At 37.7% G+C, this 70,448-nt stretch overlaps 6 protein-coding genes across 16 annotated transcripts in view; 3 read left to right on the forward strand and 3 right to left on the reverse strand.

Annotated features, from left to right (window-relative positions):
- The first annotated feature begins 15 nt into the window (after positions 1–15).
- LOC131304254 (uncharacterized) lies at positions 16–3,083 on the forward strand. Its single transcript, XM_058331430.1, has 4 exons — positions 16–222; positions 1,075–1,278; positions 1,996–2,163; positions 2,700–3,083. Exons 1-4 carry the CDS (start codon positions 148–150, stop codon positions 2,817–2,819), a joined length of 567 nt encoding a protein of 188 aa, XP_058187413.1. The 5' UTR covers positions 16–147; the 3' UTR covers positions 2,820–3,083.
- Positions 3,084–5,394: 2,311 nt separating this feature from the next.
- On the forward strand, positions 5,395–12,273 carry LOC131304252 (diacylglycerol O-acyltransferase 2D-like). The gene is made up of 9 exons (XM_058331428.1): positions 5,395–5,866; positions 6,788–6,862; positions 6,984–7,069; positions 8,100–8,206; positions 8,300–8,455; positions 9,446–9,532; positions 10,236–10,333; positions 11,364–11,451; positions 11,893–12,273. The coding sequence occupies exons 1-9, from the start codon at positions 5,610–5,612 to the stop codon at positions 11,992–11,994; spliced, it is 1,056 nt and encodes a 351-aa protein (XP_058187411.1). The 5' UTR covers positions 5,395–5,609; the 3' UTR covers positions 11,995–12,273.
- Positions 12,274–27,587: 15,314 nt separating this feature from the next.
- On the forward strand, positions 27,588–32,787 carry LOC131304251 (diacylglycerol O-acyltransferase 2D-like). Its single transcript, XM_058331427.1, has 9 exons — positions 27,588–27,901; positions 28,935–29,009; positions 29,141–29,226; positions 30,175–30,281; positions 30,384–30,539; positions 30,967–31,053; positions 31,408–31,505; positions 31,619–31,706; positions 32,457–32,787. Exons 1-9 carry the CDS (start codon positions 27,630–27,632, stop codon positions 32,556–32,558), a joined length of 1,071 nt encoding a protein of 356 aa, XP_058187410.1. The 5' UTR covers positions 27,588–27,629; the 3' UTR covers positions 32,559–32,787.
- A 2,075-nt stretch (positions 32,788–34,862) lies between these two features.
- LOC131304244 (protein FAR1-RELATED SEQUENCE 5-like) lies at positions 34,863–39,946 on the reverse strand. The gene is made up of 2 exons (XM_058331411.1): positions 37,198–39,946; positions 34,863–35,060 (listed from the first exon to the last, which is right to left on the reverse strand). The coding sequence occupies exons 1-2, from the start codon at positions 39,391–39,393 to the stop codon at positions 34,893–34,895; spliced, it is 2,364 nt and encodes a 787-aa protein (XP_058187394.1). The 5' UTR covers positions 39,394–39,946; the 3' UTR covers positions 34,863–34,892.
- Positions 39,947–41,331: 1,385 nt separating this feature from the next.
- On the reverse strand, positions 41,332–49,971 carry LOC131304249 (protein PIN-LIKES 3-like). 9 transcript variants are annotated; one of them, XM_058331420.1, is made up of 12 exons: positions 49,885–49,971; positions 48,317–48,366; positions 47,904–48,096; positions 47,717–47,796; positions 47,488–47,612; positions 46,633–46,754; positions 45,855–46,061; positions 45,170–45,262; positions 44,260–44,360; positions 43,416–43,468; positions 43,140–43,325; positions 41,332–41,691 (listed from the first exon to the last, which is right to left on the reverse strand). In XM_058331420.1, the coding sequence occupies exons 3-12, from the start codon at positions 48,036–48,038 to the stop codon at positions 41,567–41,569; spliced, it is 1,227 nt and encodes a 408-aa protein (XP_058187403.1). In that variant the 5' UTR covers positions 48,039–48,096; positions 48,317–48,366; positions 49,885–49,971; the 3' UTR covers positions 41,332–41,566. The 9 variants fall into 9 exon arrangements, with proteins under 9 accessions (XP_058187403.1, XP_058187401.1, XP_058187404.1 ...); XM_058331418.1 differs by having other exon boundaries at positions 49,678–49,956; XM_058331421.1 differs by having other exon boundaries at positions 49,868–49,938.
- A 12,613-nt stretch (positions 49,972–62,584) lies between these two features.
- The window catches only part of LOC131304248 (serine/threonine-protein phosphatase 7-like), a 9,020-nt gene continuing 1,156 nt past the window's right edge, over positions 62,585–70,448 (reverse strand). The window contains exons 2-6 of one of the 3 annotated variants that reach the window (XR_009192337.1): positions 68,118–68,612; positions 66,890–67,036; positions 63,440–63,547; positions 62,866–63,092; positions 62,585–62,728 (exon numbers count right to left, since the gene is read on the reverse strand). Coding sequence is in view for 2 of the 3 variants with exons in the window: in XM_058331416.1 (XP_058187399.1) it covers positions 63,018–63,092; positions 63,440–63,547; positions 66,890–67,036; positions 68,118–68,612 (825 nt within the window). In the remaining variant the exon portion in view is untranslated. Of the gene's footprint in view, positions 62,729–62,767; positions 63,339–63,369; positions 63,548–66,889; positions 67,037–68,117; positions 68,613–70,448 lie in introns of those variants that run through there. The other 2 variants (XM_058331416.1, XM_058331417.1) reach the window with 2 other exon arrangements.

Consider the following 70,448-nt stretch of genomic DNA (forward strand, 5'->3'; position numbering starts at 1 on the left):
CTCTCTCTCTCTCTGTGACTGAGGAAAGAAACAGAATGCTGTTACATTAAAATTTCAGTGTCAAAATGATTATATGCATATTGTGCCTCTAGACTGATAAAAGGTTGACAAAACCGAAGAAAACCAGGACTTGATTGGATCAATATCATGGAGATTGAAGAAAAGCAGGAGTTCACTTCAGCTTTGCCAGTTCTTCCTAGATTGGATCGCCTTGATCGTTTGGTAGTGCAATTTTCTCTCTTTCTTTCTCTCTGTACATACAAACATACATTCATAGATGTATATATGTTGATATACGTGTATGAATGTGCACATGTATGTGGATACAAAGCAGTATCACTTCCAGTCACCCTTTTTTGATATCTAAGATGTTCGGGCCAGTTTACGTGCACCTCAACTAATCCCGGGGACCAATCCCACTACCCATGTGCGGGGTCGCTTCAGGCACCCTGCATGGTCATGGTTCTTTGAATCCTTATTCTACTTGCTCAATTTGTAGTCATGGAATCCTACTGCAAGATATATAACATTTAGGGTCCGTTTGTTTGGCGAAACTAATAGGGAAGGCGTATGTGATCTCATAGGATAAGTAGTTTCAGGGGACTAATACTGATGAGCTTAATAATATCACACCTCATTGTTTTAATATCACAAACTTTGTGAGATATATATTCTATGGACAGTTAATTCAGTCCTTAACAAAATTTAAGTAAAACCCGGTAATAGCATAGATCCTAATTGCCATCAACCGGATGCTCATATCCAGTCAAACAAACGATGCTATTAAGGGATACCATCTTGCCAAGATGTTTGTATATCGTGATCTACTTTTTTAGTCACATGACTTGCGTTGCGAAATTCGTGGATTTCAAGCGAAGTTTTAAGTAACGGCTGGCTCTCTGATACCATTACAAGCTGGTATAACCTTGAGAATGAAAATCACGTGTATCATTGAGCTGCTCTACATCTTTGTAGTTTGTACATATTTGATAGAGACTTCATTGCTTCTAAGTTCTAACTCTTCGTACATGGTTGCCAATTCATTTGAATGTGGATTTCCTGATGATGATTCAGCTTCAGCTACTGGAAGAGAAGCATAATAACATTTCAGAAAAACATGTTCCCCAGCCAGTACAAATCGGAGACACGAAAGAAGAAGAAGAAGAAGGAGGAGGAGAAGATAAGAAGTGCAGAACTCTTTCCAATGCGCTTGACGAAGTTCATAACAAAGGCACGCTGATGGAAAGACTTGAAATGCTTGAGAAGCGGGTGTTACAGGTATTTCAACTAGGATCCATTATCCATAGCCGTACGATATGTATAGATCCCACGTGCATCAAACATCTCCGGACACATCTTTGTTTGAATCTATGTCCATAACGCTGCTCTTTCATCAAATGAAAATGGAAAATCTTTGGTTTTCAGTTATCGAGATTATTTTATGTTAGATCTATGCCATACCAATTCTGGTAGTACTCTCATTCAAGTAGGCTTCACTTGTAAGTTTTGATGGAATCTGGTGTATTAGTGATTCTACGGTTTCTACCAATAGATCTATGTTAACAATTCTGGCAATATCCTTTCTTTTTTTTCCATCAGAAACTTTACGCTTCACTCATAAGTTTCTGATGGAACTCAGTGTATTAGTGATTCTGCCGATTAGATCTAGAGGATGATGCTATGGTGTCCCCGGTCATTTTGGGGACACCGTAATTTTTGGCATAACTTTACCATTATGAGCATAACTAAAACTCATTACAAGCATAACAAAACCCAAACAAGACATAACTAAGGAATATCCAAAAAACCAACCAATGCATAACAAACAAGTTATGCCTTGTTATGATTTTGTTATGCTTATAATGGGTTTTGGTTATGCTCGTAATGGTTTTGTTATGCCAAAAGTTACGGTGTTCCCAAAATGACCGGAGACACCGAAGTCATTCCCTTAGATCTATGTTTGTCAACGATTTCACCATCTTTTTTAATGCGCAGTTGAGCCTAGAAATAGATGAACAGAACACTTCAAAGTCAAGTACTTCTTCCACAGCTGCGGTTTCTGAGAAATTTGGCAACAGCTCAGGTTTTTCATCTGTTATGAAGGATGATCAAGATGTAACTAGCAGTACTCTTGAAGGGAGGCCAGACCCTCTCCTAGTTCAAGTAAGTTGATCCTAGTATTGGGTGTGTACATATATTTACCGAAAACACGAGATATCAAAATGACACTAAGGCCAGCGTAACATCAAAGAAACGATGAACACGCCACAGATTACGATGGAAACAGTACGCGAAACCAAGCAATAAAGTAAATCTCTTACAACCAGAGTGGCCAGCCGAAAACCAACCCGCTAGCATGTTAACAAAACCAAGCTAAAATACTTGGAAACGGCAACCAAAAGCCCCCTTTCGCAAATCGCAGTGTACTCTCAATCGCATAAATGAAACTCAAAATTCTTGTATTGAGAATCAAACTATATAAGCATTGTTGTATCCGGGAGATTTACGAAGAACACATTACCATATTCTAACCAATGATGACCGATATCGTCTTAAAGAAAGTGTTTCATCGCACCTCCAAGTTATTATTGTTTTCATGTTTTTGTTTCTGTTTTTTCAAATTGCAGCAAGCTTATTGTCAGTTCTTTGTAGGCCACAATCTGCTCCAGTGAACTTAACATACTATACCCATCTTGCAGGAGGAAAAAGTCTATGCACAAGCCCCTGTAACGGTCCTAGAGAATCGCCACAACAGCAGAAAACAGAAATCAAAACCCAGTAGAGTATGGCGTCGCTGCTTTCGGGTCGTTGAATGTTGAAATGATCAAATACAAGCATCATCCCTAGTTATAATCTCAAGAACTTTCGTTCCATCCACCAGGAACAAATTTAGTTTCAGTCCATTTTCTTGTTATGTTTAATCTTCAGAAACACCGAAACGAATAATCGCTTTCTTTTTGTCTCTACAATATAGCACTATTTTGTTTGGACAAGTAACGCGGCAGAAAATACAGGAAGGCTAGATAGCATTCTAGCCGATGAGATAATTACTCGAGTCCACGACCAGCCCTTGAAATCCACAAGGAAAAGATACAGAAATTCTTGAATTAATGCGGATTGAAAAAATTGATTTGCCCTTACGCTTACTATTCTGTTTATACTAGCTAATGGATAAAAATAGACACAACCTTGACCTTCCCAACATGACTCTTGGACTTCCCCACAAAGACCTTTAAACTCCTAAAACTCAATACGAAGAGCTTAACTAGATGACCCTTTAATACACACTTGACCCTTGAACAAACTTACTTAACACAATCGATGGCTCGGATCTCAGTCCGAGCAATGGACGGTTCAAGTGGTTGGGAATCTAGTGTTAAAATCGCAGTCAAATATTTTTCAAAATTGAATAATGTTTTTCTATTAATTGGTCAAGATCGAGGACACACTACACCTAATTGAAATTTTCTAATTCGATAAAGAAACGAGTAATTAAATAAAGTATACAAAGATTGAGAAACGAAAGGGGTTTTCCCATTCCACCGAGTAGTCTGGGTTTTGGTGTTTTTTTGGGTTTGGTTTTCTCTAAGGTGTTCATGTGTGCTTAAAGCTAATGGTTTGGTCGGGCTACCCATTCATTGGGGTTTTTACCCTATTCAGCTACTAGCACTATCCCATGATTTGTTTCGGATCCGCTTTATAGTATGTGCCAAGGAACTTGGTGTGAAAAGCTTGATGCTCGCATCAAGGTTTAGGTTGTTGTAGTCCTCCCATTCTTATTTACGAATTTCTTGGAAGTGCTGTTTGGCTACTATAGAATAAATTTTCTGAGGATAAAAAAAAATTTGTTGGGCCTGCGATATGAGGTTTCAAATTGTACCTACTATAATCAGGGCTCTTAAAAGTTTGGAGGAGTTAGTTGCCCCCAACTCCCAGGCTTTCACATATGGAATATAGAATGGGTTGACCCAATTCAAGACATATTAACAATGCTACACAGTTAATAAAACTGCTCTCGCAAAATTATGGGTAGCCCGCCTCGGGTCGCGCAAAGATAATCGGACCCCCTCATTTTGTTCAAAATATGTCGTTTAAAGTTTCTGTAAAAAATGAGCTTCGTTCGATATCGTTAGAGGCGTTAACAAAACACCCAAAATCACTTCAGAATTTAGGCTAAACGATATCGAACGAAGCTCATTTTTTACAGAAACCTTAAACGACATATTTTGAACAAAATGAGCGGCTCCGATCATCTTTGCGCAACCCGAGGCGGGAGAAAAAGGCTGCTGTGCACAGCTGCTGTGCACGTAGCACAGCTCATAACAGTTTGCCTAGAAGTTTTCACTACTTTAACATAATTAAAAGACAGACATAAGCGATAAAACTCGAAAAGAGCTATGTGTAAGCTAGACATAGCCTTCCGAGGATTCCTAAACCCTTGAATGAAAAAGCGCACAATCCATGTGTGAATGCAGATCTCCAGCACATCGTGTTCCAAAGCCCATTTCAAAACTTCCAACCCTGTCCTGATCTCCATCATGACAGCTGAAGTTGCGTAGCATATATTCATACCAAAAGTTTCACCTTTACGAAACATATCTACCGATAGAGCTGATTTTTTACATTGTTTCATAAAAAATTATTTTAAAATTGGGTCCCACTAACAGTGCAGTTCGGTGACTGTAGACTTAATGCTGCACAAAAGTCAGCATTCCAGCCAAGTCCACCTCCCCCACCCTTGCCTTTGAAGTACAAAACAAGATTATCATATGAGTGAAGTTCATTAAATTTAAGAATGGACAGAGACTTCTGCCCAATACATTAGTACCAAATTTTAAGGCCGATATGGGTAGGTTTTTGACCAAAAATATTAGAGTAGTTAACTCAATGATAATCCTCACGATTATCTCATATTGTCACATGGGTCGATCTTATTAATTAACAAAGCTTAAAGTGCTTAGTAATTCCACAGTGCACCTACTTTTATACCAAATTCAGTTGTTTATTTCAAGAATATTGAGTCGTTGACCAATAATCTTCTGTCCTCTTTTTATAATTGGCTTTTTAATAGTAGTAAAGTGTAGGCTAATTTCGTAAGGAAAAAAATTTCGCCGGACATTTCCTAAAGATTGAGAATCAGACTAATTAAAGATTAGGAATACTAATTATTAAAAAAGAGAATTAATTTTTTCATTCTCATTTTTTTTGTTAATACCACTCCATTTCTTTTACAAAACAAATCATCTTTTATATAGACACAAAAAGGAGTGACATTAAAAAAAGGAAATGGCAAAATCAATCCCCTTAAAAAAGCATCTTTCGTCCTGCGCTCGTGCTCTCAAATTCTCAATTCTTGCATTTGCGAATTTTAGCAGGTAGGTTTTGATGCGTTTCAAAGACGCTCTCACTCTCTTGTTCGTGTTTGCGCACCCGCTCGCACGCCAACTGGTGGAGGTGGATTCCAAAATCAAACCGTCCAGGGTGTCGCCGTCGGGGATGGTTGTTGTGGGTTGTTGGACTTTTGGAGCGGTTTGGTGGAAGGAATCTCACTGGATTGGAAAGTCAACTCAAGCGTGCTTTCCGATGACACAGCAAAAAAGTTTCTAGTTATGGTTGTACTATATATAGTCGTACTTGTGAATTGTAATCTCAATCGACTGTCCTCGATGGTGACCGGCACCGCAGACGGTAGGCGGCGAACGCAGCCCTCAGTGGCGGCGGAGCCGATATCGGCGGAGTTCAGGGGATCAAAGGGATCAGTAGTTCACGGGGTTCTGGCAATGATTGTTTGGCTTGGTGGTATCCACTTCAACATTGTCGTCGTGGTTGCTTCGTTCCTCTTTCTTTCCCTTCCTCACTTTTTCGCGTAAGCTCAAGTTCTCTCTCTCGCTCTCCCAATCTCGGGGGCGATAAACGAACCGAGCGAATTGAGCTACATAAGCTTTGAAATATGTTCAAATTTTACTTGTTTACGAAATATGTTCAAATTTAGTAACTTGTCTATGAACGAGTCAATCTCAAATCTCAAAAGCGATGTTCTAATTAAGCTGAACACATCCTTAAAGTCTGTTAACAAACGCCCACAAGACTCCTCATAGATGAATCATTTTCTAGAAGAATAAAAAGTCTAATGCCTCTTAGAAGTATTTTGTCCTGTTTGGCGAAACCAAAAGCCTTCGCTCACCCCTCAATACTTATCGCTCTTCCATCACTTTCAATTTCACCGTCCAAAAGTATTTTGGATTTGGACAGTTCGGATTTTAAAATACTCATCCCCATATCTTGTCCTATCTGGCGAAACCAAAAGTCATGCTCACTGCTCAACATTCACCGCTACCTCCATCAATCTCAATTTCACCGTCCAAAACCATCACATCTCGGTCCAGATTTTAAAAGACACTCTTCCAGGGAAACGTTGAAGAGTTTTTTTAAAATCCATACCATTGATTGACGAGACGGACAATGAAATGTTGAGCAGTGGGCGTAACACCGCTGTTGACGAAATGTTTCAAAAGAAGACAAATTGGAACACTCAGACCTTGTTCGTTTTGGATTTTAGATTTTGAGTGGAGAGAGATAGAGAGAGAAATGAGAGTAATGATTGTGATAAAATTTATTGGGGACAGTGCGCTGAGAGAAAGTCCAAAACCCAAGTACCAAACCGAACAAGGTCTGAGTTTTTCCATAGAAAAAGGGGATTAAAATGAGCTTTACTCAAACATATGGCTTCCTAAGTTTCTACCATATGTGTGTTCTGTGAGTTTCATTAAGTTTGTTTATCATTCAGGGTATTGGGGTTGCTTGTGATTTTTACACTGATTCCGATAGACGATAATAGCAATTTGGGCCAGAAATTAGCAAGGTCAGTAATTTTTCTTTTTTGCACTGACTTCCAACAAAAAGTGGTTTTGTTTCTGAGTGATTCAAACATTAGGGTGTTGGTTATATTGAACAAATGACACTGATAACTAGACAACTTTCAGGTATATCTGCAAGCATGCTTGTGGTTATTTTCCGGTGACCTTACACGTGGAGGATATTAAAGCCTTCGATCCAAACAAGGCCTATGGTGAGCTTGTCTTCTTCTTCTTCTTCTTTACTAACTTCATGACTCCAAATTGTAACATAGATTTTGGCTCTAAAACTAATCTATTACTCTGCAAAATAAATCAGTACTCTTCGTATGGCACTATGCCTTGAATTTATCCTGTTATATAGTGTAAAAGGTGCAAGCAGCGACAGTTTAAGAACGATATGGGGCCTTGCCATGACTTGTGGGGCCACTCCATATGGGCTTTGCCCGGTGGGATTGGTTCCAAGGATTGTTCAGGTGCGCGTAAGTTAGTCCGGACACCCTGAGTTATCTAGAAAGTAAACAATACAGGGCCTCTGGTAGAAAGGGGCTCTGACATCGAAGTGTACATTGTCCATTGTCTCTAGTGATTCCCCGTGAGTTCCCATCCCAATGTTCTTCTGGGTAGCTATTTCACGGGATGCATCCCTAATGTGAGCAGGTCATGATTTGACTAAATCGTCGAATTTTGCCTTTTCTTGCTTTCTGAGAGTGATGCTTGGTGGGTGACTAGTTCTTAGGCTATGCTTTAGACCATAGCCGTTGGAAATTTGGAATGGTCTCAACTCTTCTTTGCTTAGGAGTACGTTCAAATTTTCAATCTAGCAATCTAGTTAGATTATATAACGATGAACTTTTACATATTTTCCCTTCCTACTGACAAATGATGTATTCGAGTATGGTTTATCAACGCAGTAGTAATGCACTTTTCATTTGCTACTTTGCCTCACATCTGGATAAAACCATTGTAACTGTTGTACTACAAATGTCTGATTTGGACAACTTAGTTACGACTTACATGAGGTTCCTTTACGTATTCTCTTTGGTTCTCTCGCGAGTCTGTGAGGGGTATCATTTTGGCCAAGTGACTCTTTTTTCTTTACCCCAATGGCCCAATGGCTAACTGACTTGAACTGGTGGGTTTCTGTGATCTCTAAGAAGCCTCAACCTGTTGTATGCACCAATGATTCCAGTTTATTCATTCTTGTTTCGGTCAAAGTAACGAATACATCTGTGGTTCGTGCAGTTTTTGGGTATGAGCCGCATTCAGTTTTGCCCATTGGTTCAATTGCACTCAATGAGCCCACAGGTTTCATGCGTCTTCCAAAAGTTAAGACCCTCGCGAGTAATGCTGTAAGGATACCACCTTAGTGCTTGAACACTTGTAAAGTTTGTGGATGCCTTCATATCTTTTCTGTGTTTATTAACATGATTTCCCAATAATAGGCATTCCACACACCATTCGTTAGGCATATATGGACATGGATGGGACTTGCACCTGCCTCAAGAGAAAATTTCTTGTCTTTCTTGGATGCCGGTTACAGCTGCATCATAGTGCCTGGTGGAGTGCAGGAGATAAACCACATCCAACGAGGTTCCGAGGTTTAACTCCTATTCACCTCTCGTAGTCACCAAGTTTTGGTCTCTATCGTTGTGACATTTTTTGCTTTTGTTTTTTCAATAAATGAGGCATTTTATACCAGCCAAAACCACAATTACAACGGGGAATGAACCCCCAGCAAATCAACAGAGGAGCTACAAACTAAAGGAACAAACCCAAAGCCAACTAGAAATATCGATCAACTCGTAAGCAGTCTATGGGGAAGAATATTCCATTGGCTACACAGCCAATGATTTTCCTGGGAGCTAGGGACCTGTTTTCAATAGCTCACTGTGTATCTCACCTTCTCCTCCACAGCTGCAACAAGACTACTCGAGACTATGATTCAAAGCAGCAGCTAGGAACAACTTGAATAGCACGACTCTGAAAGATATACGCTGCAATGATCAATTCCCCATTTCAACTCCTCATCCCATTGTCCTGCCTTTCTTTGAATCAAAAATTTCCCTAGCACATGATTCTCAATCTGCCTAGAAAAGCTAACAAATACTGCAAGTTTTCATCTTTTCGAGAGCAGAGAACATGCACAGCTTCCGCAGCCATACCCCATCCCCTTAATCTATCTTTTGTCGCCAATTTGCCCCTACAAACAAGCTAGCTAATAAAAGCCCATTTGGGAACACTTTTGGAAAACCAAATTATACCAGCCCATGGATCCTTTCTCTTTATATCTCAGAGCTTCCCATGTTGATGTTGTCGCAAACTGCCCATTGGAAGAAGGAGACCAAATCACTTTTTATCTTCTATGTCTGCTAGGAGTACCAACTTTAATTTGTTGAATAATCTTACACCTTGGCCTTGGCCATTTCTATGTACCATATATAGACTTCGGATTAATCATATAAACTGAAAATATCGCCAGTTACTGTTGGCTTCTTAATCTTCTCTGCATATATGTGAGGTGCATGATTAAGTTTCTTTAATGACAGTACGCTTATTCTTGTGAACCTGAACTCACTCTGTCTCATTAGGTTGCCTTCCTCAAGTCAAGACGAGGATTTGTACGCATAGCCATGGAGAAGGGCAAACCCTTGGTTCCAGTTTTTTGTTTTGGACAGGTACTGATTGTTTTCCCCAGTTTCCCCTTTCTAATTAATTCGGGGCATTATCAAAGCTGATTGGATTCATCACTGTAACTTATGGAGCAAAAGGAAAGACTCTCATTGTAACATGCTTGTCCATATCACATGCATGCCTATGATCTAAGGTTCTAGGGAGCAAAGATACGGACAAGGAACACAGACATGACACGCAACGATCACGTGGACACGTTAGTTCTCCAAAATCTAGAACACAGACTCGTTTGGGACACATCAAAATATACTTGGTATTATAGTTGTATCTTAGGAACTAGTAGAAAAATGGAAACTATTATTTTACCAAATGATGACAAAAAAATTCAAAATACTAGTAACATCATGAACATGCAAATCGACGGTCATTATATAAGTCTTTATGAACTAAACGGACATGAAAATTTTGGCTATGGGCCAGCTTTTAGAAAAACTGTATTTTCACCTCCTAATGTGTTCTCAAAGTGTCCCCGTCCCCAAACGTGTCCTGGATTGTCGACAAAGTGTCCTGTCCTCCTTTGTATCTCCTATCTCATCGATACTATTGAGAGATATCTCTTTTGGTGTGTGCATTGAGAGATATCTCTTTTGGTGAGTGCATTTTTCTTTCTACAGTTTTTTGGGTGGTTGTGCCTTACAGTTAATTGTTGTGGACAATGTTTCTCACTCCATCTCAATTCTACTGCAGTCGCACGTCTATAAGTGGTGGAAGCCCAGTGGGAAACTGTACGGGCAAATTTGTAGAGCTATTAAATTCACCCCAATGATCTTCTGGGGAATCTTTGGGTACGTTTCGACAATTTATTCACTGATGTTTACCAAATGTATTTTCTTCCATGACAAGGTTCTAGAATCTAGACCCCATGCTGATCAATATCTATCTTCATAAATGGTTTGAACGACTGTTGTATGTCAAATAATGCATTCAAAATCTTCAGATAACTACGGATGGCATTATCTTGTAATGATAGCTAAATAATCTATGTCTGAGAACTCCCATTATTGGTTCACAACGCATATGGGGTTATGGCGAGGTTTTGGGGATTGTGATCCAAACATCTATCTAGCTACCAATGTTGATTTAGCTACCAAATGTGCCCCCTATTCTTTCATTGCATTGGGAATTGTCGCAACTCCTACACAATACTAGGCGTGGAGCAAACTATGTTTCCGGTGCTTTTGGCAGCGCCTGCCAACCCACACCAGTGGACATCATTTTCCTCATCCGAACGTGTGTAAGACTTTGTAGCTTGTCCCCAGGAACTATTTGCATGCCCCAACCGGAACAATAGCAAGATGCTTCTAGTTCCGTATGCATTTGAAATGGAAGAATTAGAGCTGAGCTTAATTAATATTGTCACTTAGCAGTTTGTTCTTCCTCCAATAATTGTTTTAGACTTGTATCAGTGCATGCATCGATCCAACCTGCTGATAATGGCGACTAAATCAAGATAACTTGATTGACCCATTTGCGGTAGTAGTACTTTCAGCGATTTCGACATGCTATTGACGCTAAACTCCTAAAGTTCTTGCCACAATATCTGTTCAAATGAACGGAATTGAGAACACTCAGCACCTGGAAGCCTGGCCTCATACATGCTGTTCTAAGATACATTCTCTGCATTTACATTTAAGGAATGATTGAGGCTAAACTCCAAAACTTTGTGCCATTATGTCTGTTCAAACAACTGGAATCGAGAAGACTCGGAACCTGAAATTCTTCGAACATAATTTTTCTGCATCTATATAGAGGAAGAAAACTTGGAGATATATCGTGGAGCTGATCAAATTCCATCACATGATTCTTCTCTTGCAGGTCTCCCGTACCCTATCCCCGTCCAATGCATGTGGTGGTCGGTAGACCTATTGAAGTCGAGAAAAATCCAAATCCCACCAAGGAAGAGGTAATGATGCGCATTAGTCTCTTTAACATTTTCAAAGATAAACGAAATTTTTTTGCCGTTCAAAAAAAAAGTCTCTTTAAATAGATATATTTTGTATTTGTACATTCATTCTGCTCACAATGTACATTAAAACATTTACCATCCGAATTAAACATGCCTTGGATGCATAAAATTCCAGCAAAGGGTCATATAAAACCATGGACGTTGTGGTACTACTTATCCGGTGTGGAATTGGAGATGTGGTGGGCTAATAATACATTCCTTCAGTATTAGTCCCGTCAAACAAACAGGCCCTGTGTGTTAATATCTTGTTCCTAGTCGGTGTCCTGGACGCTTGTTCGTACAAACCTAGGATCTTTCCATGTCCAATACCATGCCTAGGTCATTTCACTTGGACCGTATTAACCATTTCTTCTCCCTTTTCTTCATCTCATTTTGAAGGTCAATGAAGTACAAAGTCAGTTTATTGAAGCGCTTCACGACCTCTTTGAGAGCCATAAAGCGAGGGCTGGCTATCCGGATCTTCAGCTGCGAGTTCTTTGATGATCAGGGTTCTTCAATTGCGAATCGCATACTTGCGAAACTCTTTTTATTCCTCCATACAGTATATAAACTAGATCTTCGTGTTATTCATCATGTTTTCATGCTTCATACGGTTGATTAACTTACCAGACCAAAGGGGCGGATTCATTGAGCGGGGGAAGTAGCATGTGCCACCGCCAAATCCAAAATGGGAAATTTTAGTCGTCGTCGGTCGCATAAGAGAACAAACACGTGTACCTTTTTTTGGGTGTTGAGCGTATTGATGGATGATTAGTCTATAAAAATTTTACTTTTTTGGTATTATGGATGATTAACCTTAGAACACATATAGTATCTTTTTTTGGGTATCAAGTAAATTGATTTTTCTGGGTGCCGCCTCCGAACTTAAATCCTAGTCTTGCCATTGCCAAACTTACTTGATAAATTGGGTGGTGTGTAAGACTGTAGCACTTCAGGTGTACCTGTACTTGAAGAGTTGAACACAGCAAAGTAATGTACTTTTATTAATTTCAAACCCTTTATACAAGAAATTGATTTTCGTGCTCTAGTTTTATACGCAGACTCTCCACTTTGTACATGAAGTTACTAATAACTTCACACTAAAAGTGGAGCGACAACGTACAAAAGTGAAACGCCAAAATCAGCGTCCCTAAACTTGTGTAGAAAAACCACTATAAAGTCAATTCTCCACACTAGAATCTCTTGGACAGTCAAAACTCTCTTACTCTTGAAAGGCAATTCTCCACTCCAAATTTCACTATAAGTTATAACTGTAACGCCCCGATTTTCGGACACGTTAATTAAATCCGTTTTAATGGATTTAATAATTCATAAGATCGATTTAAGAAATGAAATTTTATTAAACAGAGTTTAGCAGCGAAAATCTCAAATACTAAAGTCAAAATTTCTTAATTGTCTTACAACCCCAAAAACAAAACAAAATTTGACTAATCTGATAACATCTTTGGAAATTCAAATAACAATATTTCAAACTAACAGAGCTTCGAAGGGTAAGACATTCAAAACTCGACAAACTCCCCTTCTTCAGCTGGAAGGTCCTCACCCTAGTACTAATCAACTTGTAGAGGATTCTGCTTTTCGGTCTCCTGATATCCTGCACCCTCTGGCAAATTAATCGCCAAAGCAACCGATTTACCAGGATACAAACGTATCCATGAGTGATAATTCACCCAGTAGAATAATTCTAACCCTACCAACCCTTACTCTACAATAGCAGTTCAACAATATAACAATTGATAATATACAGATGGTATAAAATAATAGTACATCGTCTTTTTCTTTACTATCCATTAACTTACATGAAATCTAAGGATTCTCTCCACGAGATCCTTTCTTCCCACATCCACCAACTTTGACCGTCCCATGGAATTACTCTCCCTTTATTTGTCCTGCACCAGGGTTCTAAGCGAATACTGCTAAATTATGTATCCAGTCTGAATTCGCTTACAACCATAATAAAGGAACAGCTCACCATGACAACTCAGCATTAGAGGTCGCACTATCTCATTGTCAAGATCTTTTACCGTCTCCCAACTCTACACACTGGGTACTTTACCATACCCCTAATCCACACAATGGGTACTATACCGTATTCAAGAATCCTTTACCGTCTCCCAAAATACTGTACCCGGAATCCTTTACCGTCCTCCACACATACACTGGGTACTGTACTGTATTTAGGATCCTTTACCGTATCCCAAATACTGTACCCGAAATCCTTTACCGTCATCCACACACTCTGAGTACTTTACCGTATTCGGGGTCCTTTACCGTTCCCTAACTCAACTAAAGGTACTTTACCGTACCAGGGTCCTTTACCGGCACCCAACATCCTCAATTAACTTTACCATTTTCCATTTATTTAACATCGTCTACATAAGTCACTACTCGTAACCACCCAACAAACCTAAGTCTATTCTAGCACGTACATTATGATACAGTCAACAATAGCTCAATTCATCACACAATATGTTTCAATGAGATAACAATATAACAATTGATGTGTGTGAATAATCAAACACGCAAGAAATTTGGAATGGGCCAAAGCCTTTTGGATTATTAAGTTTTGTTGAACAAGTATGTTCATTTATAAATTTTATTAGAGTAACTATTGTAATTGTAAGTATAAGCTACCAACTTTGTATCATTTAATGAAATCCTCGTTTTCTAACTTCAAATATGTAAAAGTGATTTATTTTGCTACTGTAGTTATTCTTATTAAACATTAGGATTATTACTTATAAAGTTTTTCTTTTGTTAATGGAGTATATTACCCGTTATTTTTTTTAACTTCACAAAATTTACTTATAGAAAAGTTTGGTTCATGTATGACTATTTTAACATTAACGAGAAATAGATTAATCATAATCCTAATCATTAATAAATTGGTAAAATGCGTTAAACACATAGTTTAGGATCAAATTGTAGAACAAAGGTAAACACAAGGGGCAAATCGCAATTTCAGAACATCATTTTAACAGGAAATCGTGTATGCTACAGTAACAGGTGGTTTTCCAATTCCAGAAAAAAACAGAGCACTTTTGGATCATGTGATTTTGATGCGTGGGTATATTTTCCTCCATATTATAACTTGTCAAAATCAACATATAGAATCTAAATATACTTAGGAGAAAGTAAGGAAGCGATTATTCTACCTTTAATCTGGACAAAACGATTCGGTGGAATTCGATGGATTTTCATTTGGCGGCGAAAGATCGGTATTCTAGCAGCAACTTAGGGCTGGAATAACTTGACCAAACATCTGCCGTTTTCGATGATTCTTGAGTCTAACGCGAAGATCTTGAAACGCTCTACAACTTTCGTGAAGAAGTCTAAGCCTGAAAACTACTCTAAGTAGGAGCAAAATGAACGTTTAGAAGATTCGCCGAATCTGCCTGGAAAACAGAATCCGAGAATTTTACCAAACTTTGAATAGCGATAACTCTATCAATTTTTGACCGTTTTGGGTGATTCTTGGGTTGAAATCGAAGCTCTCGACGCCCTCTACAACATTTGTGAAGAAACTCAGGCCTAAAAACGACATCAACAAGGAGGAAACAGGCCATGAATAGAAGTACATGATACGGACGAGAATGGAGATTGGGATTAAAGATTTGATGATGTGAGTGCATGGGATGAAGTTGTTTTCCTCTCTTCTCTCTGCCGAATTAAATGGAAAAGAAAATGTGTGGTTTTTGTTGTGGACTTAGAGAAATAAAGGGGGAGTAGTGGAGGAAGGTGGGAGAGTGAGATGATAAGGGTGAAGGTGATGGAATGTGGGAGGGAAGTGAGATAGATAGAATCGGAAGAGATAAAGGGAGAGGGGATAGGAGCATAATCCCATAAATTGTGGGATGGGTATTAGTATCTATATATAGATATATAGACACACAAATATAGTTACAAGCTAATTAATACTGTATGAACTAAACTAATTTTAATCACCAAAAATTAATCTAGGTTCTAGTTTAATCTAATTACACTTTTAAATAATTAATCAATTATTATAGACTATTTGATTAAAAATAATTTCTTAATTCGAAAAAAATAGGGCGAAAATCCGGATCGTTACAATAACCACTTTATTGAATCCTATATTTGGATATTGAGAAAGAGAGATCAGGAAAAGAAGACAATTCATTCCGCTAAGATTCCTTTTTTTAGTAGGAGTATCTATTTTTCATGTTACGAGACAGGTCATTTTCTCACAATACATTACTTTTAATTTAAAAAATAATTACATATTTCACTTAGCGGAACGCGGTCCTAAATGCTATGCACGAGGGACATGCTAAATAACAATGTTAGATTTAATCATTAAAGATGCTTATAGTACATGCAAAAATAGTAAAAAATATCTTGAAATGTTTAATCATCATTCACAACCAATTACGGAATGCCAGGGGCAGAACTAGAAATTTCAGTTGGCGGGGTCAAAATCTTACCTAAAAGTTTATAGTACATATTTTTTCATTGCGGAAGATGGATACAGCTTTCCAAATTCCCCACTATAGGAGTAACCACTTTCTTAAATGCTACTCCCTCCCTCCCAAATTCTTTGTCCGGTCCGCAAAACGGAGTGTTAAAAATAATACAATTTTTTCAAGAAAAGATTCAAATTTTTTTCACAAATTAAAAATACTCAATGTTATCTAGTAAGTTGTTAAAAAACTTTTGATTTTTTCTTGCAAAAATTATATTATTTTTAACACTCCGCTTTGCGGACCGCACAAAGAATTTGGGACGGAGGGAGTACATTTATAATTTGGATGTTTGTTATTCGATGCACATGGGTCCCCATACATTGGCTCCGAAAATAGTTGCGTTTGTTTTTGTGTTTTAAAATTGTGTTCGAAAATTTTTTGTTATGCCTAACGTATTGTTGTTTTACTAGAAGGAAGGCAAAACAATTATGCTTTGAGCAATACTACTAATTAGGCAGATCATGAACTTTAAAATACAACTGCATCTAGAGTTATTCGATGCACATGGGTCCCCATACATTGGCTCCGAAAATAGTTGCATATGTTTTTGTGTTTTAAAGTTGTGCTCGTAGAATTTTTGTTATGCCTAACGTGTTGTTGTTTTTACGTTTACGCGGCCCTTCTTAAACTAGCTATTGATCAAATTTAATTTGTTTTGGAATTCACAAAACGATGAAAACTATATGGTATGGAATTAAACTTTCTCCTTTTATTTACTTCATTTTCTTTTCTCAACTCCTTTGTCGAATAAAAGGCATTTCAATGTGTTCAACCTTAACCTTTCTAATGAGCAAGTAGGATTTCCCCTCAAACTCAACTCCACCTCATGACCTGAGCTGAACAAATACCAGATTCTATCTACCCGTCTGAATCCTAATACAGTAGTAACAGTACATATATAGTGAGGTCACTTTTTTTTTAGACGGGTGTCTAGGTCAGCATGCGTACAACTTAACTAATTACGGAGCCTAGAAGTTAATGACTCAGCAAACCCTTCAATGACCCCAATGTTTAGAATGTTTACTCTCCGTGAAATTTGAACATGCAGCCAAGGACGTAGTGTGAGGTCACTTCCCTAATTAGAAGGACGGAAACGACCTCATCCATGGCCTTGTTGTTAGAATTAGTCAGTCTGGGGGATGGTGTTGTGTACATCCGGTCTTGATAATTCGAACTATTGATTGTCGAGACGGCTGGTCTGGATGTGCACACCGAGCACCATTGCCCATTAAAAATAGGTGCCAAACGCTTTGATTGGAGATCATTGTTTTACGCTTTTAAGTTTCCTCATTCAGCTCCTCAACTACAATATGATTACTACCATTTTCTTTTTTAAATTTTCAATCCCATAATGTCGGTAGAGGAATATGTTTTATATTTACACGTGTAAGTAAGAGTGAAATTAAGAATGTATCGCACATGCGGACCGATTTCCAGTCCAAAAAAAAAATCGAAATCATTCATTTTGTATAAGCCGGAAGAATATCCATGCCGAAAATCAGAATAACTGGATTTTGTTTTGTACATGAACAGATTGTGATTCTACGAGGAAAAAAAAAATACTTGCTTGGAATTTCAAACAATATTTGGCTTCCTAATTTTTCTTGCACAACAACAACTCGATCGTTCATATAGTATAAAAACAGTATAAGATTAGACCGATTTTTGGTTTAGCTATTCTTCTCAACGAGTTATAAAAAAACAAACGATTCCGATCATTCTTTTTATGGATCCATAATGAAACCAAAAAAAAACCCGCAAATCGGAGAGGACCGGAGGTTAAGCACATTGAAAACTCAGTCCTCGTATAAAACTTGAAACTGATATGTTACGTACACGCTAGACTAGGAAGACTTTGGGAACTCACAAGTGCAGAACTATACTCCATGATAATATGATCGTACACCGTCTATTTTATTTAATCGGACTTCTGCTAATGAATAATGGGATTGAGTTCTCGAAAATTAGTCGAAGCACGCATAAATCGACCCGAACAACCAATGTTGTAAAAAAGTGATGTTTTGTGATCGGTGGTAAAAGAAAAAATGATTTTGATCCTTTTGTTAAGTTTAACAAACCTCAGTACCATTTTAATTGAGTTAGCAGAAACTAAGAAACTATTCATTTTCCCACAAGTCTCACTGCGCGGTGGTTTAGGCTTTTCTACCACCACATATGGTTGTAGAGTTTGTACTTTTAGTTTTTAGCTACACAGGAATGTATAATGGTAAAAGACCCGATGCATCTCGTGACGTTTGTTCGAGAAAACCCGAATAATTTCTTGCAATACTAAATAGATGGCGTTTTATAGTATTTGGTTATACAAGCACCGACGCGCACCACGAGGTCTTCCGGATCTACGGGGAAATTTTGTCCTCGAGAGCAGTACTATTATTTTCAAATAAGGACAATATACATAGGTTTTTTTTTTTTGGAGGAAGCTTTGGTACACAGGGTATACCGTATGTCTAAATTATGACAATTTGTGATTTTCATTATGCCGATTTTTGATTTTTGAATGCATATTTATGATTCTAGTTACAACTTGTACATTAAAATTTACCTGTTGAACAGGTCATTAGCAGGTTACCCATAATTAAAAAATATTGTTATTATGTAACCATAATTATTCGTACTGAAATCCATAATATTTATACCCTAACCAAATATATGCGTACAATATCAAAAATTAAATAATGTTACCCACAAATGTTATAACAATACCATAAATTGGCATTATCTGTAACGACCCGGATTTTTGACCCAATTTTTTTTTTCTAAATATAATATTATTAGAATTATTTTTCTTAATGCAATCCTTTTTTTTTTTAAATACAATTATGCATACAATATTTACATGCATTTTTTTTTTTTTAAATTTTCCTACACATACATGCGTACATGCACACTCCTTCTCCTCCCTCACCTCAAACTCTTTCCGTCTCTCCGTCTCCTACTCAGTCTCTACTTCCTCCCTAACCCAAAAACCAAGCCCTATTCGTCCATTCCAAATCCTATGAACCCAACCTCATTAAATTAACTCTAATCATCTTCTACCAAAATTCTCCTATAAATACCCCACCCCCTTGACCCACGAAATTTACACTACAATATTCCCCACGCTCCACCAGTCCAAAAGAGAGAGAAAAACAAGAGAAAACCAAGTTTCAATCCATGGAGTTTTAGAGAGAGAAAGAAAGAGAGAGAAAAGTCGATTTCGTAGCTCCGACCAACCGAGACCCGAATTGATCATTCCAATCACTTTCCTCAACCCCAAGCATCATTCAATTCGAGCCCAAGGTCCCCCGATCGCCAAAACCGAAGTCGTCTTCTCCAAAAATTCAAGATTCATTTTTTTTTTAAATCAATTCGATCCGATTAAAGGTATTATAATCCTATCCAACCTCTTCTCTAAGTATATTAAGTGTTATTAAGTGTTTATATGCTTAACCCTATGTCCCGAACAAAAAAATATATAGTTCAATGAGCGTTTTATGCCGTATTCACCAAATTTATATTATTTTTGAGCCTGACACTTTATTTGTAATTATTTGCGAAGAAGATGACCTTTCTGATATTTAGTTTACGTTCCGTCTGATATTATTATTATGAAAAACTACTGACTTGATATTACTTTCTTACAATATAATATCAGCTTAGTATAAAACGTATTAATTATATCAGTTTAATTTATTTGATAGATTAAGTTGGTTTTAAACGTTTCGAAACAACTTTGCGACCTTCCGAACATCGTTTATGACGCCCGAACTATTTTTTCTAGACTTTTCACAACTCAAGGATCATAACTTGTTAAGATCATTTTTTTTAATTTAATTATCTATTTATTTAATTATTTATTAGTTATCTATCAAAGTTTACAAACGAAAAATCTTTGCGACCTTCTAAACAACGTTTTAACACCCAAACTAATTTTTCCTAGACTCCTTGCATCTCAAAGATAATATCTTGTTAAATTAATTTCTTTTTATTTAATTTACTATTTATTGTTATTTCTATAGCGTTTTCAATCAAAAATTCTTTACGACCTTATAAACCTTATTATAAATGCCCAAATAATTTTATTTAGACTCTCTACCTTCTGAAGATAAAATTTTGTTAACCGCAATATATTTTAAACTGTAAATTATTTATTATCTATTTACTTCACTTTTGGTCACTTTATTTAACGTCTTTATTTAAACAAATCTCGTGACCCTCCGAATCCAACTTTTGACACTCCACTGGTTGCGTAGGATCTTTAGAACTCTTATTTAGGTCATGATAAATACTCCAATATTTTTATCTAATTAATGTATTTTATTGGTTTTTAATTAATCTATTATCTTAGAATTAATTAATAAAAGCCCAGAAAAATTTTCTTTTAATTTATTTTAAAAACTCTTACTTTATTATTGACATTGTGACTATACAAGATTAAGGGCAATGGCCCGTTCATAATAAATTGCGTGATTACATTGTTTATTAATTGTTTTAATTATTATTGATTTGTTGTATATTGCATCGATACTTGATTTGAATGCTAGATTGGACCCTAGAGACATGGGATGGTGTTGCGAAATAGAACTCATCTAGACGATGCTAGATAATGGATAAATTGGAAAGTTTTATTTTTAGATTGCCTGCAGGCGGGATTTTGAGATGTGATGAGTTGGATGTGATGGTTTGAAACTGGCAAAGTAAGCCCAGTGTTGATTGATGAATGATGATTGGCAAAGTAAGCCCAATGATGAATGATGTATTGATACTGGCAAAGTAAGCCCAGTGATGATTGTGAAGTGGTATATAAGATAAGCGAACCCTAGTTATGATTCGGGCATGATAAGCTTTCTTTTGTTGTAATGAGAGGGATACACGCTAGGTACATAACTGAAGTGCAATCCGCGACAACAAAAAAAAGTGAGCTCATGGGACAGGGCATAGCTAGCGGTTGGGGAGGAAAGATCTCGCGGAGAGATCTTAGATTTCACATTAGGTTATGGATAGTAATGAACTGGCTTATGTGGAGAATATTTGTTTGGCTTCTTCGATTCAATATTATCTTGTTACCTGCTAACTGTAAAGTAAGGGGGGTAGTTGGGTTGGATTATTCTACTGGGTGATTTATCACTCACGGATACGTTTGTATCCTGGCAAATCGTTTGCTTCGGCGATCAATTTGCCAGTGGGCGCAGGATTCAATGAAGATGATTCAAAGATGTTGCAGTTCAACACGGAAAGAATATCAGGAACGAAGATCGAGTATGTTTCGGATTTGTATCAAGCCTAGAGTCAGCTCTGAAATTAATGTATTTTGAATCAGTAAATTTATCTTGTGATTGTAATAGCTAAACTTTATTTTGGAAAATTATATTTATTTAGCAAATTTTCTTAAAATTTTACTTTATTTTTGTTCCGAAAAGTCGGGGCGTTACATTATCTTACCACAATGAATCCTACCAAATTTTTTTTGGCTCGTATGATATTCCGTAACAAAATCAAAATATGTCGTACCAGAATCAACAATTATTATACTCAAGCCAAAAATATTTGTAAAATGCCACAAGTTTTATAAAATATCCACAATTATTATGACAACACCTAAAATTTTCATTTTCTTAACACAAGGTGTCGTATCAAAAGAAAATATATTTAAATACCACAAATTATATAACAAATCATAATTATTATGACAATACCATAAATTGACGTTTTCTTACCACAATGTGTCGCACCAAATGAAATTAATTAAAATATTCCGTAATAACACATGTCTAAAATACCACAAATTTAGTAATATAATCAAATTTGTTATGACAACACCATAAATTGACGATTTCATACCCACAACGTGTCGTATAAAAAAATTCAATCAGAATATTCAATTAACGAGTTATAATCAACAAAATATCATACCACAAATTCAGTAATATAACCAAAGTTGTTATGATAACACCATAAATTGGCGTTTTCATACCCACAACGTGTCGTATAAAAAAATTCAATTGAAATGCTCAGTTAACGATAGTTATTATTAACAAAATACCATACCGCAAATTCAATAATATAACCAAATTTGTTATGACAACACCATAAATTGACGTTTTCATACCCACAACGTGTCGTATAAAAAAATTCAATCAGAATGTTCAATTAACGATAGTTATAATCAACAAAATATCATACCACAAATTTAATAATATAACCAAATTTGTTATGACAACACCATAAATTGGCGTTTTCATACCCATAACGTGTCGTATAAAAAAAATTCAATCGGAATGTTCAGTAAACGATAATTATAATTGGCAAAATACAATACCACTAATTATTTTCAATTCCCGCCACATTAGTTTTTAAATTTTTAAAATTTCCACCATATTATCTTAATTTTCGATTCCCTCCATACTATTTTTTCAAATTCTTATTTGTCCCTACACAATACCTCAATAATTTAAACTAAAAATGAAGTTCTTGCACAAAATTTTCATCCAAAAAATTCACCAAAAAGTAAGTACTATACCCAAATTTTTTAATACAACTACAATTTCCTCTCAAAATATTGTCTAAATCAAATTATTTATCCACAAAATTTAATTCAAAAAATCAAAATTCCTTCGTGGAAAAATGAGAGGTCACTAAAAAAATAATTATCCTACTGTCTCAAATGCATACACTTTGGACACTAAAATGGAATACAAAAAAATAAGTGTGAATATCAAAAAATAGATTGTAAAAATTACTCCCCTTTTTGTAATTGGTGAAATTAATTACATTAATACCCAATCTTATTGATATTCAGGTCGATGCACTTAACAATTGGCACTATATATTTGACACATGGATCGGTGTCAAACCTTCACCCTATGCATACCAATCAAAATTTAATGGTGGTCCTTGAAACTAGATCGTGGAAGTAAAATCTAAATAATTTTGTAAGTTTATTGTCCTTGTACTTTCTTTCAAAAAAAATTATTATAGTCGACATATTGATTTACACCATTGACATAAGCTATAATATGATCTACAAGTGTAGGCCCAGCACTAGAACGGAGGCATTTGAGGTCTCTGTCTTCTCAAATTTTTAGTCTGAAAATAAAGCCCATACATACAAGAAAATATTATATAACTAATAGCCTTTAGAATTACAAATTCTAAATTGTGTACCATAGTGATAAAGTGTTGGAGTTTGGACATTTCTCTAAAAGATCTGGGGTTCATGTCTTACACCCTTCGTTCCTTTTTTTTTTTAAAGAATGTTGTTATTTTTTAGGATAAATTACATAGTTAATCCTTAAATTTTCATACTTCAACAAATCTCGTCGTTCAATTTCAATACAACATTAAAATATAATAATACACCATCTGAGCCTCACGTAAGGTAATTTTTTTTTTATTTTATCAAAATCGTCTATCTTTTACATAATATTAATTAGGTCATTCGTACCAAGAATGAAGTTGATGGCTTATAGCTAGACACTTAATTGGATGGAAAATATCATTATATTATTCAATTTGTGTGCCGATGATGGAGCTTTCTAAACCTGATTGAGACAAAAATTTACGTAGGTGACTTAATCAACAAACATAAAAAATTCAACGGATTTGATCGTTATTATTGTGTCACAGTCGTATGGCTACATTATATTCAATTATAATAGAGGACTAGGTTTCATACCAAATACTATAAATTGACTGTACAGTCTAAATGTCGTTAGTGGGTGTATTTTTAAAATGATCAATCAGAACTGTTAGGATGTTAAGTTATACAATATTTAATTTGTGATATTTTAGACATGTATCTTGCTTGGGTATAATAATTATTGATTGTGCTACGATATATTTTGGTCGTGTATCTAGTATTTTTTGATCGATTTCTTTTGGTACGACACATTGTGGTAAGAAAGTGTCAATTTTTTGTGTTGTCATAACAATTGTGGTTATGTTATATAATTTGTAGTATTTTACACATGAGGGAGAGGGAGAGAAAGTCAAGGAGGAGTGAACAACCTGTTACCTGCTGAGCCCTTTTTTTATTTTATAAATTGATTTAATAAATGGGTGGTCCGGATTATTTACTTTGAAATCCAAGAGTTTAAAATCATGATGCGTACGGTACACCCCCTAATAAGGGGTGTGTACCATAGGACTACCCTTTTTTTTTTGATAACGTAATCCCTTGAATGTGAAGGATAGATTTTGAAATTAATTAAGTATCAATTCAAACACTATAACTACGCAATATAAAAATACTATAGGTTGGTGCCATGTGTCGCAGGAATTTTGATATATCCAAACAATTCCTTTGTGTATGAACCACATGGAACACACTAACCATTATTTATCACCAATGAGTTCTTATTAATGAAAAATTAATAATCACAATATCTTACATTTAAACATTTTCCTTTTATGAAGAACATATATATATACACACACACACACACACACACACACACACATACACACACACACAAATTATCAAGTGAGGGATCCCTTACTTTGTTAAAATGCGGGACTTTCATTTCCCGATCAAATTTTGAAACTCCGAACCATTCAATGTGTGCAGAACGTGATTTTAATGGTCCCCGCGAGAAATCAGCGAAAAAAATGACCGGGAAGCCCTTCCCGGTCATTTTTTTTGCTGATTTCTCGCGGGGACCCTTAAAATCACGTTCTGATCACTTTGAGCGGCTCGGATCATCGAAATTCAATCGGGAAGGAGAGTCCCGCATTTTAAAAAAATGCGGGATCCCTCACCGGAACCCGACTGTATATATATATATATATATATATTAAAATCACGTTCTGATCACTTTGAGCGGCTCGGATCATCGAAATTCAATCGGGAATATATATATATATATATATATATATATATATATATACAGTCGGGTTCCGGTGAGGGATCCCGCATTTTTTTAAAATGCGGGACTCTCCTTCCCGATTGAATTTCGATGATCCGAGCCGCTCAAAGTGATCAGAACGTGATTTTAAGGGTCCCCGCGAGAAATCAGCAAAAAAAATGACCGGGAAGGGCTTCATCCGAGCAGTTTTCATTGAACGGTTCAAAAAAAACTGCTCGGATGACGCCCTTCCCGGTCATTTTTTTTCCTGATTTGTCGCGTGGACCCTTAAAATTACGTTCTGCACACATTGAACGGTTCGGATTTTCAAAATTTGATCGGGAAATGAAAGTCCCTCATTTTAATAAAATGAGGGATCCCTCACTTGAAAATTCCTCTATATATATATATATATATATATAGACTACTATATATATAGTAAAAAATTATTGTTTACTTGCTTTTCCTAGGATGCTAGTTGTTCCACTTTTTCAAAAAGATACTTTTTGAAACATAAGGTAAATTTCAAGGTCAAAAATTATATGTTTATGCAAATAATTTTCCTACCAATATGAATATTGTTTGATAACGGTGCAAAAAAAATTGAAAAATTATTTTTCATTTTCGTTATATTTGAGTTTGAAATTACCTTGTTTTTGAAAAAGAAGGTTTTTAGAAAAAGCAGAACGGGGATTGTCTTTTTAAAAGTCAGTGATCGATCGAATATGATGATTCGAAGTTGTTTTTTTACCATTTTTCCTCTTGGTTTTGATGATTAATTGCTTGTACTTTAATTTGTTTTTATTCCCCTTCTACCAGAGAAGTGGAATAAGGTCTCGATATATATCCTATGAAAGTGCACCCTAAAATTTCTATAAAATTACCTAAACCTAAATCCTAAGGCTCTAAGAAAGCTTCTAAACCTAAATTCCAGGGTATCTTAGAACCCTAGGGTACCCTAAGATTTTAGGGTACGCAAGAGTACTAGGTACCCATTAATGGTAAATGTATTTTTATAAAAGTGGACTTAATGATAATTAAGTATTAATTATTCTATCTCTTCTTGATGGGAATTAAGTTTCATTTTTCAGTTCTTAGAGATAAAAATCTAAAAAATTATTGTTTGCTTGCTTTTCGTAGGATGCTATAATTGTCTTTTTAGAAGTCAGTAATCGAATATGATGATTTGGAGTTGATTTTTTACTACCATTTTTCCTGTTGGCTTTGATGATTTGCTTTTATTCCCATTCCACCTGAGAAGTGGAATATTAAGGTCCATATACACATCCTATTCGGGTTTTTTTTTGGCGAAAGTCAACATTGTTAGTTGTAGTTTGTAAACTTCAAACCCTCGTCAAATGCATGTATGAAACATGGCATCTCCCAATTAGCTACCACTCCACACGCTATCTATACCGCATTCATTGTCATCCATACTTACATTGCCAACCTCTTTTTAAGTGAATCTGAATTCATTCGACTTATAAGTACCAAGTGAGATGGCGTGGAGTCTTGTCTTTGCTCCCCAATGAATTGGGCCTTAGAACATGCTACTATAACCAGCTATAGGTAAGGGAATTTAATTCGAGTTCTCTCTGGCTTTCCCACAAGTAGAGAGTGGGATTGGTCACTCGATCAAGATTAATCGAAATGCGCATAAACTAACTCGCATACCTAAGTTATTAAAAATAAATTATCCTACTTATGAAAATATTTTCTGGGTCCCCATCTTTATTCTTGTCTCTTGAATCTCCCATCCAATTTAATGGTAGGACCACAATTCATTAATTATCATCCTCGTGAGTGGTTCGTTGAAGACGACGGTGCATTCGGAGTTTACTCAAATGTCCTTTCCCAAGACACAGTGAGCAGTTGGGAAAATAACACAGAAAGCAGCTGGGAAATCGGTTCCCTACCTTACTTGTTCTCAAGGAGTGCAAACGAATTGAGCTGTTCGCGTAAAATCTTGGTTCGGGTCGACTCGTTTAATAATTGAGTCGAATTTGAGCTCGAGTTTTAGGCTTGTTTACTAAACGAGCAAAACTCGACACTCAAAAGCTCGGTTCGTCTAAAGAGGCTCGCTAAGAAGTAGCTAAGCTCAGCTCGTTTGCACCCCTACTTTTTTTTTCCCAAGGGAGCTCTTTAAAATTTAAATCATTCTTGAAATTATAGTCTTTAAATCATTTTTTAACTACCTAAACTTTGAGCTCAAGTTTTAAGCTCGTTTACTACGAGTCGAGCTCGAACACTACGAACCTCGGCTCGGCTCGTTTGCACTCCTACTTTTTTACCTTCTCGTGAAAATTAAAAAATGATTTAAATACTATAATCACAAGTGAAATTTTGTTTCAGAAAGAGGTATTTTCTGTAGTAATAATAGAAATACAATGAAAAAAATTTAATCTCGAAACATTACACCCATAGTATTACAAAAATTGAACCGATTCCCGTCAGGTGTGATTACGGTTTGAGGGATAGGAAACCATTTGGTTCCGGTTCGATTCCGGTTCCGGTTTTAGATTTCGAGTTTGGTTAGGATTCGACAAAAATTCGAACCGAACCGACCAATTGTCATCCTACAAACCTAGAGAGATCCTAATAAGTTAAAAAAAATCATTTACCAAAAATAAGTTTAAAAAAAAATTAAAAGAGAAAACGACAAAAAAAAAAAAGACGGGAGGAAAAAGGGGTCACAACAGAAAATGCAGTGGATAAGAAAAAGAGCAAAACTCATTTCCATATTTTGCATTAAAATATTTTTTCTATATATATAGATACAGACGCCGGTATGTATAGATTGAATCCACGCTTCATTTTACCACTCGAGGAAAAGTGCCGCGACTTTTCGGCTCCAGATTCCGATTTCCGCATGGCGACCGAGACGGCTGACGGAATCCAGCCACCGCCGCCGCCGTCAGTCGCGCCGACGGAGTTCCGGGGGTCAGAAGGATCGGTAATTCACACGACTCTGGCCATGATCATCTGGCTCGGAGCTATCCACCTCAACGTCGCTATCGTCATTGCTTCCTTCCTCTTCCTTCCTCTTCCCAAGTTCTTCGTGTAACCTCTCTCTCTCTCTCTCTCTCTCTCTCTCTCTCTGGATATGTATACCTATATGCATGTGTGTTTGTTGCTACTTATTAATATGTTTAATCTGCAAGAGCAGGTGTCCAGGCTAGCTTTCGTGACTAATCCCGGACCAATCCCGCCACACACTTGCGGTGTCCCAATTAAAGTCAGTTTTAGCAAAACAATTTATGGACTGGCCCCAAAAGAGTTCGTAGCACCTAAGAGGTTTCGAACTTGAGAAAACTTCTAAGTCACTGGCCTTGACCACTAGGCCAACCCCTCGGGATTGAGCTCCAATCATTTTGCCAAAGTGATATATATGGAATTAAGGAAGGATCTAGGTTTTGAAATCGGAGAAGGTTTTGGGGAAAAGGGTTGAATTGTTGATATGGTCAAGATGGAGTGTTTAGTAGAGTAAGGACTGGAACTTTCATTTTAAGAAAGGGGGTTAAATGAGTTTTTGCTTAAGGTTGAGACTTGAGAGGGTTGAATTTAATGGAGAACAACTGGAGTTGTTGACATTAAATTAGGTTCTTTAATTATCAAGTTCTTAACCAAACTTACACTCAAGATTGAGGAGGGGAAAGAAAGAAGTAAGGGTAGTAAGGGTTGATTTGTTTGTTTAGTTATGCGTTACTGAGAAAGGGCATGTCTAAGTATTCTAAAATAATTTCATCAAATTGGAGTTTGATGGGAAAAATAAAAGGAAAAAGAAGAGATACAATTCTTGCACCAAATTGATATCAAATTAAGACCTGATTGTTTTCACCTGATCAAGGATTAAAAGACTTTTTTGACCAAATTTTGAAGTAGTAGTGTTAGGGATAGATTTGAAGTTTTTCCAATTTTGATACTTGAAAGAAAAATTGATTGGAATGAGTTCGCTGATAGGTTGAGTGTTCATTCAAATATTTGATGAGAACCAACAATATTTTGATAAATGATGAGAACAAAGTGAGAAGGGATTGGAGATTGCCCAAGTATGTTTGTTTTGTGAATTTTGCTACTTTTTTTTGTCATTCAGGGTATTGGGGTTGCTTGTGATTTTTATGGTGATTCCAATGGACGATAAAAGCAAAGGGGGTCGGAAATTAGCAAGGTCAGCGATTTTGACTTATGCAGATTTGTAGAAATAATTGCTTGTTCATGACACAGATTGTATGTGATTTCTCAGTAATTCCAAATGGAGTGTTGGTTACAGAACAATACTGATAACTTGACGAATTTCAGGTATATCTGCAAACATGCTTGTGGCTATTTCCCAGCGACTTTACATGTGGAGGATATCAAAGCCTTCGATCCAAACCAGGCCTATGGCAAGCTTCTGTACCTCCTTTTTTCTTGTTCTTTTCCATTATACTCCTTACTAAATTTGTATGTATCTAAATCATTATGGCTTCTTTTGTTTAACCCGTCAATCATCATTGTTGGACGTCTTGCACAATATAAGACTGGTGATTATCACTTTATGAGGCCAGTTTCAAGATTGCCAGCCCTAAATTCAATGGTTTTTGCCATAAATTGATTGTTGTTATCCAACTACCAAAATACACTATTGGGTTTGGCTCAAAGTTATCCTCATATCTAGCTTAAAAATGTGCAAGCAAGGACAGCTTCCAGAATGATATTGGTCCTTTGCTAGAAAGGGGCTTCTGTCTATGAGTTCACTGTCTCTTCTCCGAAGCAATTCCCTTGAAGTCCTAATGGTTTTTTGGTAGTTCTCTCATGGGTTGATTTTCTATACTTTTGATTGCTTTCTTGTGAGTGATACTGGGTGGTTTACAGGTTCTTACGTTATACATTAGGCCTTTACCCGTTGCATGTTCTCAACTCTCCTTGGCTAATACTTTCAATCTAGCAGCTAGGTATACCATATAACAATGAATTTTGAATGCTTTTGCTTCTGCCAAATGTGGATCGATTATCATGTGGTTAAAATATGCATATAACTGATGGTTGATATAAAGGATGGACTTTCATGAGTTGCTTTTCCCCACATCTTGATAAAAACCATTCTAATTGTTGTATAGTTTGTACTACTAAATACTAATGTGACGTTTGATGGAACTTCTACATTTTATCTTGCACAAGTCCTCTTTATTTTTTCTGCGGTTCATTAATGAAATAAAGAACTAGTCTGGTGAACTGCGTTAATAATATTCCACTCTGATCTGTAAGAAAGTCTAACCTTACTATGTGCTGACAACTCCAGTTTATTTGTTCTTCTTTCGCTCAAATAACGAATAAGCCAATGGTTTGTGCAGTTTTTGGCTTTGAACCGCATTCAGTTTTGCCCATTGGCGTTGTTGCACTTGCCGATCTCACAGGCTTTATGCCTCTTCCAAAAATTAAGGTCCTTGCGAGTACTGCTGTAAGAATACCAATTACAACCCTTCTGCTTGAACACTTGTAAAGTTGATGAAGCCATTCTTAGCTTTCTGTGTGTATTAACTTGTGATTCCCACAAAAACAGGTGTTCTACACACCATTCCTCAGACATATATGGACATGGTTGGGACTTGCACCTGCTTCAAGGAAAAATTTTGTCTCCTTATTGGCAGCTGGTTATAGCTGCATCATAGTGCCGGGTGGAGTGCAGGAGATAATTCACATGGAACACAGCTCTGAGGTTTAACTCACACTCATTGTCGATAAGCTGTATCTATATCTTGATTGAAGGTTAATCATATGCACCAACAATTTCATTTGTAATTGGCTCTTAATCTTCTCTCTGGCTTTCTCCCTCTCTGTGTTGGAATATTGTACACGTTCATATTTTTACAACCTGTGATCAACTACTGTGAAATATTTTATGATGTATGTGCATGAACATTTGGGGCTCCCACTGTGGCTATGGAGATATTCTCCTCATTGTCAAATGACTCCTAGGGTCTTTCTGGTACAGATCATGTCGTAAGTCATCTCAGCCTGATGAGATCAGTCAAAATAGGCAGTCAAGCTATCCAGCTAGACCTTGTTTATTCAAAAGAAAAATGCTCAACTACTAACTTCTCTCTGTACTCACCTCTTCCTCTGCTCTTTCTCTCTCTCTTTAGGTTGCATTTCTAAAATCAAGAAGAGGATTTGTACGCATAGCTATGGAGATGGGCCGGCCCTTGGTTCCAGTTTTTTGTTTTGGTCAGGTACCATTACTTTAATCGTTTCCTCCTTGGTAATTTGGACAGCAGTACATGTAATAGATTCTCATTGTAAGATGCTTGCGCATACCTCAAGCTTGTCTGTTGTGCTAGTCTAGGGATTACTTTATTTGTTTAGGCTACCAATTTTGAATGCATGGGCCTGCAATAAAGAAACTGCCACCCTTCCTAATTTGTATCTTCGTTTCTCATTGGTATTGCTTATTTAGTCGTCTATATCTTTCTGCCATGTACTTCTTTATTTCCATGTAAAATTTGTTGGTTATTATTATTACCACTATTCTTAACTCTGCCTTGAACAAGCGTAACATCTCTCTGTCCCTCTCACTTCTACTGTAGTCATACGTCTATACGTGGTGGAAGCCTAGTGGGAAACTGTACATGCAATTTTCTAGAGCTATTAAATTCACCCCGATTATCTTCTGGGGTATCTTTGGGTACGTTTTCACTCCTAGGGAGCTGTCTATACGTCTATACCTTTTCATTCTTCTTACCTGCTTAACTGCCTCTGGAGCTGATTGAACTCTATCGCATAATGCTTCTCCTGCAGGTCTCCGTTACCTTATCGACATCCAATGCACATTGTGGTTGGTAGACCAATTGAAGTCAAGAAAAATCCAAATCCCACCATGGAAGAGGTATTGTTGCTCATTACCACCTCTTAAGTAGAGTAAATATGTTATGTTTGTCCATTCATGCTGCTCAACTGTGCGGTATGTATTTACGTCCTAGAGCGCTCACTCTTGTTCATTTGCATGTCAATGGCAGTTTAGGGACTGAATACCCCACCTTGACACTTGGGAGTGTTATCTTTATTGGGGTATTATGTTTTCGTTAATTCGACCAGATGCATGTATAAATTACTTGGATGCTGAGAAATCTACACATCCACACTCAACCAGGCTTTTACCTGCACTTATATTCTGACCAATATCTTATATACGGGCGGCATTCCCTTAATGCCTTCTTTCTAATATAATTACTTATCAAAAATAAATAAATTTTGACCAATATCGTTTGCCTTAAGATTAGAGCTTAATTTAAAACCTTTGTCTCCATGAGAACTTGTGAGGCTTTGCAACATTTTAAGGGAGAAGTCAAACCTAAACATTTTTCATTTTTCCTTTTGGTTTTGACTGGTGAACTTCCCCGTATTTACCCAAAGAATCATATATTTTGATGTAATAAATATCCGTCAAGCTACCTACCTAGATCGTTTTACTTCAATTCACTTAAGAATACGCATTTGCTTTTGAAATGAATATATCTTGGTTTGTAAGGGAGGTTATTGTCAATAGGGTTGCAAGCCACACAAGCTTTTGAAGTCCTATTTATCAACTTCGCTGTTTTAACCTTTTCTTGCCCTTTTGCTTCAACTCATTTTGAAGGTCAATGAAGTACACAGCCAATTTGTTGAAGCGCTTCACGACCTCTTCGAGAGGCACAAAACAAGGGCTGGCTATCCGGATCTTCACTTGAGAATTCTTTGATCAGAGATTCCAATTGACAACCCATACCCGCAAAAACTCCCACCGTTACACCATATGTATACTAAATCTGTGGTGTTTGTCATTTCTCTGTACTTCATTCAGTTAATTAACTTAAAAGACCACGTTGATAAATGGATGTAATGGTGTAACAGTTCAGGTTCTGAAGCTTTTTAGGTGCTTTAAGTACCTGAATATAGTTCTTAAAATAGTTGGAAGTTCCTTCTGTAAATTCTGTGTGCGCTCGCGCTCGACTGTGGGTGTGTTGGAGGCTCTGCAGTTTGATCCTCTTAAAACGTAGCATTGCTTTAAAGAAGAAAGGTTCCAGATAAAAGGTTACATTGCTTTAAAGAAGAAAAGTTCCAGATAAAATCTCACTCCAATTATAGTGAAAGACAAGTCTCGAAGTCTGCAGCTGCTTCTGTTGGTTATAGGGGAATTACGGTTCAGTGGCCATTGGAGCAAATAAGTCCCAAGTCATGGACCAGTTTTTATGAAATTGCTCTGGATATGAAATGGAGAAAACTAATTCGTAATACATGAAAAGGGCCACATAAAAGGACTAATATATCCCCTTAATATCATTCTGATTTCCCAGCAAAAAAGCACACCCATGCATACATATAGATACATACATATACGGAGAAGTGGGGGGGGGGGGGGGGGGGGGGGGGGGGGGGGGAGAAAGAGAGAGAGAGAGAGAGAGAGAGAGAGGAGGACGAGGTTGGAGATGGTCTGAACTCTGAAGCTTCTATGCATCTCCATCAGTCTCGTTTCATCCTCGTCATTTCCCCACTTTGCTACAGTGATTCGACAGAGCCAGCGAGTCACTGTAGCACTCGGCTGCTTCTCTCTCTCTCTCTCTGACCTTCAGATCCGGACTCGTCGGCGTTTGGCTTGAGTAAAGGTAAGAAAAGTTGCCAATTTGTGGGTTGTAGTTTTCTAAATAATCTAGGATTGGAGGAATAAAAATTGTGTTTTTTGGGGGTGAATCTAGTGGGTGTTGGTAAATTTTTGGGTGCTAAGGTAGTGTTCATGTGATCTTTACTAATACCTAATGTAGTCTTTTATAATTAATGACTTGCTCTTTTATACTTCAAACAATAATCAATTATTTGAGATAAAATTCTCTCAAAAAATATGGCTTGGTCCATGTTAACAAAAAGATTGGTTTTTATTAATACCTAACGTAGTCCTTTAATGACTTGCTCTTTTATACCTCAAACAACAGTCAATTATTTGGGATAAAGTTCTCTAAAAAAAAAATATGATTTGATCCATGTTAACAGAAAAATTGATCTTTACTATACTCAATGTAGTCCGTTGTAATTAATGACTTGCTCTTTTATACCTCAGATAATAGAGACAGAAGGGAATGAAAGTGAAACGATTTTAGGGGAGGGATATTTTTGTCTTCGAAACCATGTCTTGACAATTAATCTTTTCCTTTCCATAACTTTTTAATTCCAAAAAAGTAGTCCATGAGTTCAAGAATATTTACCGCAATGGCCACTGAAACGATTTTTGTTGAGGAATATTTACCCCAATTAATCTTTTCATTTCCATGACTTTTTAATTCCCAAAAAGTAGTCCATGAGGCAGGACCAACTTTGGGCTCTGCTAGGGCCCTTGGTTTTTCAGCCTATGAGTCGGCCCGGATCCAAGGGTTGGGTGGGCTTCGAAGTGGGCCAACTTTAACCCAATGGACTTGTCTGTGAACGGACGGCCATTTGGTCTGCGACCCCTAGTTGTGAGGACCTTTCATGGGGTCGAAAGGATCTGCTAGGGTTTTTGTTGATTTTACCAACCTATACGTGGGAAAGACATTCCAATTCCCTATTAGATAGTGACATTCTCCAGTCCCAATTTCAATAAATACAACTTCATTTTTTACATTTTCTTTTACTAGCTTGTTTGTCATACAAACAAAAATTCAACCGACTGTTCGACTAGTAACCTTAACCCTTTCTGGAAAGCAGAAATACACTTCCCCTCGAATGCAACTCTGCTTAAGCAAGACAAACACCAGATTCATTGCAAGATGTCACTTACCTAATTAAACAGATGGAAATCCTGGAAATGACCTTCCCCACTAGTTCGAATTAGTCACAGAATCAAAACCCTAATCCAATCAACGAAGTTGGTCGTGTTCACAAGGATCCATTTTCAAGTGGAAAAGTTAGGCATTCTCAAAAACCTGAGAGAGAGAGAGAGAGAGAGAGAGAGAGAGAGAGAGAGAGAGAGAGAACTGCCATTTCTATTCAAAAGTTGCTAGTAGAGAGAGAGAGAGAGAGAGAGAGAGAGAGAGAGAGAACTGCCATTTCTATTCAAAAGTTACTAGTCTTTCATACCTAACTTAATACTTTGAACTTTAACTGTCAGCTGTAGTTTCTGATGCTCAATATCTTTCAAAACTGCAAGTAAGTTGGCCCTATATACTTCGCACTTCCGTTGTGCATGCTCGAGCTGGCGGGTTAGTTTTTGTATCTTCCTCTCCTGCTCGTCCTACGGAAATTGTTCAATAGATTAGGTTAGCCAAAATGGTCAGAGAACCTCCATACAAAACTCCATACTAAGCACCACCATTAAAAGAATCAAATCAGAATAACATCAATTCGCCATTACCATTTCCACAACTACATATCCATAACCATGAAAACCAAATGTCAACATAGGGAGGCGGATTAAAAAATCAACACGTATTGCTAATGTACAGGAACTAAAAAGAAAAAGTTGTTGCCTGCACATAAAAGTTAGAAGTAGAAAAAGGACAAGGTTTAGTTGACGAGTTATACATGGTGTCCCTCTGAGACCAAAGGCTCAGAACATAGCAGAAAGTCAAGTTAGGAACTCAGATTTTGTTAATATTCAATCTCGAGGGCTGCATATGTATAATGGCTGGCAGATGACAAAGCATCGCTACGACAAAGTTTGAGTAGCACTACCTATGACCACAAGTACGTTGCTGAAAATGTAGTAGAGGTATTATGTAGGTATGAGCAAGCTATAGCTCAGGGTTAGTACTCTGGTGAAAATTCAGAAATTTCCCGACATAAATAATTATGGTATTCAGATTTGCACAATAAGAACAAGTTGGATCCGCCTAGTGTTTGCATCACAACTTGACCTGTGCCACTTTTAACAAAGATAGAATCTTCGTTACCCCCATGTAAGAGATGGTACCCATTCGTTATGCACAAGGGATTTCTCTAACATGGATGCAAAATAAATCTTCAGCCATGCATAAGACATTTGGAAGCAGTAGAACCTAAAGCCATTGCTCCACTTTTCCTGTTCACATCAATTATTCTCTCTCTCTCTCATGCTCATATGGTATCATTAAATTTGATTACAAAATCTCTGCATGGTAAACACTGGACATAGATGGGCACAGCAATCGATTAGAGTTTGTCCCATATCGGTTATTTATGACCTATGAATCTAATAAATGGGCGTGGATGACCTCTCCACTCATACCAATTGGTTTTGAGACGGATTCTTCAACAGTAATACAGTAAGATCTGTAGAATCTAAACAAAAGATTTTGCCACAGACGGTACAACGCTGCGCTACCTAATTCAGTAAGTGCCAATACTAACCCAATTAGCCAGGATAAAACTTACAGTGCATTGTATCAAGTTAAAAGGTACACATACAAAAGCAGGACATTTAGATGATAGTTTTCCTTCAAAAGAGTCACCAGACTCACCACAGTCAGGACATTTAGATGATAATTGCTTTGATGTACATTAATTGGAAACATAAATTGACATTCTAACATCCCCCTGAAGCAATGCCACACAAGTAGCCCTTCAGAGTCACTAATGAGTGGTTTCTTAAATTTGAAAGTTCAAATATTCAACATACAATTCCTCTCTATAATAGTGACACTTGTTCAGCCTATATGATAGACTAGCACCAACACTCCAAAAGGGCGCCATGTCCACGTATTGGACACGAGGACACAGCGGGGACACGCCCAAATACGTATTGGACACGCCACATGGCGTGTCCAATAATTTTTATTATTTTTTGATAGGGGACACGCCGGGGACACGGCTGGGGTCAAAATGTAATATATATTTTTAATTTTGAGGGGTTAATATGAAATTATTCAAAAATATTTGGGTTAAACTGTAATTATGCCTTTATTTGGACCATGGTAATCTTATACATTCATCAACATTGAAAGAAAAGAAAAAATATATGTATATATGTATTTATATATTTATTTATTTATACACGTGGCATGTCCCCGCTGTGTCCGTATCCCCATTTTTTTAGAATTGCCGTGTCCCGTGTCCGCGTCCGTATCTGTGTCCGTGTCCGTGTCCGTGTCCGTGTCCGTGTCCGTGTCCATGCTACATAGGATAGACAGGAATACCCCTATATATCAAAGAACTGATAAAATCCAAACCAAAAAATAAAAATTCAATGAGAATGATGGGTGCCACCCCTCCTTACATCAACATGGTGGTTTTCAAATCTTTTATTACTTCAATTCAGTAATAGTAAAGGAAACATAAGAATTGAAAGGCATGTCAGATGTGATTGAGACCAACTAAGGGGAGAAAAATAAAGATCAATCAATTCAGCAAAATAAGGACTAAACTAAAGAAATTAAAAAATAAAAGCAACTCACCTCAGACTGAGATGCCTCTGAACCCCATTGAGGAAGCCCAGTAGTATCATTGGCATGGGTTCTAGGACTGGCATGGCTTTTTCTGCTAGTTTCGTTGACATTAGTCATCCTCCCACCTTTACTTTTCTCAACAGCAACTTTAATTGCAGCTTCCCTTAGAGCCCCCATTGCCACGTCGTAAATTTCAACAGTATTCACACCTTCATCTACAAACTTAAGGGCCTCATGGCGAAGATTATTGTATCTGGCCGTTTGAGATTCTTTAGAACTACTCATCGAATCATTCGGATGTTCCTCCAACATCACACCACTCTTAGCATTTCTCGTCCACCGTTTCAAAATATATCGCGATGGCAGAGTAAGAACGTTTGTCACCCTAAAGACTGACAGTACATGTCTGCATAGAAGTCCAGAGAACTCGAACATCTGACAACTACAAGTTACTTTCATCTGTGAAGAATCTAATTTGACAAAGTAAGCCTTGTGATTCTCCTCAAATTTAGCAACTCGGTAAGTGGTGAGTGCCTCCTCATCCTCAACTTTGGTTGCCAAGAAAGTAAGTGTCTCAACTAACTCCTCCTGAAACTTCATGAACAATTTCCTTGTGTAACCCGTAGCTGCTTGTTTCTCCATTGGAGATGGGGTTTTCAACATTGGTGCACTGTTCAATGTATCATAATCTGCCTTAACTTCTTTCTCATAGCGACTCTCCAAGGCCTTCTCGTATTGCTTAACAAACAGTTGAAGAGTTGTTGACGCATTGACATACCCATCAAAGTACGAATTCATACTGTCACTTCGTTGTGTTATTGACATTTCTGCAAAGAATGTGTCCCTCAAGTACACAGGGACCCATTGTAGGCGATCAGTATAAATAGTTTGAAGCCACTCATGTTCCCGAAGATCGTATCTATCAATAAGGGACAGCCAACAAGATTCAAACTCTTCTGTGGATTCAGACAGGTTCACACATTTATGAAGCTCAGCTTCAAAATTCAAATGTTCAGAAAGCACACGGGACAACTTCTCTTGGCTTTCTTTGAAGATGTGCCATTTGCAAAAACGGTGACGGGTCCCGGGAAAAATCTCTGTAACGGCCAACCGAATCACCCGATCATGATCAGTGGTGATTGAGACCGGAGGCCGGTTGCTCATCGCCTCAAGCCATGTTCTAAATAGCCAGACAAATGATGCCTCAGATTCATTTATCAAAAGGGCACAGCCAAACAATACAGGCTGTCCGTGATGGTTTACTCCAGTGAACGGTGCAAAAGGCAACCGATAGCGATTAGACCTGTAAGTGGTATCAAACGTAACCGTATCGCCAAAATAGGTATAATTAGCCCTTGCTTTAGCATCAGCCCAAAAGATATTACTCATGAACCGTTCCTCGTCTCCCTGCACGGCATAAAAGAATGCAGGATTCTCAGACTGCTTCTGCCTCAAGTAGTCTAACAAGATCTGAGTGTCCCCACCAAGAGTCCTCTGCCTACTACTCTTCATATAATTCCTACAGTCGCGTTCGGTGAACCCAATATTGGTAATTCCCCCGTATTCCTTAATCAGGGCAGACATGATGCCACTAGGGCCAATGCCAGCCCCCTGCAAGGTATCAATCAAGGACTTTGCCGAGCCAGACACATGGCGGTGTGACCGGAGGCAATGAACCTTATCAGGCGGGACTAGCTCATGGTTGTGCTCTTTGACAAATCCGGAGACAACCCACCTACCGGAATCCTGAATCTTAATTACCAATGTGGCCTTACAGCCAACCCTAGTCTCGGCACGGGGGCGTTTAATCCTAGGACCATCATCACGCCCACTTTTCTCCTTCTCGACACGAAACCCCTCTTTGGCACACACAAACGATCGCTGAATAATGGCACCGTCCCGTCTAGACCTACGCGACATGCTGACGCGGGTACCAAAACCAACCCGCCTGGCATACGAGTTGTAGAAGGCCTTGGCAGCCTCCTCTGACTCGAATTCCATACCCTCATAGGGTTCAAGGTTAGTGTCCCCTTCAGGAAGATAAAGCTCTCCAACGGCCCTACCGCCCCCACTGCCATACGAATTTTCAATAAGGAGGCCATCCTCATCGTCAAGTTGGTGGTCAATGTCAACAGTATCATCACCCAGCCCCATCATGTCGAATTCTATAACATCATTCCCCATACCCAACGGTTCAAACTCCATATCCAATCTAATCACTAGCTATACTTTCGCTTTCGGACCCAAACAACTACACCAACAAAAGCCAACAGTGGTGAAAAAGGAAAACTGGGTCTGATGTAGCTAACTGATGTAACGAATCTGATCCAACCAAGCCAAAGGTTGAAACTTTAACAGCAAAAAGACGGGATAAGGACAACCCATTTCTAATCTAATCACTTTCGTTAATTTCAACAAGAAACAACAATAGGGAAAATATTACACTATTTATGCTATATATTCGAGTGAAACTTGGGGGAATGCAATCATGATGTGTGGACTGTTAAATTTCAATCTGCATAAAACCCGTGTCTAAACGTGTAAAGAGGATATAAATACTGACCGTGCATCCAACGAAATAGCCGAGAGAGAGAGAGAGAGAGAGAGAGAGAGAAGGGCTTGGTTGAAAGGTTGGATTTTGGGTTTTGTTGGGAGGATTGAAATTAGGGTTTTTGAGTGTAGGGTTCGGATGTCATGGGAGTTGCAGAAATTGGGAAGAAGATGAAGAAGGCAGGGGGAATGGAATGGGGTTTTAGGGCAATGATAGGGTATTTACGGGAGAGGATGGATTCGTGGTTTATGACCGTTGGATCTATTGATGGGTACTACAGCCAAGGTACAAGATCATCCATGCAAATTTACTATTCAAGAACTCGTCCCACTAATAACTTTTAGGATTTTTTTTCATTTTTGTCCTCGTTCAATTTTTTTTTTCGCGTTTGTTAGTTCGATTTTTTTTTTTCGCGTTTGTTAATTATCTGACAAATTCTTATAGATTATTGATTCGTTGAGAGAAATCAAAAAAAATATTACATTTACCAAAATATTTTAGAAAATAACCAATTTTTGCTAAAATAAAATTATTTCCCAAATTATTTGAATAAAAGTAAAAAAAAATTACTTCTTCGATTTGTCTCATCGAAATGAATCAATAATTTACAAAAGTTTGACGCAAAACTAACAAACGCGATAAAAGATTTGATAAAAACAAAAGTGCTAAAAGAAAAAGTGTAGCGAAACGGAATCTAATTATCTTTTGATGGGTACTATCAAAAATTGACTTGGTATTATTTAAACTTAAATCCATTGTTTTGAAGATGATTGCAAATGTAGCACTCGTAACTACTACTAATTTGTTCTCGATATCCAACGAGGGTTATCTCCATTGCCCAGGGGTGGATGCCTCCACTGGCGACGGGTTTGCTTCCACCTTGGAGTTGTGAGTTTGATTTCTTATAGGTTAGCTGGATAGGAGGTGAAAGTCCATTTGGGTAGTTTCATAGGCCAGTCCACTAGTCCCTCTCTTAGCTACTTTACTTCTCCCTCCTTTTCCGTTCGTGGGTGTTGGTTCCCAATGGCCGGTTTAAGAGGGATTAGTCTGATTCCGTTTGAGTATGAGGATACCTCCTATATTGTAAAAAAAAAAAAAAAACTAGTTCCCGTTCTCGTTACAATCGAGATGAGCCCATGATACATTGGAAATGAGCCCATAACGATCCAAAACTGAATCAAACAGGATAATTGTTGCAGCACTGGTTATGTGTTTCGAGAGAGGTGAGCTCTTCCCGAGCTTGTTGATATTATTGAGTTGTTCCTTAATTGAGGTTACTCAAATTGATCTTTATGATAGGCATCGATAATTACACGATCGAATTACATCTATGTTTTACATTTTGAAGTATTTTGAACATGTTTTACATTTTGAAGTATTTTGAACACGCAAGTATCTTAACACTTGCACGCAAACTCACATAGTTGGACACACAAGACAACAACTCGTGTGCGTGGTGTCACAAGTTTCGTATTTGGAATTCCCTCTTTTTAACTTCTCCACCTCATCCAAACCGAACCATTTACGCCCTTACTCGTACCCATTGGAGGAAAACGGAGCAATCTAACTCCCACCATCTGTAAACAGGCGTATAGAACAAACCAAACCAAAGCCTCTGGTTCTCACATTATCTCAATAGATATACTTCAATCCATGTGAATAATGTATCCTCAATACAATCTTGAATGCTCATCTGCCACACTTGCCAAAAAAATAAGAACAAAATAGTACAGAAGAAAGGAGGTCTCAATTGATTCCTCTGACTCCACAATCTCTATGTTTGCCAGGAAGGGCAGAAGAAATAATAAAAGAATAAAGAAGATAGATTCAGGACACAAGCCACATGTAATAGGCTGTCCACAGTGTGAGGAAGAGGGAAGCCACAGCATAGTTCCATAGCATAATAACAGAACACTCACTCTCTCCAACCTCAAACAACTGAGTGATTGTACCTGCCAAGCCCAGAGGAGTTATATAGGAAACAGAAGAAACATTAAGATATAAGAAACCACCTAACACATGTGTTTAATCCTATACTAGAGTTGTGTCCGCTCGGTGCACGTGAAAAAAAATCGCGTTGGCGTTTCTTTCAGGCCTAGTGTATCCAACGGGTACAAGTTGACTCTCCTGCCAAGCCCAGAGGAGTAGCATAGGAAACAGAAGAAACAATAAGATAAGCAACCACCAAACACATTTGTTTCATCCTATACTAGAGTTGTGCTAGTTTGATGCACGGGAAAAAAAAAATTGGATTGGCGTTTTTTTCGGGCCCAGTGTATCCAACAGGTACAACACTAGTTGACTCTTCTGCCAAGCCTAGAGGAATAGCATAGGAAACAGAAGAAACAATAAGATAAGAAACCACCAAACACATTTGTTTCATCCTATACTAGAGTTGTGCCTGTTCAATGCATGGAAAAAAAAATATCGCATTGGCGTTTTTTTCCGGCCCAATGTATCCAATAGGTACAACGCTAGTTGACTCTCTTGCCAAGCCTATAGGAGTAGCATAGGAAATAGACGAAACAATAAGATAAGAAACCACCAAACACATTTGTTTCATCCTACATTAGAGTTGTGCCCATTCGATGCACAGGGAGAAAAAAATCGCATTGCCATTTTTCCCGGCCCAGTGTATCCAACGGGTACAACGCTAGTTGACTCTCTTGCCAAGCCTAGAGGAGTAGCATAGGAAACAGAAGAAACAATAAGATAAGAAACCACCAAAAACATTTGTTTCATCCTATATTTGAGATTACAAGCCATATTTTGCAGAACTTCTGTTTTTGTTTTCAGTTTTTGGTCACAAAATAAGGAAACTAGAAATAGATTACATGTTTGACGACTGTTATGTCTAGAGAATGGAAACAGTTTCCAAAAATTCCTTGAGCTTGTGGGAAAAAAGTGGTTTCACTTGTTTCTGGTAAAAGTTTTGATTATATCCTTCCTACCTCAACATCAATGGTCTCTGGCAACCTCTCCCTCCTCCATCCACCACCTCCAACGGCCCTTTCCCCACAGCAACTACCCCAACCTCCGGCGACTCCTTAACTTGTTTTCAAAATAAGTTTGTAAACACTTGCGCGCCATTTTATTTTATTTTTTTGGGTAAGTACGCCTTTTTGTTATTGTTTCCAAAGAAAAAACAAAAGCCTTTTTAATATTTCTTCTAATCAGGAAGCTGACAATGTTACAAGATAGAGCCTTAGAAAATCAAATAGAGCACCCTAGAAAGAAGGCTTTACAAGTTTACCAAATCAGTTTCCAACCCTTTGATCATAAGATTGTTGGGGAGCGTTAAACCGAAAAAGGTTACATGAGGATTAAGATCGAAGAAGTGAAAACAAGTGAGTTCTAAAAAAAGAGGTTAAAATCGAAGATGGACCTAAACTGATCATACCTATAGTCATTGCAGAAGGAAGTGCATACTGAAGCAAAAGAACAAATTGATACAATGCATCCGATCCAACTAAGCCGAAATGCCGTGCACCTTTAACAACAAGAATACCGCATAGGGGCATCGCGATATACCGGACTACATTGACCCCTATAATGACCCACAAGCCTATTCCGGATCTTTTTAAACCTGAAATTTAACCGGAAAAAGTTTCTGAAAGATTAGAGCTAATGGTCAAAGAAATAATGGAAGAAATCAAAATGGTGTATAGAAATTTACCCTTGAGAAGGTTGGCTCCTACTATCAGTGTCATAGATGGGATTGTTGCCTCCCTGTGGCAGAATCGGCAGGGCCAAGAGTATGTTTAGAAAACTGATTGGTATACATATACAGAAACTGGATCCATGAGGTGACTAATAATGGAAGAAAAAATTTCTAGAATTTCAGCTTGCTTAATATTTCATTTCAAAGGAGAGCTTGACATATAATATTGAGCCTTTTTCAAACAACTTAAATTTTTGGGACAGTCGCTAACATAACATGGTATCAGAGCTATGCATGGTTTTTAAGAAATCTTAGGTTCAAGGGTCTTCATTTACCATTGTTCCCCATTTGCATCCGCTCTTCTATTTTTTGGCTTTCTGCTTCTCCCCTACACGCATAGATGTTTTCATCTCCGCGTGCAAGACATGTTGCATTTGAGGGAATGCATTGAGCTCATTTCTTACTTAACTAAACTAGTGACTCAACAAAAACTTGGCCTTCACTCTAAAAGCTAAAAGCTAGTAGTTTTTCAATATATGGACCCCATAACACTGCATCAGATTGCAAGGGTCATATGCACTAATCAGATGAGAATAACACCTTAGGCAGGACTTACATGATATGCATACCGGAACTAGAGCTACCCACAAATTTTCAGGTGCTAAAGCGGAGCCTCTTTCCTCCCTGGAGGCCTTTCTCTGTCTTTCAGGACTCTTATTGGACGTTTCTCTCCATTTTCGGGACTCTTATTGTACCAATATTCACTTCAACGTCAGATATTATGTCCTTGATACAATGATTAGACCTAGTGCCTTTGCAATAAATAAAGGAAAGTGGAGTCTACAGCCAAGGTTCTTACCCCACCAAAGTTGCAGAACTCTCAAGAACACGAAGCGGGGCATCATCACCAATTATAAGCTTCCTTATCGGGGTGATTACTCCAACCAAAAGCCCAACTATCTGTCAATGAAAACAACACCATCAGGCTAAAGAGCAGTCACTCATTATCGCTATGCGCATTACCACCACACTACACTAGTATAGATGTGGCAGTGACATAGATGATACAATCAAGACTCAACATTTGATACAGAAAGCAAAAACAGAAGGACTTTCCTTTGATGAAATGTCTCTATCACCCATTAAGTTATACAGTTTTCTGAATTTGTAGAACCCTAGTGCAGGACCCGGGGTATAGAAAACAAAAAGCGCACTATCACACTAGACTGCTAGATTTGTGTAGTTCACCTAGTCAGGACTACATCCATGATTGGTTCAGCTGTTTCCAGTATAGATCAAGAACATGGCAGAATTACATCAGTGTGGTCAGCGTATGGTTTGTTTTGGGATATTGTGGACACAAACTTCTACATACCTCCTGGCTGCGAAGTTTTGCAAGCGGGATTACTATGCAAGACGGTCGAAGAATTACTTATGGCCGCAATAATTACTCCTAGCTGCAAATAATTACTCTTGGCCGCGAAGAATTACTTATGGCCGCAAATAATTACTCCTGGCCTCAAGAAATTACTCTTGGCCACAAAGAATTACTCCCGGCCGCAAGGAATTACTCCTAGCCGCGAAGAATTACTCTTGACCGCAAAGAATTACTCATGGCCGCAAAGAATTACTCCTGGCCGGAAAGTTTTGAAAGCGTGGCCAGGATTTTCAACTTTGGGTAAAACAGAACTTTTAGAAAGTAACATACACCCTACTCAATTAGCAAAAGATGATACAAATCCAGGCGATAAACACCAACATGATCTTACTGTTGCAATCGTTGATGGTGCAAGTAACATCTTCAAGTTGATCTTTTCTGAGAAATTCTTCATATGCTGCTGAATTTTCTTGAAAAACGGCACCTGCTAATCGATAGTTTTAAAAGGTTTACAGTAGCTCAGTAAGTAATCAGAGACCAAATTGTATATATAAACATGCCACATGAGTTGACACAGTTTTCCCTACATTCTTGTTTTCAAAGTTGGCAGCTATCCCTTTGCGCCATTTTACATCTTCTTATACGATTGGGGCACGAGACAACCAAAGTGGAACGAATAATACGACTTAACTGAATCATAAAGTGGATCATTTTGAGTACATTGAAGCCTATTAGGATTTAAAACAGCTTGATTAGATGCTATTATTCCAAGAAAATGGCTACAGAAGTTTCTCTTTTAAAGGATATATCCTTGGGTTGTGTACGCGTATGCCTGATAGCTAACACCTATCAAAATGTTTGGGAACCAAATTTTAGGCCTTTCAATATTTCAATAAGCTCTAAAGCAATGAAAATGAGAAAAAGCGAAGAGGTGTTCTTCACAAATGTACTTTGTATTTTGATTCCCATAAAAAAATTAAATCAATACAGGGAGTTAAAGTTCTTTTCCTTTATTTTCCTTTCCAGCAAATCCCATAATCAGACATGGCAGTAGGGAAAAGGGAAGAAACTCTCACTTTATCCTCGGATCCAGTGCGAGGTGATTCAGCTGCTTCGAAGTCCTCGGACCTTCGGCTACCCTTTGTAACCAATGGTTCTGTCCAGCTATCGGTGATTTCTCCAGGAGCGATAGAGTCAATTACATCGATACTCTCTTCATTTCTCTTACTTGCAGATGCCCGTATGATGTTATATACGTAAATCCAAATGTAAACAGCTCCAATCTGAATTATGGAAACAAGATATGGAAAGTAACTTAAATTTCCCCATATCGTATTTTGACTTGGTAAAGGAAATTAAGCCAAAATTCATGAGTTGTGAAGGGCTAGCCCTTTACTTTAACCAACTCAGAGCGATAGTAACGGCAGTGACATTGCCTTGAGATATTCAACCAACATATGGAGTTTGCAAGTGGAGTGGTAGCCCAGTGGTCGTCAGTGAAAACAAGCTATGGAAAGTAACTCAAATTTCCCCATATCGTAATTTGACTTGGTAAAGGAAATTAAGTCAAAATTCATGAGTTGTGAAGGGCTAGCCCTTTACTTTAGCCAACACAAAGCAATAGTAACGGCAGTAACATTGCCTTGAGAGATTCAACCAACATATGGAGTTTGCAAGTGGAGTGGTAGCCCAGTGATAGGCAGATTAGTTACCATGTACTCCCGTGCATTTGACTAGGGTTCAAACCTTACTAACTATAACTAACACTACTAACTTTTGCCGGAAAAAAAAACATTTGGAGTTCATATTAAGCATGTGTAAAGTTTCTACAGTAACAGAATGAAGAGACATTACAGCCATAGAGAGGGATGCATATGCATCTCCATTAGTAGTGCATGTAGATGAATCTCCAAATGGACTATTTGTTTCATCGCAAACTGCCGGGATGATTATGAGGAGCAGATTTCCCAGATTTCCTGTAGAAATCAAACCCTCCAAAATGAATTGTGATTGACAACTGTTTTATATCTTAAAACTAGTTTATGACATGGTAAGAAGACTGCAGGATTCAGATATTGCAATTGAAACGAAAGCGATCTAGTATGCTCGGAAAAAGTGTTTGATGATGCAATTTGCAATGCAACAGGGCCCGGGCCAGCTTAGCACACCTCAACTAAACAGATTGTTTTGGCAAAATCTATGACAGTGGTGAGCTAAAATTTGCTGCTAGAAAATAGCAGTGTCATTTTGGTGGCCATGTTTGACGGGAATTTTTGCTTCACAAATCTGTTACATCACCCAAGCAAACTGTTTGAACCGAAAAGTAGATGGGTTTAACCCAATGCTCTACATTTGAGATTGTGGCAAAATAACAGTAAACCGATAGAACAATATTATTGTTTTTTTACATTTGATCGTTGTAGCAGGCCAAAACATGACTTAGATAGCAACGGGTAGAATCAGTCCATAATTCGAATCAAGATTATATAAAGGACTGTCCTTTGTAACGAGTAACAAGTCGCCTTGCAACATAGTTTTTAAAAATGCACTGCGCTCCGGCTCTCAATCCTCGCTCTCGCAAATTTTAGTAGGCTGGGATATGTCTCAAAGACGCTTTCATGCTCACGCAAATGTTCTGGCAAACAGAAAAGTGTTTTGAAAAACTGATTCTGGGAAGAAAAAAAAAATTCAAAACAGTGTCACATTTACCTGCAGAGCAACAACCAATTACAAGGCCATGCAAATGTTTAGGAGTTCTAGTGATTTTTACAAGTATCCATCCAAGTGCTGAACCAATGATAAATGTGAGAAGGATGTTCACTGGCATGAACCACCTACGCACATGAAACCAGAAGTTAGACATCAAAAAACCAAAGCGAAATAACAGAAATCGAGTTTAAAAAGTGGGAGGAATTGAGTAGAGTTGAGATTTACTCACAGAGAAAGTATACTGCTCGATGTAACTGTATCGGCCAGATTGCTAGCAACAAGTGCAGGGGTGAACACATAGAACACCAGCTGTTCACAGTGCATAAAGTGAGCTATGCTTGTTTTCAAAAACAGGTTTCTGATACATATATGTTCTGCAAAACTGATTCTATGAATCGAAATGTTGTTTGACTTACATTGTTCAAATGGTGCCTTGCAACGGGGCCCAAAAGATTCACGCGCTCTATCGCGAGGAGTAATCCAATGGCTGTGACTATCAATGTTTTCAGTACTGGCATCAACGCGGCAACAAATAGATCGAGGAATCCCATTATGAATCTTTTCTATAGGCCTCCAAGGAGTTTGTTTTCCACTCCCGATGAAGGAAACCTGTTAAACAAGCGATTTCCGATCATGATTGGTGATTGAAAAACAGTTATCTACTCAATGATCGATCATGCAATTCCACATCAGCACATAGTGCAAATTGTTGTATATATTGTTGCAAATAAAGTCAAGGGACATGAAAATTCAAAATCCATTGATTCAAACTACGGAAATTGAATTCTATTGAAAGAAAAGAAAACAACTTTTACACATTCGGAGTTACCTGAGGAAGTTAATGTGAAGTTTGCAGAATTTCCTTCTCTTTTTCCATCTCTGCAGAAACTTGAAGAAATCAGATTCCATCAATGTGGATGTGGTTCAAAAGAAGGGACTTCGGGTTGGTGCTGCGCAGTGAGGTGCACAGCACCCCAAGCCGTCGGATGCACAATCCGACGGCTCGGAGGTGCATAGCATGGTGCTGCGCGCACCATTGCACAGCACCATCCCCCATTTCCAAAAGAAGAAATACAAATTAAGAATCAAAATAAGCTGTCATGTGGGTGGAAACAGTTCAATTTCCATGAAAGGAGTCGGCAGGATTTTGGTTCAGCAGTGACAAAAATGCATTAAGAACAATTTTATACGCAGAACACTATACAAAATGAAAATATTTATTTTGATTGAAAATTTGTCTGGCCGAATTTAATTTGTTTTGTGAGCTATATGATCTACTTGCACACACAAATTTTAGTGAACATTCATTTACTCTATTTTCGAATGAATGATATAAGTTACAGTTTAAAAAAAAATTAGTACATTTTTTGAACACAAAAGTTCGCTTGCAACCCTCAACTCCTAATAGAGCCGCCCTAAAAAGAGTCAAAATTTAAAAAGATTTAAATTTCAACTAATTAATCCGTTATGTGTGAGAGATTATTCAATGCCTTTGGGGCACTGCCACGGGGTGCCCCAGGCCCCTCCTCCACTACACAGCAATATGTATTGCATGGTATTGCTATGTGGTGGAAAAGAGTCTCAGGCACCACTGTTGAATAATTTCCCGTCATACGCACACATTGAGATTTGTTAGGATTTGAATAACCAGCCTATAATTCTTGGAATGCTATGGTTAACAGAATAACAAAAGCAGGAAAGGAAAAAACACAAAACAAAGATATACGAGGATTACGCATCGGAAGCCACACCAGTCCAGACACACAAGGATTAGTTAAGGGCTACTATCCAAATTCTCTCGAATTTCACTCTCTTATAGTATTTATCATTTTTCCAGTGTTTTCGTACCAAATTAAAGACCAAGAAAAAGGAGAGAGAGAGAGAGAGAGAGAGAGAGAGAGAGACCAAAACAGAGTACCCTGAAGTCAGCCAACGGCACAGGTATTTTCTCTTCTCTTTCAGAAAGAATGACACTAACTCAAGGATTACTGTGAGAGAGAGAGAGAGAGAGAGAGAGAGAGAGAGAGAGAGAGAGTGACCAAAACAGAGTACCCTGAAGTCAGCCAACGGCACAGGTATATTCTCTTCTCTTTCAGAAAGAATGACACTAACTCAAGGATTACTGAGAGAGAGAGAGAGAGAGAGAGAGAGAGAGAGAGAGAGAGAGAGAGAGAGAGATGTGGTTCTTACATTTCAAGCTCTTCAAAAGTGATTAGAACTGCAAATTGTTAAAGACTAAAAAGTGAACATATATGGAAGTTCAAAATGGGTTGCATTCGAGATTTGAATATGAGTCTCCTTTGGAGAAATGAATACCACAAAAAGAAGAAGAGAAGGAAAATGAAGAGAGCAACAAATAGAACTTACTCTTGAGAAGAACCTGAAACAGAACAGAACCTTACATAGGTGTGCAGAGACACAGTGAAAGTCAAAACACATGACTCAGGTGTACAGCTAGTGGCACGACTAATTATTCAGAGACCAGTTCCACCATCCATTACTAAGAGCCAATTAAAACCGGGGCAAAATTCGTATGAACTGACTCTACAATGACTGAAAGTGCCTAAACAATGGTTGATAGCGCCTAAGAGGTTTTCAAAACTAAACAAACTCAAATCCTCACCCCCAAGCCGTTGGGAAATTGATTTCAGTAAACCATTTTTAAGGAGTAAATAAAAGAGAGAGGCTTATTCACGGCAGAGCCGTGAACAAGTTTTTCGCGGAATCGTGCTATTGCAGTTGTCCGTTTTCGCAATCAATGGTTGAAATTGCTTTTCAATTTTTATCCGTCGATATTGATTTTCAATCTGGACCGCGTGATTGGTCTCCGTAAAACCATTTTCACGAAAACCTCCGTAAAAAAGATATTCTCCTTGAATAGAATTTGGCTCCTAATAGTTGCAACTCAATGTGGCATCCACTCATTGCTTCTTTTGAGAATAAGTTGTGTTTTCCCTTTTCGCGACTCTTCCTAATGAGAGTCACATGCACTCCCATATATTTGAGTCTCTCACTCACTTTTGGTAGGTTGATTTTTCATACTTTTTGTTGGGTTGGAGTCTTTTGTTGTAGTGTTGCTTCGGGAATTCCGATCAAGTAATGTCTGGAGCCTGGCGTTCAATACAAACCGTAAGCACTGTAGCAGGGGCGAAGTCTGTCTTAAGTTCAAAGTGTCATACTCTACTTGATCACTATTTGATTTCATCGATTTTCAAGTTTAACAAATAAAAATCACTCTTCAATGTCTATATATATACAAAATAAATAAACCCGTATAGCCGTATACATAGGAATTATGCTGCTACAGTCTGAAAAGCTAGATTAAGATTTTGGGTTTGAGAAAGGAGTGATTATAATAACTGCATGGCTAGTAAGTGGAACGAGGCAGGATCTTCTGTGCCGAAAATTTATGTGTCTTTATACCAAGGGATTTTTCGGCTGTTGGACTTAAAACATTAAAAAAAATCACACAATCCAACAACCAGAACCCCTCGGCACAGAGATACATGACAAGAATTTTCAGGACAAAAGAGATTTTTCGGGACGGAAGAGATCGGACCCCAAGTGGAACCCACATAATTGGAATAATCTGAGCCATAATTGGGGTTGTAAAGTGAGAGACCCTTATCACAAATTTTTCAATCATCAACTGCCAGTCCACTCCTGCATGTTTCAGCTGGGCTGCTACCATCCATTACCTCGTGTAATTTAACTTTTTCATGTACTTGGCACTTTGGCATGCCTGGCGTCGAGAGGCGGTGAGTATACGGTGTAAACACATGGTCGATCAAAACTTTCCAGTCCCCATCTAGATATTTTTTAAAAAATGGACTTAGTAGAATTCCCTAGATCCTGTACTTGCCCTTGTTTCATGAATATGCTGCTAGTTGTACACAGTATTTCCCCACCTTTTGTATTGTTTGATGGCGCATGGCCACGCCCAAAACAGATCCAGCGATGGTCCGTCAATACGGCGGGAACGAGCTTCAATTAGTTACAAATCTTAGTCGCTCCACTATGACCACCGACGCCGAATTCAATGTGGTTTTTTTATTTTAGTATTTTGTTTTTTTTTTTTTGTTCTTTTTTGCGAGATATTTTGTTTGGCTGTTTTAGTTGTACTTTATTTAATCTTGCATGTATTGATATATTAAAAAAGAAATTAGCTAGACAACTCCGACGCCGTTAATTAATCGTCTCTCCGATGTTTTTGCAGTGTGAGAATTAAGCAATAAAATCTGTTAGTTGGACGTGGGGTACCCTTGATATGGACTCCGGCCACAATAATTTGTCTCGCCCCCTCCCTCGCACAAGATACATGCACGCCTATGTGCAATCACATCTCTTTCTCTTTCTTGCACATACACTAAATACTCCATATATGGCAAGGAACGGAATTGATAGAGAAACTGGGCAGTATGGTCAATTCCTATTATTGGAACTTATTATTTGTTTATTAAGAAAAATAGGTTGATACTGTTCACCTTGCGGATGTATTTTATTATAACTGAAGTTAGATTTCGCGTACCTCGCCCCTCAACTAATCTTGGAATCTTAAAATTAATGATTGGATAATTTTTAATGTTTGGATTTCGAGAGATTCGACCTTGCGCTCTCTAAAAATTTGAAATTCACCCTGGAAATTTCAAATTGTAATAAATTAATGTGTTTAAAGTTTTAACGAATGTATCTGTAACAGCTATTCATCGGCATTCTGCACTTGCAATTTCTGACATCGTCTCGCCTTATCAATGCTCGCTAATGTATCCTTTAGCTTAGTCTCTATTTAATCACCGTGTTTTTGTTTGACTTGGATGTTTGTCGATGTATTTTGATTTTCGCTCTTTTGTGTGCATTAGGTCGCTTATTTTTCTGTTTTAGCTGCACGCATTGAATTGTGATATTGGAATTATGAGTATACTTCTTGCTCTGCCACCAAAAAGTAAATAAACCAATCATTTCATCGCACAGAATTACTCTCTCTCTCTCTCTCTCTCTCTCTCTCTCTCTCTCTCTCTCTCTCTCTCCAAAAGGAGAGAAGGTTGGTTGGGGATGTCATAGCTCATGACCACTAAAGAAGGGAAGGTAATACCAGCCAGTACTCGTCTCTCTCATTAATAAGTACAGCAAGCAATTAGCTTTTCATTCATGTCCAATTAGCTCTCCTTAGGTCTTAGGGCTCTGTTCTTTACCCATTCAATGATAGCGATGCATGAGGATTCATTTCCGTACAACAATCAACATCATAATGTGGATCTGGAGTCCTATGATCATGTCCACGAAAGATTGTTATGACTGGCTGTCCCCCTCCTCCACCCTCATGAGTAACATTTATCAGCAAAAAAGAACTTTTTTTTTCTTTATCGGCAAAAAGCAATGTTATTAATCTTTCAAATAAAGATTATTAGCATGAAAAGAACTTTTTTTTATCGGATGTCCCCGGAGGGACAACATGGAAGGACTTAAGGGGTGTTCCATTTTCTTTTAAAGTCTTCTTTTTTAAAAAGAAGGCAATTTCAAGCTCAAAAATCATGTGCTTACGCAAATAATTTTTCTATCAATATGGATCTTGTTTGATAGATCTCATTGAAATCTTTTAAACAGTTCAAAAAAAATTAAAAATTTATTTTTCATTTTCATTATATTTGAGTTTGAAATTACCCTCTTTTTGAAAAAGAAGGTTTTAAAAGAAAAGAAAAAAAGAACAATAATAGTATAGAACTGCTGTAACACACACCCCCAAAAAAAAAAAAAAGGAAAAAAGAAGACAAAAAAAATAACAAGATCTGAATTCGGTTGCTGGTAAAATAGTTTGTAATGCAGATGATAAATGTTGGCTACTGGATTTTTATGAAGTTCATTTTAATATATCCGGTAGTAATTTGAGGAAAAAACGTAGGCATTTTTATCATGTCATTCACACAAATCAACAAGTTATCGCATTTTACCATCTTGTTCACAAAAACTAATAACTTGTCAACAAAAATATTTTTCGCTACAATATCTCTATTCATAAACTCATCTATAACTTATTCTTTTTTTTTATCCGCATCGATATCTACAACTTATTCACCACCAAAAATAACTTGACATTTCTTAACAACTTATTTGCTACGTGAAACACCTAACAACTTGATTGCTATAAAAAAAAAAAACACAACTTACTCACTACCGAAAACACCCGGCCCGATGCCTATTATTGATTTTGTGTTGGTAACATTACACGAGGAAAGAAGTTTAGCAAGATCATTTACGAGTCCCTTATTTACGATTAAGACTCCCATCCGAATTACACTCGGTCTTTCTTTTCAGCTGGCCGGGCTGCTACCATCCATTACCTCCTGCAATTTAACTTTTTCATGTACTTGGCAATTTGGCATGCACGGTGTCGAGAGGCAGTCTCTCTCTATGGTGTAAACACATGGTCGATCAAAGACTTTCCAGACCCCATCAAGATGGACTTAGTAGAATTCCCAAGATCCTGTACTTGCCCTTGTTTCATGAATATGCTGCTCGTTGTACACAATATTTCCCCACCTTTTGTCTTGTTTGATGGCCACGGTGCATGGCAACGGCGAAAACAGATCCAGCGATGGTCCGTCAATCTACGGCAGGAAGCTTCAATTAGTTACAAATCTTAGTCGCTCCACTATGACCACCGACGCTGAATTCAACGTGGTTTTTTTATTTTAGTATTTTGTTTTTGTTTTGTTCTTTTTTGCGATATTTTGTTTGGTTATTTTAGTTGTACTTTATTTAAATAATCTTGTATTGATATATAAAAAAGAAATTAGACTAATCGACACCGTTAATTTAATCATCTCTCGAATGCTGTTGCAGTGTGAGAAGCAATAAAATCTGTTAGCTGGACGTGGGGTACCTTTGATATGGACTTCGGCTACAATAATTTGTCTCGCCCCCTCCCTCGCACATGATACACACCGATGTGCAATCATATCTCTTTCTCTTTCTTGCACATACACGCGTTATGTGCAGTCATATTTCAATCGTCCTTTTCGATAATTAAGCATTTAAAATCGGCTACAATTGTGAAACCGCCCTGGAAAGTTCAAAAACTAAGACCTTGCATGTTCGACAAAATAATCCAGGGTGAATTATTTAGCCGAACGAGGCCACTACAGCTAGAGAAGCTGGATTCTTCTACTACCAATGGGGACGCGTGTTTTGTTTGGTGTCTCACTTTTCCTTCCTCAACGACCAAAGTGTTTGGTGTTTTTCTCGTTCTCTAACTACTCCATATATGGCAAGGATCGGAATTGATAGAGAAATTGGGCAGTACGGTCAATTCCTATTATTGGAACTTATTTATTTTTTACGGAGTATTAAGAAAAATAGGTTGATACGGTTCAACTTTCAGATATATTTTGTTACTATATATAACTGAAGTCAGATTTCGCGTACCTCGCCCCTCAACTAATCTTGGAATCTTAAAATTAATGATCGGGTAATTTCTAATGTTTGGATTTCGAGAGATTCGACCTTTCGCTCTCTATAAAATTTGAAAATTCCCCCTAGAAATTTCAAATTGTAATATTAATGTTTTTAAAGTTTTAACAAATGTATGTAACAGCTATTCATCGGCATTCTGCATGTGCAATTTCTGACATCGTCTCTCCTTATCAATGCTCGCTAATGTATCTTTTAGCTTAATCTCTGTTTAATCACCGTGTTTCCTTTTGACTTGGATGTATGTTGATGTATTTTGATTTTTGCTCTCTTGTTCGCATTAGGTCGCTTATTTTTCGGTATTAGCTGCACACATTGAATTGTGATATTGCTATTATGAATATACTTCTCGCTCAGCCACCACAAATGAATACTCCTAAAAACCCATCAGGCATCAGCCAAAAGGAGAGAATATACCTCTCTCTCTCTCTCTCTCTCTCTCTCTCTCTCTCTCTCTCTCTCTCTCTCTCTCTCTCTCTCTCTCTCTCTCGTGCTTTTTGCAGTCCAAAAGGAGAGAATGTTAGTTGGGGATGTCATGGCTCATAACCACTAAAGAAAGGGAAGGTAATGCCAGCCAATACTCGTCGCTCTCATTAGTTAGTAGGAGTAATTAGCTTTTCGTAATCATGTCCTTAATTAGCTCTTCTTTGGTCTCTCTACGAAGCTAAGTGCTCTCAGCTCTGTCTGTTTCAGCATTGGACGGTCCGGATTAAAAATAATCTATTACCGTTAATAGATTGTTTTTAATCTGGATCATCCAAAATACTTTTGGACGGCCAAGATTGAACTCCGTAAATACTTCTTTACAACTGCTCTGTAAACAAGATTTTCATAAGGATTCATTTCCGTACAACAATCAACAAGATTGTGTGGGTCTGAAGTCCCTATGATCACGTCCATGGAGGGTTGTTATGCCTAATCGTCCCCCCCCCCTCCCCCCCACCCTCATGAGTAGCGCACATACACAAAAAGTACATGGAATACACATCTGTACTTTTTGGGGGGAAGGTAACATTTATCGGCAAAAAATAACTTTTTTTTTCTTTATCGGCAAAAAGCAATGTTATTAATCTTTGAAAGAAATATTATGGAAACTGATTTTCGCGCAGCAATAACGTGAAGTTACTAATAACTTCATGAACAAGATAAAGCGCCATCAATAAAAAGTGAAATGCAAAAATCAAAATCCAAAGATTATTTTAGCATGAAAAGAACCTCTCTTTTTTTACGAATGTCCCCAAAGGGACAACAGGAAAAGAACTTTTAATCGGCAAGAAACATGAATCCGGTTATCTTTTTCGGTAGAAGATAGAGCTTGACTTCAAAATATAAAGAAGAATAAAACTACAGAAACACACACCCCCCCCCCCCCCCCCCCCAAAAAAAAAAAAAGGGAAAATTAAGACGCAGAAAAATTAAAAAGATCGAAAGATCTGAATTTTTCCAAAAAAAAAGATCTGAATTCGGTTTTTGCTGGCAAAATGGTTTGTAATGCAGATGATAAATGTTGGCTACTGTATTTTTATGAAGTTCGTACTGATATTTGGTATGCCTATTATTGATTTCGTGTCGGTAACATTACACAATCTCAAAATCAATTGGCAATGAGTGGAGAGGTCCCAAATATTATTAAGTGATCACCCATTTCACTCCCAAGCAATGTGGAAATCTATTCCTTAACATCTCCTCTCACGTGCAGCCGCGTTTGAGGCCTGTCACGTTTGACTACTTTTGGGTCCTATTATTGTGCAGTCTTTTTGCTAGTCTGTCATCGTGGGGTGTAGATTTTAAATATTTTTAAAATGAGCCACACTCTGATATCATGTAGAAACTTTATGTCCATCTCAAAATCAATTGGCAATGAGTGGAGAGGTCCCAAATATTATTAAATGATCACTCATCATACTCTCAAACAACGTGGAACTCTATTTCTTTAATAGGAAAGAAGTTTAGCAAGATCATTTACGAGTCTCTTATTTACGATTAAGACTCTCATCCGAAAAAGAAGTTTAGCAAGATCATTTACTGAGTCCCTTATTTACGATTAAGACTCTCATCTGAATTATTGTCTTTCTTTTCCGCTCTCATACTTTCTTGTCTCTCAATCGTGTCAAGGAAGTTTAGGGAGTTATTCTACAAAACTCCGGTCGTTGCGCTAGAATGAATTAAGTCTTGACACGTTACACGTGTACAAATAAAATGACAATAAAAAATATGATATATATAGGACATGATAAATTTATTTACACCCATTTTTGGCCAAAATTAGAAAAAGAATAGATGAATGGTCTTGGAGGTAATTTCAAGCTTTGAGAAGCCTTATAATCGGTCACCTACAAAATTGGGTCAATTTGAATGCAAAAGAGCAAATTGAGTTTGCAAAGACTAGGGACAAACTAATGCCCAAAATATCACTTTCATAAATTTGGGCCCAAAACTGGCCAAAGTCTTGGGTCGACCCACTAGATCTGAGCATTTTATCCAGGCCTAAGCAAGTTTTTAGAAATAATAAGGCCTTCTAGTAAGTCTAAATCAATTAAAGCCTGAATTTTTCTCCAGACTTGGGCTCACAAGGCTTACAAAGGATGGAGGCCTATGATTCACCTCAAGTTCAGGTCCAAGTGATGAATGAACCTGCTTCTTAAAACGTTGCATATGGCCTTCAGTTGGCAGGAAAAGGCCTTAAGCTGCTCACAAGCCACTCGAAGGCCTAGAATGTTCTTACTTAGCAAGTCTAGGTAAGTTGCTTGCAAGCAGCTCAAGGCCTGAGTCTCTACTATCCTTCAGCATAAAGCAGGGCTCGGGACACATGGTAGCCATGCATGGAGACATGCCAAGCAGCTCACAAACAACTTAGGCCTGTCGAAACAGCTCAAAGGCCTAAAAGTTTCTCTCTAACAACACACAAGCAACTCAAACAGGCCTGCACAAGCTGCTTACAAGCAACTCAGTCAAGCCTGCAGAAGCAGTTCAATCAGGTTTGATCACTAAAGACATTTAAAATAGCAAGTGGACCCTCAAAAGAGGCTCAAGAGCCAATGAAATGACTGAAAGGCCTGATAAAATTTTGGCCTTTAATCTTGGTGGGCTCAAGATCTTCTATCCAGGCATTCAAGCAACTCAAAAAGCCTTGAGATTCTGCACAGCCAAAATTTCTTTTGCCCTTTTACAAGCTTTTTATGCAGGAAATGAGAGTTTTTTTCAGGCCTCAGCTAATTTCTTGGAGTGAGGAGTAAGGCTTGGATAGGTAACAATCACTCATTGGAGGAAGTAAAAGTAGCTCAAAGCCTGAAACTTCTGCCTATAAATACCAAAGTTGAAGACCTTGGCAAATGTCCACAGCTTATCCAAATTACATTTCAATTATTTTTACATTTCCAGCAAATGTCTTTATCTTTCATCAAACTAGCCATGCCTAGTTTGATGTTTTATTTCCTTGTAACCAGACTTTGTTAAACCCTTAATGAAATTCATTTAATTCTGTTTTAGGCCTTGTTCTATTTTTCTTTCCATTTTCTAACAATGGTTAGGAAAATTTTAAGTCTTTTTTGTTAAGGCAAACCACGAACTATCTCACGGTTTTACCCTTAGGCCGTGCACTTTTGTTCTATTAGAAGTCAAATTGAGACTTTCAGGTCTTGATACAAATTTGGATAGCAATCCAATCCTAACACGCTCACGATTCCAAGCCGATTTGGTTTGACACTTTTTTGTGGAAAACAAGATTCAAGTCCTATTATTCAAACAACAAGACTCAAGACGTACAGGAATTGGGGGAAGCAAAATTCTTTGCCCAATAGTTCTTCACAACTTTCTTACCGGGGGCTGGATTTATACCATGAATATGTTACAGCCATTTTTGTACTAATTCATGTGTTTGGTCGAACTGTTTTTATTGGGGTGTCGATGAAATAAAAATTGGAACCGCAGATAAATTTATAAATGTTTCTCGTATCAAATATGATACTCACACAACAATTCAAACACAACACTAAACAAAAACTCTCACATGCATGTAGTCTCCATGCACACTATTATATATGGGCTCCACATATATGTGAGGGATTGTGTAAGTTGTTGTGTTTGGATCATTGTATGAGTAGTATTGTTGTTCTCGTATATAAATGGAGTACATTTTGTCATTAAGGAAACCAGCTGTGTCATTGAAACTTACCCAAGGAATGGTAGCCGTCCTTTTAATCAGGGTTGGCCCAAGGGCAAGGCCAAAGAGGCCACCGCCTTAGGCCTCCATATTTTGTGTCAAAATGGGACACCCCTTCCTAGATAAGTATATATATTTTTTGTGCACAACTATAATACAAACTTTTTTTGTGGTTCAGCAGTAAAGTGTTTGCTCTTCAACAGAAGATGCCTGAGTTCAAATCCTAATAAGATACTTTTTTGAAGTGTCTGTTTGCAAAAAAAACTGAATATTATAGCAATTGCACAAGCCATTAAGATCAAAATATTTATCATGTTGAATAGTATGAACAAAATGATATATAGAGAAAAGTATTTCTATTTATTATTTTTAAATTAAAAAATTTATGTAGGGCCCTACTCCACAATTTGTTCTAGGGCATTCAAATACCTTGAGCCGGCCCTGCTTTTAATGCCCATGGTAGTAGTATTTATGTGAGATTTTTACCACCACTAGGTACAGAAAATAAAAATTAATTCCCACCAGGTTACCTCCAATTAATGAAACACTAAAACCTTATGAAAATGCTTAAAACCCTAAATCTTAAAAGTGTTTAAACCCTAGAGTACCAAACAATTGAAAATAACACGCTTTTCCAAAAAGGTCACTCATTTTGAAACGAATGGAGTACTTTCATGACTAGGGCTGTAAACAAACCGAGCAGCTCATGAGCTCGGTTCAAGCTCGAATTTTTTGCTCGTTTAATAAATGAGCCGAGTTCAATTCAACTTGTTCGGCAAAAGCATAGCTCATTAAGAGTGGCTCGGCTCGATTAAAGAGATTTGTTTAGTAAAAAACTAAACTCGGCTCGTTAAGGACTCGGCTCATTAAGCCTCGAGCCAAGCTCGAGCTCAAATTTTTAACTCGCTTAGTATATGAGCTGAGCTTAATAAAACTCGACTCATTTATAGCCCACATGACACTCTCTCTCCCTCTCTCAATCTCTCTCTCTTCCTCGTGAAATCTCCCATCTACAGAAGCAAATTATAGCGAATGCATAATTGTACCCAAAAACAGAATCTAGTAAATAAATTAAAGCTGACGTCAAGGCATGTGACCATTATTGCATTATATTATATGAGATCTAATCAGAGACATTTGTCAAATATGTGTCACCTCTGTCGTCTATTCCAATTAAGCCTACATACCATTCACATTAATTGTATAACTTGTGAGAATTTATGCGAAGACCATTTCCTTCATCTCATGATATATACTCCATATGGATACTGATAAAATCAAAACTCCAACACATAATGCCAAATACATTTACCGGCAATTTTGGGGCTATTACTAGCAATAATTTAATGTCACTAGAGCAAAAAATTTGGCATAGCGACCACGTTCATCTATATCAGGGCTATAGCTTAAGTCTCACTGCATGCTTTGAACTCCATAGAATATATTTGGCTTCACCGACTGACGATGAAAACTTGAACCAAAGCATTGAGCGAGAAAATCGTAGTATTTATCCATTAAACCAACCATGCATGGTATAGTTTTGCATTTTGATTCTTTGAAAAGAAGGTAACAAATGCAATCAAAATATCCAACGGCATTTCAGTTGAACGGTCCCAGCATTCCACCAAATTGAGGTCCCACAATGCCACATGGGGATGAAGCGTGATCGTACGAGGTGGAGTGGTCCAGCAAAGCATTGATTTATCGATGCTAGAAATTTTCTGAGAACACCATGTGCTGCATCTCATGATAGGAGTAGCTAGATTTGCTTCTTTTTTGGTACAAATATGACCACCAGCATGGTAGTTCAAGTGACTGAGGCAGCCGGGTTAAAATCCTCCCCTCCCAGCCACCAGTCCAGAGTTCGAGTTGACTTATGAGTTAGGAATAGATGCTCGGGTTGCGAGGGGTTTAATGTCCGCTTGCATTTCGGTGGGATCAAGTATGACTCAAATGTGTACGTTCCAGGGTGGGTGAGTTTTCCTGTGATCATGCCCAAGAGGAGACTTTTTTATTGAGGCGAAAAGAAAAGTACTCCCTCTGTCCCTAAATAAGTGTCCGGCTCGAAAATGTAGGCCTTTACAAATATGCATTTTCCCGTAAAAAAATATTGATTTTTTTTTAAAAATCAATAGATATCAATGAGTTCTTTTAAATTATGAAAAAAATTAGAAGTTTTAAACGAAAAAAATACAACTTTTTAAAGATCTAGATTTGCAGGCCGGATACCTTTTTAGAGACGGAGGAAGTAATAAATATACAAATATGCTACTCTACAAAGAAAATCCATCACGAATTATCTTCTAAACTACACAGTCATTTGTGGAGATTCCACCACATTTACACAGAAGCCAAAGCTTAAGTCTCATCGCGTACCGGGCTCTATAGAGTAGATTTAGTTAGCTCCAGTGCTCCACCAACTACTATTAAAACTTGAACCCAAGTATTGGATGCGAAAATCTTACTAGCATTTACCTCTTAATCTAACCATGGTATTGGTATAGTATTGCATTGTAATTGATTACACTCTTCCTTTTGTAAAAAGCTAACAAATGCAAGCAAAATATCATTAACGTTTCAACCACCGACAAAATCGAGGTCCACAATGTCGCATGGGGAGGAGGGAGCCTCATAAAGAGGTGAAGAGGTCCAATGAAACAGTGATTGATGCAGAAACTGGAAGTGGGGGCAAGCAAACTCACTACAGGGTGCAGAAAATAATCGCCACTGTCTATCTCAGCAATTAATCGTTCGAATTGAAAAAAATAAAAAATTTCTTTCAGGAAAGAGTTTCTTTGAAATCTGAACCGTTAAAAATACTTTTGGACAGCTACGATTACTCACTATTGCATCCTGTAGTCACTACAAGACTCTCAGATCGTGCAGAAACTCAAGTTATTACAAAATGACAAAAGCCTTTATGAGTAGCGAAAACTACATAGAGGTATGTCTATCAATGGATCGGGTTCGGTCCGAATCCAATTAACATCAATCCGATGATCCAATAATCCAAATACAATTTTGTTACTTCATGTGTTAAGTATAAAATATAGACACAAAAGGAAAGTGTAAAAGTTGTATTTGTTTTACTATTTTATATAAATTCTTTTAAAATAGTGCTAGTAAAATTTAGGGTCTAACTATGCTGGTGCAAATCCTTGGAGCCGCCAGTACTCTAATTCGCTACCGTTTGTGTGTCTCCGTGATGAATATTTTAAGTGACATAGGCCGGGTGGTCTTGGCCTTGGACTTGGGAATTTGCTCCCTCCTAAGATCTCAATTTCAATTCTCTTTACTAACAATTTTTTGGACCACCTCACCCCACTCACAAGCGTGCGCGCAAGCTGACTCAAAACACTCTGCATTAGAGAAAAAACAATAATAATAACAGCCCTTGATACGAATTATATTCCTCACACATATCCTTTATAATATTTTCCGTTTCATCGGAAAGGTAGAACCAAGAGATCAAAAAACCCAGATTAGCACTTTTATTACCCAAAAGAGAAGCAAAGGTGCAACCTTTCTAATTTCCCAAAATTGCAGATTCGGCATTTCTTCACTTGTTTCTATTACAACAATTTTTAAAGTGCTAAGAACAGATGTGAGTAACTTATATAAGTGAAACACACACAACAAAAAACCTCCCCCTTTTCGAGAAAGAAAGCTTGCCTTTTACTAACTATATCCGATACTGATGAATGAGAATTCCGTCCGACCTATTGAAAGGCAGGTCAGCTTACACTTACCAGGGCGAAAGATTAAATACATCATTCTACATATGAAAAGGGTAACCGGCGGCTTGTGGATTGGGGAGGAAAACCTCTTGCCGAGCAAAAATACTAGAAATAAATAGAGACTAGCACTTCAATACAGGGGGCGATGAACTCTTTCAGGACGATCATGAAACCATTGACGCCAAGTCCAATTCTTCATCGGAGTCAATCACATCTTCGAAATCATAAAACGGATTCGCCTGCCATGCAGATTACATCATGTTCATTACGTACGGAAATACCTATATAACGTCGTACTGTCATATTTGAACCAAGAAACCCCCAAATTAGCCTATCAATAGTCAACATGCAGGGCTTAAACTAGCCACATAAACAAATTTTAACTTCTTCACTTCATTGTCTTCCTATATTTTCTTTCACCTTTTCTTTCCAATCCAAAGAGTCTCACGGACGAGCCTTCCTCAATACATGTTAGGCTGGCAATGCTCAGCTAAGCTAATTTCATCTAGGTGGAACACAGGATACATAACTATTCTCTAGTGTAGACTTCTCTAGTGTAGAAATTAGCAGGATCCGTAGCCCATACCTTAGGTCTTGGAGTAATTGCTTCAAAACTGTGAAACACAGGGGCATCAAAATTAGGGGGGTTTAGAACAATGTAAGCGCCTTTATTCTTGAAGCGTTCTTCTGTTGCCTGCAAGGAAGACATAATAGAATAAGCACATATAAGTTCCAATATTACTTGCCAAATTAGTAGCTTCCAACAGATAAACTTAGTTAATTTGAACACGTTTAATAACCAATCCGTACAATCAATAAATGCATCTATCTATCATCCTGACCTATACAGCACCAACACGGGCATGAGACATGCACACACACCAATTTCCAAAAAAAGACACAAGAATCATCTTGAAAAAAATGTTCCTATAACTGCATTTTCACCCTTGAAGTGTCTGAAAAGTGTCATGCATGTGTCCTCCGAAGTGTCTAAAAAGTGTCGGCGCGTTTGAGGTGTCCGAGAGTGTCCAACTAGCAAAATCTTGCACATAAAAAAAGGGACTCTTCGAAATCAAGTGTCGGACATGTGTCCAAAGCGTATCTGTGTCTGGAGATTGTCTAATGCAAGTACGTTGCTTCGGGTGAGTGTCGGTGCTACATAGGTCCACACCTTACAAACCGAAGATACTACTGTCTCATTCTACGCAAATCATCTCAGAGTGAGGTCAGAGTCTTGAAGATACTAAGGATTGTTGTGTTTAAGAAAATAATTGGATTCAATAAGAATCAGCCATCTCTGAACAAGAATCAGCCATCATGTTTAAGAAGTGATTCTGATCTCTGTTCTTTTTCTGATAAGTAGCTTATTTTCTCAAAGGGAACTTTGAAATTCAAACAACCTTACAACCCCAGTTGCAGTAACTACAGAAATTAAAGAAAAGAAACATCACATTTCCTATGAAATGGAGTCATTCGCTTTTTCCTGATATTGTCTGATGAGAAATAGGCAAGGTGGGCGTCAACCTTTATGACACTGACACTCCAATCTTTATTGTTGCCTATATGGTGATACTGAAGTATGGGCCGGTCTGTCCACTCCTTACTATCTTGAATCAATTCCGATGAGTTGCTTATATTGCTTCTTCATCTCACCCAACGTCCCAGAATCTCTTAAAAAATGGTGAATTGGGGAATAGAGACAATCTTGGGGAGCGTGATAATACTCAGATCTCTGACAGTCTAGTAAAGAGATCTGTGGGTTGGACGACAAAGCAGTATCCCAAACATCATCGGGAAAAAACAAATTAAGCAGGGACATTTGTTCTAACCAAACCCAGTGCCAGCATAAGAGATGCAAAACAGAAGGCATTATATCAATAAGTCAATCCACGAACGTCATGCCCAAGTTGGAATTATTTGTGTTACTGCAAATTTCAGGTCCAATTAAGGACGTGAATTGATAACCAAAAGAGGAATTAAAACTCCTTTTGGTCACAGTTCCACAAAGAAGCTTTGCCCTTCTGAAGCAGCTTTAACGGAAAAGGAAAGGCGTAAACTAAAAGCAAATCAAATATGAGCTTTTAAAACTGAAAGCATTGTTGATGTATGTCTCTCTGTGTCATAACTATAAGAATCTTTTAGGCATTGAATATCTGCTACAAAAATATATTAATGAGAACTCGGGATGATCTACAATCTAATACAATATCCACATTGGACATACCCAATTGGCACCATTTTCAAGCAAACAACATCTTGCGCTGTTTCATTTAAGGAAATGAAAATGAATGAACAAAAGTTACGACGTTCTCTTAGAAATATCTCAAAGGGAGCATTTGCAATTAGTAAGAGGAATAATGGAATACCATTCTTCTTTAACAATTATAGGAACCACCAATCACCCAAAGTAACATGCCAAATAATAGCTCTCTCTTCCACGCCCTTTTCTTTTTGAGTAAGTTTATTTCCATCAGTTGTCACAGTCCATGCCTTCTTCTTACAAGCCTCTGATGACAAGATGCGCAATACATAAGTGGAAAGGACAGTAATTTGGTTACTAAATGGCCAAGGGTTTTCTATCAAATCTGCGTGTGACAAAATTCGAGAGGTTAAGCCGGTTGTTGCTTGGTGGAAAGTGATCTGGTTTAAGGCTCATATTCCTCGATGGGCTATCATTCAGTGGCTGGCTATTCATGGCAGGCTTGCAACAAAGGATAGGCTGCAAAAATGGGGTGTGATGCCTAATGCTTTGTGTGTTCTCTGTGCTGCATCTACTGAAAGTCATTTGCATCTCTTTTTCATGTGTCCATATTCTTCCTATATTGTGGGGCAGCTCCTGTGAATCTGTGGTTATTGTAGGGGCTTGATTCGGTTGGATCAAGAGATTGGTTGGGCTAGTCAGCACATGACTGGCAATGGGTTGCAGCAGTCCTTGTACAAAATGGCGTTGGCTGCTTCTCTTTATCATATATGGTTGGAAAGGAATAATAGAGGTTTTCAAAGCTCTCAGAGCGATGCTCTTGCTCTTGTATCTGTGGTGAAGTCTGATATCAGGAGTTGTTTGAGTCTTTGGAGGAAGGTGAAAAGAAGTTCCAGGAACCAGCGACTGTGTGCTATGTGGAACATCTCTCAGGCTATTTTCTAAACTGTTTGATGGCTTCCTCATCAGGTTCTTTGGCAGCAAGTGGTGCTGCTAGTTTGTTCTCATCTTAGTTTTTGTCTTTGCTCTGTTTTGGGAGTAGGAGTTTGTTTGTTCTCTTGTTGTTAGGGTAGGAGCATGTTCCTAGCCCTTTTCCCTTTTCTTGGTTGTATGCTGTGTTCAGGGGGTAGCACCTCTGTTTTGATATAAAACCTTAACTTACCCAAAAAAAAAAAGGACGGTAAGAATTTTCCTGAGAGGTTTCCACTAATACCATTTTACAAGGGACCCTGGTCTAGAACAAGGAAACAAATATTTCTCAAAGATCAAGAGAAATCTCTTTTCCCAAAACATTTGAAAGAATCTAAGACTTGGAACTTGGAAGGAATTTCAAAATGCGGGGCACCTCACGACGTACCATCAAGATGTCCTCAATTAAGCTACTTCTCTGAACCTTCCTTTTACGGGGAAGTTTTACTTCTTTAAGAGGCAATTTTACGTTGCTATCCTTAGAATCTCTCATGACAGAAGTGCCAAAACAAAAGAAGGCCCATTTCTAAGATTATCTTGATTAGAATAAGGAAGAATGAGAATCAGGTACATAATCATCAAGGAGAGACAAAATGCTACTCCGTTGTGTAGTCCAACTAAAATTGGAAACAAGATGAATCCAACTCAAATGGTGGTTATTTAAGGATGAGGTTCACACAGCTAAATTTAATTTAAAAATATAGGACATGCAGATGCAAAAGTGCCAAGCCAATGGATGAAAAACTATTTCAATTGTCTATATCGCATGTTGAAAGGTGATGTCAGACAGGACCACAATAGAAGAGCGAATACTAAAATGCAACTAGAACAGACTCAGGGAAGACCATCTGTTACAACAAGAAATACCTGAAACTGTGGATAATCAGGAGCACTGAACAAAGTAATTAGTTTCCCTGACTCAACGACATGGTCTATTGTGTACCCTTCATCCATTCCTCCTAGACCAGAACGCTTTTCCCTTGCATCAGGCCCTTCATGTGATCTGATGATTAACTGCGTAAACAAGAATGCCAAAGGACTGGTCAGGATGGAGCACCAAATTTCACTATCTAGTACTATACAGCTCAACAAATATACAAGTAAACACAAAGATGACAGCCACAAGAAATAGGTGATTTTCTTTTCCTATTTTTATTTTTTTCGAGGGTTGTTGAGAGAGCTTACACCTGAAGCAAGTACACACTATCACCAACGAATATATTTTCCAAGGCAAACCTCCAGTTCTTCTCTACAAAGTAATAGATTGATGCAAAGTGCAAATTACAATAGGTATTGATATACTATTTGCACTTTTAGTTCACTATAGACCCCCATACTTTGGCATCAAAAGCAATGTAAGCTCAGAAATATTATTTTTCATCTGTACATCGATACATGTGGCTGCAGTATGATCTAGAATTGTCAACTAAACGATTCTAGCCAAGTAGCCAAAGTTGCAAAAACCATAACTTGTGACTAATCATCTTGATATGCTGTGTCATTCTTTTTGCAATCATTATTGCTCGAAAAGGAGATAAATATGTTGCATATACAATGCTAGAGAATATTTCCCAACAACTTAACCTTTGGGGAAAATTGGTGCCTTGACATGGACCACATGGTATCAAATCTCTGAGTTATGGAAGGCTTTGGGTCCAATTCTCTATGGTATTAAAAACTTTGGTTTAAGAGAGAGGCTTTGGGCTCAATTATCTCCATTTGCGTTGTTTACCAATTTGTATTCATTTCTTCTTCTATATGTGTTTTCATCTCAACATGTGAGATGGAGAGTTTGAACGTGATTAAGGTGTGGAATAGCTTGATATCCATTGTTGAGTCCATGTGATAATAGCTTAATCTTTTGGCACAATTCATGGCTAACCAAAGAAATGAGATGATTTGTCATGTCAACAATCTTGGAATAATGCATTTTCCTTATGATCAGATTCTGTGCTTATAGGTCATGCCTTCTTAAATTTGATAATAACAAGCCATAACATGTAAAACGCAACTAATCAAAGCAAATGGCCAACAGACAATATGTCGTTGCAAACTTCTATGAGCATTTAAAGATAAAAATTTATTCATTGATCACCTTTAGATTGTACTTCTTTAAAAACTCTTCAGTGCAATCGGGGCCCCACAAAAGACCGATTCCCCGCTCTTTATTTGGAGAAAGGCCAGGGCTCATTGATGGGTCTGACCATAGGACATCACCTGGAATCAAGTTCAAACCTTCCCACGGCGGATCAAGGACAGTTCTCCTAGCTCTAGATAACTCCTCCAATGAACCAAGAACTAGAGAACTAGATTCCGGGTTGAGAATTACTTTGCGAGTCTTCTTTCCTTTAGATCTTTTTGAGGGAGTAGTGGCTACGCAACGGAAAAGCCCTCCATGTGCGGTGTAAACCCGTCCAGCTATAATGGAAGCCAAAGGAAGTCCTTCAAAACATCCTAAACACTTCCGGTACACATGTTTTCCCTTATCTCCATACTTGGTCAAGACTTCTTTCTCAAATCCATAAACAGAAGTGCAGTATTTTGATTCGTGATTTCCACGAAGAAGATAAACCTTATGTGGCATAGAAACCTACAAAATGTGCATCATCAAAACTAACGTTTATTACTCTCTTCTTTTACCATAATTCAATGCAATAAGATCGGAACATACAAGTTTACATGCAAAGAATACATATTCTCTTCCACGAAAATAATACAACCTAGGGTGAGTATAGAAATAAAGCTTCAACAAGCTTGTACAAAATGTATGGGAAAATTTAGCGTGGTTTATAATAAACAACAAAATTATATGACCTGTAGCAATACAAGCTACGTGAACAATGAAACTCTACAAGTGGGAAACACACATAAACATCATTGCAAAATGTCAAATCAAATAAAAACAATTTATTAAATCCTTCATCTTAAATGCATGAGTCTCAAACGAGGTATAGAGACCGCTAAGCATAATGTTAAACAAGGTGCTAATATGCTTTTCATTAGTCTTGTTTCCATTTTTATTATTCTTTCATTCAATTTAGAAAATTTAAAAGCATTAGAGTCAAAGGGTTTTTAGATAAGTAGGAGTAAAACTGAGTATATGATGTGCAAGTTTAGTAGTACCAGTAGTGCGCATGAAGAAAGAGTGATGATCCAAGACTAGGAGATACCAAAGAGTGATCATTTTAGGTATTTAGGCTCAATTATTAGTAGAGATGGAGAGATTGCTGATGATGTGACCCATAGGATCCAAGTGGGGTGGCTCAAGTGGAGAAGCACTACTGGTGTACTATGTGACAAGAGGGTACCTACAAAATTGAAGGAAAAATTCTATGGAACTGTCATAAAATCAGCAATGCTTTATGGGACAGAATGTTGGCCTATTAAGAAATAACATGTGAGCAAAATGGGTGTAACAGAAATGAGAATGTTGAGGTGGATGTGTGGTAAGACTAGACAAGACAAGATTAGAAATGAAACAGTTCATGAGATGGTAGGTGTAGCACCTATAGAGGAGAAGTTGAGAGAAAATAGGCTAAGGTAGTTTGGGCGTATCTACCGTAGACCAGAAGATACAGTAGTTCAGAGAGCGGATAGGATAGCTCTAGGTAGCAATGTTACGGGACAAGTGGCACTTGATAGAGTCCAATGGAGAAAACGGATTCATGTAGCCGACCCCAAGTGATTGGGACGTAAGGCTTGGTTTGGTTTGGTTTGGTTTACACTTGTGTTTCTATTGTATTCACTCTTTATGAAGCTGGCCTACTAAAAACCAGTACAAATAGTTAAGATAGTCACCTGAAAATGAAATTGTTCAACAATAATTCTCAAGAATAGCTCTCAGCACATGTTATATGTTGTTCTCACTTTTCATGTTCCTGAACCAAACAACGAATTTAAAAGGCAAGACCAAACAAGAGAAGTTCTAGCCATAATTCCTTTCTTCTGCAAACTCGATTGAGCGTGATTTATCTTTTTGTCCTCCCAAAATGGAAAGCTTTGACAGCAAAATATACATCCCTAGGACATTACCAACTCTCATAGGAGACCTATAGCTACTCTAAGGTTGATCATTTTAGAAAGTAGATGGAGTCTAAATGACAAAAGCTCAATCACTTTTTAGGGGTCGTAAACAGAACCTCTTTAGCACCAATCATCTATATGAAATCCACATACCAAATTCCAATGAGTTGAGCTCTTTACAATCTCTATCCTTTGTTTTTGCCAAATTCTGGTTTGTTGATACTCAACAGTGTTAAACATGGAACAATAAAAGTAACGAACAATGCACAATAAGCATAGCCATCCAAGAATTATTATCCCATTCATTGAACTGGTAGCTCATACTAAATACAGTGATTGCGGGCAAAGAGTTCGCTTAACTCCTCTAATACTTGTAGACTTGTACTTTATTAAACATGCATAC

The sequence above is a fragment of the Rhododendron vialii genome, chromosome 10a (genome assembly GCF_030253575.1).
Source record: "Rhododendron vialii isolate Sample 1 chromosome 10a, ASM3025357v1".
NCBI classification, from domain to species: domain Eukaryota; kingdom Viridiplantae; phylum Streptophyta; class Magnoliopsida; order Ericales; family Ericaceae; genus Rhododendron; species Rhododendron vialii.

What these genes read in the sequence shown, in the direction of transcription:
- LOC131304249 (XM_058331420.1), bottom strand. Translation starts at nt 48,038, where the DNA reads ATGGGATTCCTCGATCTATTTGTTGCCGCGTTGATGCCAGTACTGAAA. An exon ending in AGGAGCCAACCTTCTCAAGG is followed by an intron (nt 43,326 to 43,415) that starts GTAAATTTCTAT and finishes GTTAAATTTCAG; the next exon opens with GTTTAAAAAGATCCGGAATA. An exon ending in TCCTTCTGCAATGACTATAG is followed by an intron (nt 41,692 to 43,139) that starts GTATGATCAGTT and finishes TGGGCTTGGCAG; the next exon opens with GTACAATCACTCAGTTGTTT.
- LOC131304244 (XM_058331411.1), bottom strand. Translation starts at nt 39,393, where the DNA reads ATGGAGTTTGAACCGTTGGGTATGGGGAATGATGTTATAGAATTCGAC. An exon ending in CAGAGGCATCTCAGTCTGAG is followed by an intron (nt 35,061 to 37,197) that starts GTGAGTTGCTTT and finishes CAATTTCCGTAG; the next exon opens with GACGAGCAGGAGAGGAAGAT.
- LOC131304251 (XM_058331427.1), top strand. Translation starts at nt 27,630, where the DNA reads ATGTATAGATTGAATCCACGCTTCATTTTACCACTCGAGGAAAAGTGC. An exon ending in ACATGGAACACAGCTCTGAG is followed by an intron (nt 30,540 to 30,966) that starts GTTTAACTCACA and finishes CTCTCTCTTTAG; the next exon opens with GTTGCATTTCTAAAATCAAG. An exon ending in CAAATCCCACCATGGAAGAG is followed by an intron (nt 31,707 to 32,456) that starts GTATTGTTGCTC and finishes CTCATTTTGAAG; the next exon opens with GTCAATGAAGTACACAGCCA.
- LOC131304254 (XM_058331430.1), top strand. Translation starts at nt 148, where the DNA reads ATGGAGATTGAAGAAAAGCAGGAGTTCACTTCAGCTTTGCCAGTTCTT. An exon ending in TGGATCGCCTTGATCGTTTG is followed by an intron (nt 223 to 1,074) that starts GTAGTGCAATTT and finishes ATGATGATTCAG; the next exon opens with CTTCAGCTACTGGAAGAGAA. An exon ending in TTGAGAAGCGGGTGTTACAG is followed by an intron (nt 1,279 to 1,995) that starts GTATTTCAACTA and finishes TTTAATGCGCAG; the next exon opens with TTGAGCCTAGAAATAGATGA.
- LOC131304252 (XM_058331428.1), top strand. Translation starts at nt 5,610, where the DNA reads ATGGTTGTACTATATATAGTCGTACTTGTGAATTGTAATCTCAATCGA. An exon ending in TTGGGCCAGAAATTAGCAAG is followed by an intron (nt 6,863 to 6,983) that starts GTCAGTAATTTT and finishes GACAACTTTCAG; the next exon opens with GTATATCTGCAAGCATGCTT. An exon ending in CGATCCAAACAAGGCCTATG is followed by an intron (nt 7,070 to 8,099) that starts GTGAGCTTGTCT and finishes TGGTTCGTGCAG; the next exon opens with TTTTTGGGTATGAGCCGCAT.